Raw genomic sequence first — 58,415 nt, forward strand, 5'->3', positions numbered from 1 at the left:
TTACTGCTTGCATACTCTGTAATTAAACTGATTATATATCAGAATCGTTAATAACCACTGTCCTTGAACCAGACTAGAGCCCACACTGAGTCACCTAGTGTGATGTAAGCTGTTGAGTGGTTTAGTCTCTATTGAATGCCAATACATTGTCTTTGAATTGCCACAACTTGATTTAATGCTTTTTGAATGTCTTTTAAATTATCTTGTTGTATAACCATGTATAACCAGATAACCTTCTTATTGGCAGGATTCTTGCAGTAAAATAAAAAAGATACTCTCTATAGAGATTACTGTTAAATGGCCTTCCTGTATTCGTATCAATCTGTCCTACCTCTCTGAATAACTTACATCGAACAAGGTATGGGAACAAACACCTTAGGAAATGGGTCCATCACTAAGCTACTAAACACCTGTGATACCTATCTCTAACCATATAGACACCTGCCAACCCCAGGGTTAACAGCACTGCCAACAAAAGTTGCTTTATTGTTTTTATATAAAAACTATTTTTTATTTTTTATATTTTTGCTGAATAGATGGCATTAGATGTTGATGCATTAAATGTCAATTTATGATTGAAATTGCGAATAAATTATAGTTTGCTCTAGATTGTTCTGGTTTTATTTGATACAGCTTTTATCAAGCAGTGTGTCAATTATTTGCATGTGGTCAACATAAGCCAGGAAGTACACTTTAGTATAGAAGAAAGATATTGGCGTAGCAGCTTATATGTGATTTTTTTTAAATTCATCTATGTTTATGGTTGGATATAGGTATTATAACATGGAGGTTTAAACTGATGACCAGCTGGCATTTTTATGTTTATCATTTTTATATAATAACAGATTAATAAAACCAATCATTGAAATACAGCTTGCCAGCGCTGTCTTTTTCTGTTTTGTTTTTTTTCTATTCTCTGAAAAGGGTTGAGTATTCCCTTTATTTGTAGAAAGCTGCAGGCAAGCTGATAAAACATTGAGTATTTATTGGTGCCAGGTGATCTTTTTTGATCTTCAAATATTAAAATACCCTTGAAATAGAAATAATAACAAATAAAATTAGAACTAATATAGATAACTACAGTAACATCTGAGAATATTCCCACTGCATCCGCCTTGGGACTGGATATAAATGGGGAATCACAGTCACTCTTTCACTGCACAACTACTTCAAGGGATCCAAGATGATGAAGCTCCTGTTACTCGCTGTCCTCGTCCTCATTGGTAAGATACATCTTGGAGTGTGAACTTCTCTCTTGCACGTCGGGGGTCAATCCGAGTTGATCGCTCGCTAGAGGTTTTTAGCAGCCGTGCAAACACTATGCCGCCGCCCACTTGTAGTGTATTTTAGCTTAGCAGAAGTGCGAACGAAAGGATCGCAGAGCGGCTACAAAGTTTTTTTGTGCAGTTTCTGAATAGCTCTAAACCTACTCAGCGCTTGCGATCACTTCAGACCATTCAGTTCCTCATCTGACATCACAAAAATGCCCTGCGTTCGCCCAGCCACGCCTGTGTTTTTCCTGGCACGCCTGCGTTTTTCCGACCACTCCCTGAAAACAGTCAGTTTACACCCAGAAACGCCCTCTTCCTGTCAATCACTTTGCGGCTGCCTGTGCGACTGAAAAGCATCGCTAGACCCTATGTAAAATGACATCATTCGTTGTAATAGTACGCCGCGCATGCGCATTGCGCTGCATATGCATGCACAGAAGTGTCTCATCGCTGCACAGCGAATGAATGCAGCTATCGATCAACTCAGAATGACCCCCATTGCCTGTCAGTCTTCTACGCACTCACAGACCCATGTTTTATAAGTGACCCTTGTTGTTAAATGCTTTGCCAAACACATAGTTACTCTGCAAAACGTTTCCATTTTCAAAAGGGTCAGTTATCACTTAGAGGGTATTCAATTAGTGCTGAAATCGTGGCAATTTACCGCAATTGCGTTTTTGACATTTTTGCTGTGAAAAGTCAGTTTTTGCAGGTATGCGCACTCCCGCGATTCACCCTATTCATATGCAAATGAGCGAAAACGGGATTGCCGTGAAAATTGGTGCCAAAAGTGAAAAGTGAAAAATGGGTAAATCTTTCCGTACCTCCCAAAAAAGCAAAACTAACATTGGGTAACAGTATAAAAGTTTATTATTGGTTATAATAAGTATTTCTGGTCAATGGGTCAATGGGATGATAAATGCATTTTTTTTAAATGTAAAAAAATTATAGAATGCTATTTTTTTCCAGCAAACAAGTGCTAAAATTAAACTTGGGGTACATAAAAATGGGTATAAGTATATATTTGGGTCATTTTAGGGGACTTTGAAAAAAAGTTGAAACAGACCGATCTGTAAGTCTAAAAACACTTGTCCCACACATAAAGCAACTCAATATACCTGTCCCATACTTTGTACCCCAATTTCCATTATTGAGCACTTTTTCACCCCAAAAAATTACATGTCATTATTCGCAAATTAAAAATAATTAAAAACTTCTAAGTACCTAATTAGTCATTCAGGGGGTTGTCCTAGGGGTTCAAAACCAAATCCCGACATTTATAACTGAAAATAGGGATTTTCCCCAAGTTTACCACCTGCTCAGAGTTGGTGAATTGAAATTTGCGGTAAAATTACTGCGAAAACATTTTCGTGGACAATTCAGTAGGTGTTTGGCCAAATTACCGCAATTTGCGGTAATGTCGCATCTTTTAACCATGAAAACGCATTTCACCGGTAATTGAATACCACCCTTAGAATTTGTTTCATCATTTTTACATGGGCCTCTTGTGAATTTTATGTTACACTATCACATCTGTCCTCCATGAGCTCAGAAGAGCATGGTACATCTTGTACACGATACATGCAAGTTAGTACAGGAAGACCATTAACCATAAAGACAAATAATAATGTTCTGACATGTAATGTATTTGATGCATCATGCGTCTTACTGTAAAGTGTTCTTGATTTTCCACAACGTCTTATATAATATTGTCTTGTGCTGCCCGTTCACATTCTTGACTTCATCCATTGATCACTGTTTTTACCCCAAAACAAAAGGGGTCTGGGACTCAGGATCGACAGCAAAAAGGTCGACAAACATTAGGTCGACGTCAATTGGTCGACACACCTTAGGTCGACATGGACAAAAGGTCGACAGGAACAAGGTCGACATGGAAAAAGGTCGACATGAGGGTTTTTTTTTGTCGTTTTCTTCGTAGAGTGACCGGGAACCCCAATTAGTGCATCGCGTCCCCTCGCATGGCTCGCTTCACTCGCCATGCTTCGGGCATGGTGCCTTCGCTCCGCTACCGCTTCGCTCGGCACAGATTACCGTTCCAATCGTAGTCCACGTGGATCGTTAAGTATGAAAAGGTTCCAAAAAAGAAAAAAATCGTGAAAAACTCATGTCGACCTTTTTCCATGTCGACCTTGTTCCTGTCGACCTTTTGTCCATGTTGACCTTTTGTCCATGTCGACCTAAGGTTTGTCGACCAATTGGCGTCGACCTAAGGTTTGTCGACCTTTTTGCTGTCGATCTGGAGTCCGGATACCTACAAAAGCATCCAAAAAGATCCAATACAACCAAATATTGATGGCCAAATCAGTGAATATTCAAATTAGAATGGATAGATCATTTTCATCCAAAAGGATCAGTTTGAAATTGATGAAAGTGTTAGATCTATCCTATATTACTCACAAAATGCAGACGTACTTCTCTCTCTCATCAACCTGTAATGTGCATGCGATGTAATCATTCTTTTTCTTTTAACCTACATTTACAGTATATTAGAAACAAGTAGATTAATAAAAGATAAAGATGTAGCACAGAAATATAATCATAGATTTAGAAACAACTAAAGTAGATGCATGTGTCAGCTTAACACTTTACCCTATACCTATATCTCATGTTATTTTATGCTCATGTGCTATCCAGATTACAGCCCAGAGATGGACCTATCAGTGGTGCAGCTGGTGCATTGCGCCGGTGCCCGCCCCAGTGAAGGGGCCTGTAGCATTACAATGAGACCCATTGATTCATTGGGCAGATGTATTAAGCCTGGAGAAGGGATAAATACATGATAAAGCAGTGATAAGTGTAAGGTGATAATGCACCAGCGAGTCAACTCCTATCTGTCATTTTTCAAATCTGTAACATTTGGCTGGTGCGTTATCACCTTGCGCTTATCAATGGTTTATCACTTATTTATCCCTTCTCGAGGTTAAAACATCTGCCCCATTATATTGAATGCCACCACCACCACCCGTCTGTTCCTGCACTGCAGGCCGCCAGAGTAGCTGACTGATGCAGAGCTGGCAACTGCTGTCTGAGTGTGGTCCGGTCGGAGTGGGAGGAGGGGCAGCTATCCTCTCTCCTCTCCCAATTGCTCAGACCCCAGCTTCCTTACTGAAGCTGTCCTTACCAGTGGTGCTGGGGATCTGACGTCACAATCTCGTGACTGTCCCCGGCATTAAACCCAAGGAACAGCCGCCCAACATGCTGCCGTTCTGAGCCCAGGTAACAAAATTGCAATATTATATATTTGTCACCCACTTGATGTCACCATCTCCTGGCATCATGGTTTTCCTGTCACCTAATGCTGTCACCCACTCCCTGGTATCACCCTGTCCCTGTCACCACTGCTGTCACCCTCTCCATGTTACCCACTGCTGTCACCCTCTCACTGGCATCACCCTCTTCCTGTCACCCACTGCTGTAACCCTCTCCGTGCCTCTCCCTGTCATTTACTGTTATCACCCTCTCCCTGTCACCCTCTCCCTGGCTTCAGCCTCTTCCTGTCACCCTCTCACTGGCTTAACCCACTGCTGTCACTCACTCCTTGACACTCACTGCAGTCACTCTCTCCCTATTGTCACCATCTCCCTGTCACCCACTGCTATCACCCTCTCCCTGTCACCCAATACTGTCACCCTCTCCCTGGTGTCACCCTCTTCCTGTAACCCACTGCTGTCACCCTCTCCCTGGTGTCATCCTCTACCTGTCATCCACTGCTGTCACCCTCTCTTGTCGCCCACTGCTGTTGCCCTCTCCCTGGTGTCACCCACTGCTCACACCCTCTCCCTGGTGTCACCCTCTGCCTGTCACCCACTGCTGTTACCCTCTCCCTTTTGTCACCTTCTCCCGGTCACCCTCTGCTGTCACCCTCTCCCATTCACACACTGCTGTCACCCTCTCCCTAGCATCACCCAATACTGTCACCATATCCCTGGCATTACCCTCTCCCTGTCACCCACTGCTGTCACCCTCTGATAGTCACCCACTTCTGTCACCATCTCCTGGTCATCCACTGCTGTAGTCCTCTCCCTGTCGTGACCCCAGTACCAACCACAGGATTTCTTGATAGGGATTTCCAACCGCTTGATATTAGAGTGCAAGTGGCCAGTCCATGAAGAGGGCACAACTAGCACTGAAGAAGCTGTAACATGCATTATACAAAATGCAATAGTAATCACAGTAAGCCATTAGATGTGGCAGTAGGGACATCCTGACTGAGCTGAATGCTTTATATCAGATGTGGGCACCAATCTGGATCTTTGGAGCAAGTCTGGGCACTAATTATTTTGTTTGTAATATTAAGGAGATCTTTAAAACATGCAGCTCTAGTAAAATTATATTATATACAATCACTATAGTGGTCATGGAGTGGGCTAGAGAGGGGGGTTTCCAGGAAACCAAAACCCCCCTGCATTTGCCTATGCACCCTTCCTTTGGAAGCAACCTCTCCCTGAGGGTTGGTATTTGGTTACCCTCTCCATAGCATCACTCTCCCTGTCATCCATGGCTGTCATCCACTCCCTGTCACCCACTGCTGTCCACCTCTTCCTGGCATCAAACTTTCCCTGTCAACCACTGCTTTTACCCTCTACCGGTCACACACTGCTGTCACTCTCACCATGACACCTCCTTCCTGGCATCACCCACTCCTTGTCACCCACTGCTGTCACCCTCTCCCTGTCAACCACTGCTGTCTCCCTCTCCCAGTCACCCACTGCTGTCACCCTCTCTCTGTCAACCACTGCTGTCACCCTCTCCCTGGCATTACCCTTTTCTTGTGACCCACTGCTGTCACCCTCTCCTGATCACCCAGTGCTGTCACCTTCTCCCTGACATCCAATGCTGTCACCCTCTCACTGTCACCCACTGCTGTCACCCTCTCCCTGGTGTCACCCTCTCCCTATCAGCCCACTAATGTCCCCCTCACCCTGTCAATCTCTCCCTGGCATCACCCACTGTTGTCACCCTTTCCCTGGTGTCAGCCTCTCCCTGTTACACTCTCCCTGGTGTCACCCTCACCTTCCCTGGTGTCACCCTCTCCCTATCAGCCCACTGCTGTCACCTTCTCCCAGTCAACCTCTCCCTGGCATCACCCACTGCTGTCACCCTCTCCCTGCCACCTTCTCCCTGGTGTCATGCTCACTCTCTCCCTGTCTTCCACTGCCTGGTGTCACCCTCTCCATAGTGTCACCCTCTACCTGGCAATACCCTCACCCTGGCATCACCCACTGCCTGCTGTCACCCTCTCCCTGGTGACACCCTTTCACTAGCATTGCACTCTCGCTGCTACTCACTACTGTCACCCTCTATCTGTCAACCTCTGCTGTCACTCTCTCCCTGTCACCCACTGCTGTCGCCTTCTCCCTGGTATTACACTCTTCTGTCACCTACTGCTGTCACCCTCTCCCTGGCATCACCCTCTCTCTGTCACCCACTGCTGTCACCCTCTCCCTGTCACACACTGTTGTCACCCTCTCCCTGGCATCACCCACTCCGTCACCCATCACTGTCACTCTCTCCCTGTCACCCACTGCTGTCACCCTCTCTGTGGCATCACCCTCTCCCTGTCACTCACTGCTGTCGCCCTCTCTTTGGTATCTCCCACTGCAGTCCCCGTCGCACTGGGATAACTTACTCCATGTCACCGACTACTATCACACTCTCCCTTGTGTCACCCTCTCCCTGTCACCCATTTCTGTCACCATCTCCCTATTGTCATCTTCACCTGGTCACCCACTAAGAAATGACAGTTAGAAGCTGATTGTTTGGTTCTTTGTCTCTCACAATTTTATCTCTTGCCAAGTTTTGATAAATACCCCCCTTAAGAAAGCTATTTCTTAAGAATGACACTAATGGCCTAAAGGGAAGATCCCTCTCCAGCCAGGCTAGATGCCATCTTTAAAAGGTCTCATAGGGCCTAATTCAGACCTGATCGCTGCTGTGCGCTTTCACACAGCAGCCAATCAGAACTGAACTGCGGCTGTCTCAGCCCTGCGATCGCCTCTGCTTGATTGACAGGAAGAGGCGGTCGCTGGGTGGGAGTGGGCGGGCTGGCGGCGTTTGGCCGCTGTTTAAGGGACGCGGTCTGGGCAATGCAGGTGTGCCCGGACCATTGAAGGGGGGCGTCACACACAGCCGCTGTGACCTTCACATCGGTGAGTAGCTCCTGCCAGCACTACTTTAGGACTAGCTCCCTGTCAGTACTACTCCTAAAGTACAAAAGCATCGCCGCCTTACGATGTTTGTGTACTTGTGCAAGGGCTTTTGTGCTTGTGCAAGGGGGGAGTCGGGCCTGACATGCGGGATGGACTAGCCCTGTGCTGGGCGTTCCCCCGCATGCCTGGGTAACTGATCGTAGATGTGCTAAATTTAGGACATCTACGATCAGGTCTGAGTTAGGCCCATAGTACGGAGAGATGTTCCATCTGTATGTTTTAGGGATATAATTATTTTAATAATAGGCCCCTCTTGATCCCTAATAATAACAACACTTCTTGGAAGCTGTAGTATTCCCATTCACTACTGATTCTTTAAACTTTTAAGCATAACTTCTATGTACTGTACCACATAATAAGCAGACACATTGCAATATGCACAGCTTAATGAACTAATCATGTGTCTCATATTCAGGTATTAACACAGTGGATGTATTTTCTTTAGGACATTGTTTTGCTGATGTACAGTACATTGAGGACCTTCCAGACAATGCACGTGTGGTAGGAGGATCAAATGCAGGCAGAAATGCCTGGCCATGGCAGGTGAGTGATGAGATTATAGCAAATGCTGTTATAGCTACAATATGGACTAATTACGGGGCATGTACTATAGTGATGATAATCTTAAAAATTATATTTTATTAGCTTAATCTCTGTCAGGACTGTCACTGAAGCCTGCCTCAATTATGACCCTGGAGTCATGAATCAATGACTGAGTAGGCTGCTTGATGTAAACTACTATCAGCAATGGTTTCTAATGAGGGGCATCTTAAGAGAGGAGCCTGTATGCCTCTCTAGCTAGCAGCTCAGTTGGACTCTGAGCACTAGGGTAACTAGGAGACCCTAGCACTGTACCAGAGTTCAGTGAGCTTGTGCGGGTATCTGGGAAGATGGTGTGGCTGCCATTTTCCCTGCTATTTTCCAATTGTACATGTGCAAAATGCCAGGAAAATGGCAGCCACAACATTTTCCTGGTGATTTGTGCAGCAATGCTGCCACCAATGTGGCACTCCGAAGGGGTAAGTATTCAATAAATGGGTGCAGGGTGTGCAGTGTGTGCCATATACGACATGCCCTGGCAAGGAAAGGCTCATGTCTTTGTTTGTGATTGATGGTTCTAGAACTGCTGCCAGTCAGGCATCTTCTTCTGTTACCTCACATGATAATGCAATACCTTCTCATTCAGAGTCTGGCAGATGTGTCGACTGTAAAACAGGCAAATCAGCACAGACAAAAACCACTATGTCTGAAGAATAAACTGTGTGCTCAGAAACATCACTTATCCCTGAGGAGAGTCTAAAGGCATCCATGTTAGCTACCTGTATGTGTGAGTCTGACATTTCTGATACTGGTACTGTACTCATAGAGAAGTCTCCTTCCACTATTTCTGCACCCTCTGCAAATGTGACGATAAGCAGCAGTATAGCTGCTGACACAGAAATTGAGGATGCCACTGTGGAAATGCAACAAGATGAGGGGATATTTGTAAAGCTGATGCTGTTAATAAGGATGTTGATGATGAGGATGTTGTTTGTGCAAGTCAGGCACCGTTGGAAGCAGTTCTTGCCCATGATAAGAAGAAGGCCATTGTCATGCCTGGGCATAGGACCAAAAAATCCACCTCTCATGTGTGGAATTATTTTTACCTAAATCCTGACAAGAATTGTCAAGTCATCCATACCATTTGCAAACTCAACGTAAGTAGAGGTAGGGATGTTAACTATCTAGGAACCTCCTCCCTGTTAAGTCATTTGCGGCAAGTTCATGAAAAGTTTTTGTCAACATCAGAAACTTCTGCTAAAAAATAACAACAAGCCATCCACTAGGCCTACTGCTGCTGCTGCTGCAAGTAAACTAGTATTTAAAAATATATATAACAATTGCTTCCTCTTGCAATGGATTGTTTAAAAGTCAATTGTTATACATATATTTTTTTACATTCCATTGCAAGAGGAAGCAACAATGATAGCTGCCATCCAGTTGCACAGCGGATCACTGAAGCCATGATGGCTGTGCTAGTATTATATCTGCAGCCAATATCCACCATTAATGCATCTGGTTTTAGACAGCTAATTGAGGTCCTATATCCCCACTACCAAATTCCACCTCGGTTTCATTTTACCCAAAAAGCAATTCCTCATATGTACCATGAAATATTGTATTACTGTACAAATAGTGATTGTACACTTAACAATAGATATGTGGACAAGCGGTAATGGTCAAAGATTACATGACTGTGACAGCCCACTGGGTAGGTGTATCTCCTTCAGCAGTAGCAGTATATAACACAAAACACCAGCTCATTCACAGGCAGGCTACTCTCTCTGTATCACTGGCTTCACTAAAAGGGCATGCCAGTTTCAACCTGTTAGAAACCTAAGTGACATGATAGCAAAATGGTTTACCCCACTAGGACTCTCCTCAGGCTTTAGCATTACAACTGTGTAAATTTGAACATGTTCCATGATTTGCACACACAATCAATTGGTGGTATAGAATTTTTAAAAACAATGACAGCTGTGTTCAGGAGACGCTGCCTGTGGCCTGAGAACATTGCGGGAGATTTTCAGCATTCAGCAACACATGCAGGAGATTGCAGCAGCTGCAAGAACAGTTCAATTTGCCATTCCACCAATTGAAGCAATGGGTAGTAACAAGGTGGAATTTCACCCTTTATATGCTTCAGCAGATGGAGGAACAACAATAAGCCATCCAAGTGTCTACAACAAGCCATTATTTGCCTCACCAGGACCAAAGAGTTTTTAACATCCTGAAATGGAATCACTACATTTTGATGACCATGCTTGATCCTAGATTTAAGTAGTATGTAATGTTTTTCTTTCCAACTGACACAGATCTGAATAGACGCATAGAGCTCCTTGTGAACAAGTTGTCAGTTCAAGTGGCACATGACATGATGATGTATCCTTCTTCAGTTTCTCATGCCTCTGCCAGGAAAAAAAAATGGGTTTCCCAAGAAACCCACTGGTGATGAGGATGAGTCAACTCACAGTCACACCAGAGTGATACAACATTTTGACATTTGATCAGGTCTCAAAGAACTACAGTACCCAACATTAGTGACATCTCTACCATGATTCAATCTATGATATTTTAATGACCGTGTACAAATGAGACTGTCACACAGACCATTCAACTACTGGGAGGATATAAAGGCTATTTGGAGCTCATTGTACAAACTCGCTATGCTTTACTTAAACTGTCCACCCTCTAGTGCAGAGGTTCTCAAACTCGGTCCTCGGGAGCCCACACAGTGCATGTTTTGCAGGTAACCCAGCAGGTGCACAGGTGTATTAATTATTCACTGACACATTTTAAAAGGTCCACAGGTGGAGCTAATTATTTCACTTGCGATTCTGTGAGGAGATCTGCAAAACATGCACTGTGTGGGCCCCCGAGGACCGAGTTTGAGAACCTCTGCTCTAGTGTGTACTCGTAAAGATTTGACAGAACAGCTGGAAACCTTGTGAGCCATCAATATTAAAAGCTACTTTCTCAAAATTCGGAAAAGATAATGTTCATAAAAATGAACTACAAATTCCATGAGGAAGACCTTTCCAACTAATCACGTCAAAGTACAGAGACTTCTGTAATGGTGAATTACTGCGGGGATGAATTAATATTGTATGATGATGCTAACACTGATGAATGTGATGATGAGAATGATAATGACAACATATTCCCACTGTAGAGAAGAGAAAATTAACAAAACAACACACGGCCTTAAGCCCATTGGGAGCTTGTTTTTTTGGGGCCCAAACCAACCAAGCACTTCAGCCACAAAAGTGGCAGACCCTGTCACTGAAATGCTTGTTTTTTCCTTTTTAATAACCAACATAAGGGTAAGTGTGGGTGGGAGAGCAGAAGGACAATTCCATCTTGCACCACTTTACTTTTCTGCCACTGCTGTGTGGCAATGTTTCATAGATGTGCTATAAACTGCTGTATGTTTGTGCCGCTGCTCTGTCGCTTAGTAACCAGTCAGCTCGTTGCAGATTTTGGCCAATATTGGTTAAAACAATATTAATAGCAGTAAGGTGGTCAAAAGTAACTGGAAATGTCTGGAAATGAATGTTTTTGAGTTAACAATATTATAGGAATCATTACAAGATTTTAGCTGATTTTAGCATTGTATAAAAAATATACAGATCCAAAACATGTGAGGGTGGTTTTGCTAAATTAGAACCAAAACACAAATTAGTACAGATCCAAAACTAAAACACGTGGATCTGCACACATTTCTATTACTGTGCACAAAATATTTAGAATTGACAAAGCTGCACTTCTAGCTAAAGTAGTGAATATTTTAGTTCATTTTAAAATGGCTGCAGAAAATGGGGGATAGAGGAAGAGCATAAGGTCCAATGAGAACTCACAATGTTTGCGATGTCATCCTACTGATCCTACCACCACCAAAACATCACACAGCCCCTGTTTTCAATCACCGCTGTAATACTCCACTCCACGCGTTAATGCAGCCTTAAAAACATATGACACTGTTTTCTATCTGAGCTTGGTGATGGCAATGTTAATACTGTAATTAATAAATTCTTTCAATTTTATAAGTGCTATCAATTCTGCTAGTTTCATGAAGTAAGGTTTATCATATTTTGTTTAAAAAAATGATTTATTTGATGAATAATAGCAATGCAAGCAATAGTCAAATAACACGATAATAACTATAGACAATAGTGAAGAACAGAATATTACAAGCAGATCAGTCATAACAAAGTGTGCCACACAAAATGGGATTCTGAAAGGCACATCGCATGGGCCCTCATTCCGAGTTGTTCGCTCGCTAGCTGCTTTTAGCAGCATTGCAAATGCTAGGCCACCGCCCTCTGGGAGTGTATCTTAGCATAGCAGAATAGCGAACGAAAGATTAACAGAACTGCTAATAAATAATTCCTTGCAGTTTCTGAGTAGCTCCAGACCTACTCCTAGATTGCGATCACCTCTGTCCGTTTAGTTCCTGGTTTGACGTCACAACCATGCCCTGCGTTCGCCCAGCCACTCCCCCGTTTCTCCAGCCACTCCTGCGTTTTTAACTGACACGCCTGCGTTTTTTAGCACACTCCCGGAAAATGCTCAGTTACCACCCAGAAACGCCCCTTTCCTGTCAATCACTCACTGATCAGCAGTGCGACTGAAAAGCGTTGCAAGGACAACAGCAAAACTGCTAAGTTTTTAGATAAATAACTAAGCGCATGTGCGCTGCGTACCATGCGCATGCGCATTTAGCAACAAATTGCAGCATAGCGAAAATCGGCAATGAGCGAACAACTCGGAATGACCCCCATAGTGTATTGCGAAAGTCCTCATGGTCATCCAATAATAAGCAAGAGATGATGCTATAATCCATTTTTATTATTTTTTTGTACTTTTCATAGATTCCCGAGTTGAGAACCTCAAGAAGAACTTAGGTTATACAAAAGGAGTAAAAACAACAATAATAATAATAATAATAATAATAATAATTTATTTATATATATAGCACTCTTTCTCCAGTAGGTCTCAAAGCACTTAACAGATAGAAAAGCGTTTCAGAAAATACAGAGAGAATGAAGATACTAAAGCGACTGTAAGGACATGCTTGGGTAACAAGAATAATAATTTTATTTATATAGTGCTCTTTCTCCAACGGGACTCAAGGCACTTAAGGAAAGTCTTGAGTCTGTTTTTGAAGGATTCTAGAGTGGTGGCCTCTTGAACTGTGTGGGGAAATGAGTTCCATAGAGGCGAAAAGCTTTAAATTTTGGGAGATTCTAGGTACTGCTAAAAGTCCTTCATCTACAGATCGCAGTAATCGAGTGGGGCAGTATAGAGTTGCTTCAAGTACCTTGGGCCCTGGTTATGTAGGGCTATGAAAGTCAGTAAGCCAATCTTAAAATAAATTTGCCATCTTACGGGCAGCCAGTGGAGGGAGTAGAGAATGGCTGCTATGTGGCTGGATCTGAGCTGGTTGGTTAAGAGTCTGGCAGCTGCGTTTTGTACCAGCTGTAAACTGTGCAAATCTATTGCTGGGAGACCAAAGTAGAGTGCATTACAGTAGTCTAATTAAGATGATACAAATGTTTAAGCATCAAGCCATTATTCAGGACAACACCAAGATTCTGCACATGGTCAGTGTTTTATCATTCTGAACTCCCACATGTAAGTCCAGTTGGATGACTATGTTGCAGTCTTGTCCTTTTATGTTGAGGTCCTATCATAAGGACCTCTGTTTTATCAGGATTAATTTGCAGCAAACTGGCACTCATCCAACCTTGGAGCTCAGCTAGACAGTCATTTAGGGGTGTTATTAGTTTCTCAGTACCTGGAGCAAAGGACAGGTACAGTTATGTACATCTGTATAGCAATGGTAGACCAGGTAATGTCTGATTATATCACTCAGTGATCGTATGTATAGTGCAAAAAGCATGGGGTATAGTATAGTACAGCACATGGCAGTGGCACTGGTGAAGATGAGTATTGTCCAGATTAAACTTTGTGTGACCAGTCGATGAGAAACTATTTGAACCAACTAAGGACTGTGCTGTCCAATCCACAGAAATGTTCAGACACTCAATCAGAAATCCATAGTCGATGGTATCAAATGCTGCAGAGAGAGCCAGAAGGATTCAGATTGAACAGTCACCCTTGTCTCTTGTCATCAGAAAATCATTAAGCACACATACCAGGGCTGTTTTAGTGCTATGTCTTCTCCTGAATCTTGACTGGAATGAATCATAAATACCATGGGTTGTCAGGTGGCTTTCCTGTTGAAGTTGCAACCACTTTCTCAATAAACTTTACTAGAAAAGGAAGGTTTGATACCAGTCTGTAGTTGGTCATGCAGTTGAAGAAAGAAATGGGGGGGTGGGGAGAAGAAAGAAGACAGATAAGGAAAGAGAGCCAGGGAAAGGTGATGGGAGAAAAAGAAAGAAGAAACCTAAGAGTGACTGGCCTTCGCTGAAGAAGGCAGCTCTTAGGGTAAAGGGGGAGACCACACCTACAGTACAATACCTTTCCATTACATGGAAAGGTCTGTGAAAATAATTAAAGACAGAGATGGAAACCCCCCACCCCAAGGAGACACAGTGGGATTAAGGAGCTATCCGATCTGCACTGGGCGTTATTCAACAATATGCAGGTTTCATACCATTGTGTGGTCTGAAAGCAGGTCTGAATTTGGGTCTTGGTAACATCAGTTAAAGAATCACTATAACTTGCCCAGATGGTAATGTTTTTTTAATCTCTACCTCTTTGGAACGAAGCATCCAGTTTAAAAACAAAGAATATAAGGCAAGGGAAGAATATAATTGTACATGGTACTGTGAAATATGTTCTATCTTCTAGATATCTCTCCAATACATCTCTGGCAGCAGCTGGTACCACACCTGTGGAGGTACTCTGATCCGTGCTAACCGTGTGATGACTGCTGCTCACTGTGTGGACAGGTAACAGACACTGAAACAATATCAGGTTCATGGTAAAAGGTCTATTTTTGAAACTCTTAAAGGAGACTGCTAGATATTAGCTAGGTTTTAGAATATTTAAAGCTTCTACAAATGCATTTGAAGCCAGCAAATCAGTTCACAAGGACATGTTTCAGAAATCAGAAGTACATTATGTTGTGTTTAACAAAACCATCTATTTTAAAAAAAAATATATAAAACATGTATCTGTATACTTGTGTTCCTCCTATTGATGTGCGGGTCCAGTTTTCAGAGAACTGAACTCGCCCGTACTTCACGATTCCGAGTGAATCCGAGCCCTGGCTTGGGATTTCCTGCCAGGCTTGGAATCCAAAACGAGGCAAAACTTCATCTTCCCGGCATTGAATCTCAGGTGATTTGGATTTGATAAAAGTCACTCCTGCAGTGATTCAGGTGCCATTTCATACAGGACGTCGGAGAGTTACGGTGTGGTGCTGTGGGCTGCAGCAGTAATAGGACTGCGTCTGTAAAGGGCTGTGGGGTGCAAGCATTACTGTTGCTTTGTCAGACTAAAGGGCTGTGGGCTACAGCATTAAGACCACTGTGTGAGTGAAAGGCTGTGGGGTGCAAGAACTACTGTGTCTGTATCTCATTAAGTCCCAAAAGTAGTATACGATTACATATGCCTGTGGACTCCTGCTGTTAAATGCTGACAGTATTCCTGTGTCTCCCGGCCTGGGATACCAGCTCACACAGCGCCCTTCACCACACATTCTCCCCACTGACGTCACCACCTAGTCAGTGCCTGCACTGCAGCTGTCTAATTACCTCTCTCTAGACCTTCTCTGCAGATATCCATTCACTGGTAAAGCTCACTGCTTCTCTTTTTAAAGTCTTCCATTCCCACAGGTGTAGACCTGCCTTCCAGGGCTGTCCAGGGCATGGTGCTCTCTGCTAATTGGAGCTGCAGAAATAGGGGTTGGAGATGGGAGTGAGGAAGGCCAGGTTCAGTGCAGTTTAAAACATACTGATGCCCTGCATGTCTACACATGTATAGGAGAGAACAATAGATGCTAATTAAGTTAGCATGTCTCCAACTCTCACACAGGGCCTAATTCTGAGTTGATCGCAGCAGCAATTTTGTTAGCAGTTGGGCAAAACCATGGCCCTCATTCCGAGTTGTTCGCTCGGTATTTTTCATCGCATCGCAGTGAAAATCCGCTTAGTACGCATGCGCAATGTTCGCACTGCGACTGCGCCAAGTAACTTTACTATGAAGATAGTATTTTTACTCACGGCTTTTTCTTCGCTCCGGCGATCGTAATGTGATTGACAGGAAATGGGTGTTACTGGGCGGAAACACGGCGTTTCAGGGGCGTGTGGCTGAAAACGCTACCGTTTCCGGAAAAAACGCAGGAGTGGCCGGGGAAACGGTGGGAGTGCCTGGGCGAACGCTGGGTGTGTTTGTGACGTCAACCAGGAACGACAAGCACTGAACTGATCGCACAGGCAGAGTAAGTCTGGAGCTACTCTGAAACTGCTAAGTAGTTAGTAATCGCAATATTGCGAATACATCGGTCGCAATTTTAAGAAGCTAAGATTCACTCCCAGTAGGCGGCGGCTTAGCGTGTGTAACTCTGCTAAATTCGCCTTGCGACCGATCAACTCGGAATGAGGGCCCATGTGCACTGCAGGAGAGGCAGATATAACATGTGCAGAGAGAGTTAGATTTGGGTGGGGTGTATTCAAACTGAAATCTAAATTGCAGTGTAAAAATAAAGCAGCCAGTATTTACCCTGCACAGAAACAAAATAACCTATCCAAATCTAACTCTTTCTGCAAATGTTATATATGCCCCCCCTGCATGGCACATGGTTTTGTCCATTTGCTAACAAACTTTCTGCTGCGATCAACTCAGAATTACCCCCATAGTGTCCAGTCACTACCAGAATTAACCCCTTACATGCCTGTGTGACATGCAAGGGATTACGAGCAATGTCAGCTGCTATTTGTCTGTGAAATCCTCTGGCCTAGACTTATTCCTATTAACAGCTACACACATAGAACACAGTGTAACCAAATAAACTACTTATTTCAAATATAACAGATACAATGTAACTATAAAATATAATAATAATAATAATAATAATAATAATCGGATCACTACATTTTGGCGACCATACTTGATCCTAGGTTTACGTTGTATAGAATGTCTTTCTTTCCAACTGACACAGATCTTAAGAGATGCAAAGAGCTCCTTGTGGGCAAGTTGGCAGCTCAAGTGGCACATAACATGCCAATTTCTCCTCCTTTAGTGTCTCCTGCAACTGCTGCTGCCAGGAAAGAACCATGGTTTCTCCAGAGACCCACTGGTGATGAGTGTGAGTCAACTCACACCAGAGTGATACAACATTTTGACATCTGGTCATGTCTCAAATAATTGCCCAACATTAGTGACACCTGGTAATCTATTATGGTAACCATCCATAGAATGGTGGAGGATTATTTTAATGACAGTGTACAAATGAGCATGTCAGACAGTCTCTTTGACTACTGGTAGAAAAAAATGGCAATTTGGAACACCTCATACAAATTCACTATGTTTTACTTAAGCTGCCCACCCACCAGTGTGTACTTGGAAAAGGTTTTCAGCAACTACGGGAACCTTGTGAGTGATCGGCATGGGAGGCTGCTTTCTCAAAATGTGGAAAAGATGATGTTCATAAAAATGAACTACAAATTCCACGAGGAAGACCTTTCCTGCCAATTACATCAAAGTACAGAGACTTCTGTAATGGTGGATTCAAACAGGGATGAGTTAATAATGTGTGATGAACTTAACACTGATTAGGGTGAGGATGAAAATTCTTATACATCATTCTTCCCACTGTAGAGAAAGATCATTAACAAAACATCACTGTTAGCTGCCTTAATCCCATTGGGAGCTTGTTTTGTGGGGGGCCAAACAAGCCAAGCACTTCAGCCACAAAAGTGGCAGTCCCTGTGGCTGAAGTGCTTGGTTTGTTACACTGAGCATGTCCTTTTTAATATCCAACATAAAGGTGGGTGGGAGGGCCCAAGGACAATTCCATCTTGCAACATTATTCTTTTCTGCCTCTGCTGTGTGGCAATGCTTCATAGATGTGCTCTAAACTACCATGTGTTGGTGCCACTGCTCATTTGCTTAATAACCAGCCAGGTGGCTGCAGCCTTTGGCCAATATTGGTGAAAACAATACTGTAAGTTGTTAGGTGGCCAAAACCAATAACAGACCAAAATTACATGATTTTAGATGTTTATATGCTGTGCACAAACACATGGCATCAATTCAGTATTTACACCAACCTCCCCCACGGGACATTGTGGCTAAAAATAGTAAAAATTGGGATGTTTGAGAGGTATGCTAACGTACTCTGCACACATCTACTAAGGTCACATTGTATGCATGAGAAGTTTGGAATAAATGTATGAACCACAAATGAATTTGCCTTCAACTTATCTACTAAAATCCACTCCACTCTGATCCATTTAAATCCCAAACCGATGTTCTGGATATGGTATTCTGGTTATTGTGAACTAGTGGCAGCTATGAAGAAATGAATGAGGTTCATAAAGTATTTAAATGTAGGAATGAAGCCATGCACTGACAGTATTATACATGGTGCTGTAAGATAGACCTTACTGTGCTACTTCACTGCAATTCAGACAATGTAAATTACCGTAATTGTGTCCTAATACAAAAGCTCATTTTAGGGAGTAAAGTATCTCTATTTAATGCAGAGCACTATACTGGAGAACGTTGTGAAAAAATTAAAATTTTTGGGAACGGCACATTGATCTGTCAAGCAAATTATTTTAGGATTCCTGTCAAAAATTTGCATTTGGAACGTGGTATGTCTACAAAGAGTGACCTAAGTCTGTCTGCTTATTTCTACCTGCTGTTTAGGGTAGCCACCTACCGTGTGGTCTTGGGAGATCACAACCTGAGTGCAAATGATGGAACAGAGCAATACATCTCAGTGTCAGGCATCCGTATTCATGCATCCTGGAACACCAACAATGTTGCTGCTGGGTACGTTTCTGCCACAATCTAAGAGTAACATACAGTTTGCTCCCGAGTAGATTTACTGTTCTGCAAATCAGATTTACACAACAGCAATAAGATTTCCTTTTCCACTTTCCTGTTAACTTTTTAAAGGGAAGGACCTCAGTACCTCAGTACTTTAATAGGCAAACTTTCCCCTTAAAGGGGAATATGACACAAAGCTGGTCTCTGGATATAATTGTATTCAGTACAGAGAGTAGCACAGAGCAGCAAATCATAAACAACTAATGCTTATTATATAATACAATCTTGCATTGGTACAGTATGAGATCTCACTATATTGTTTATTTCTCTCATCCCATATAGTTATGATATTGCCGTCCTCCATCTGGCATCTAGCGCTACTATTAATAGCTACGTGAAACTGGCTGCCCTGCCCGCTAGTGGCGTTGTTCTCGGCCACAACCACAACTGCATTATTTCAGGATGGGGAAGAACCTCTAGTAAGTTATCCTACAAGATAGCTTTGTAATTGGTTGTCTGTGTAATAGTCCAAGAAACCAGATTGCATGTGTTGTTGCAGAATAGGGAGGTCCCACTGCTAGGACTACCAGCTAATGCAGCATGTGCCCTCTAACCTTTGTTACCTGCAGTGTACAGACCTTGCTTCTTGGGTTCGGTCTTTCAACAGACAGCTCCAAGCAATGTGTCATGGACACTGTAGTTACTAAAATGGGTTATATAGATAATATAGAGATAAAAAAGATGTACTGTGCAAGTATCAGTAAAGACTCTGACCATACCTGATGATGAGTCAGAGCCCAGTTGGGGTTCTAGCAGTCTGACAGTCCAGTTAGAGACTACAGTCAGAGTCGAGTGTGCTTGGAAGCCTCTAGGGGCCTGGAGGACAATGTCTAAACCTGAAAGAGACAGGGAAGACCACCAAACTCTTTGACTTTGTTGCGAACTAGCTGCCCCAGTCTAGAGAGGGGCGAAGCAGTGAGATAATGCTCTACACAGAGAGGCTAGGCAGTTTATTATTTTCTGTTTTGATTATGCTGACAGTCAATCATTATTTCATTTATTTACCGAAAAAGCTGTGTTTGAATCCTGATTAATCACCTAGATACTGCACCAATACATCCCTCTACTGAGCTAGCAGATAATTATGGTACATATATGGTATTTGATAAATGTACATTGTATAAAAATAAAACTGAATGCTTGCTTAAAAGTAACACAGTATGTAGGGTGCTGGATGAATAAATAAAAAACTGTATTAGAGTGAGTGCTGTCAGGGTAATCATGCACAAACAGAAATACAATTTCTATATTTCTAGCTTTTAATTTCGAGAAACAAAGCTGGCATCCATAAAGCGTGTATAAAGGGGCCACAAATAGTGACATGGTGTTATTGACAATTATGTACCAGTAAAGGACCAACCACAAAAAGTTGCCTCTTTCCAGCAATGCCATATTTACCATGCAGGAAACTAGACATCACATGGCAGCACATGTTAGTGGATACACATCACATAAAAAAAAATTGTTGATTAAATTTCTTCCCCCCCCAGATATTTGTATTTTCTATTTGATCTTTATAAATCACCTATGTTCACAGCAATAACAATAAATAGTGTGCACACACTATCTGATTTAGAGTCTATTACTCACAGTGTCTAATATAGTATAAGCTCTAAGTATAGACTCGATGCCATGTTGCAGCATACTGGGAATAATTGTATTCTTACTTCTTTTGTTCCAGCCGGTGGATCTCTGCCATCCATCCTCCAGCAGGCCCCTCTGCCAGTGGTGGCCCACTCAACTTGCTCAACCAGCTCTTACTGGGGCAGCACTGTCAAGACCTCTATGGTTTGTGCTGGTGGTAATGGAAATCAGGCTGGATGCAATGTAAGGCTTATAAAAATGCTGATTCTTAATACAAGAATTGTTTAGCTAAATTGTACCGATAAATAGACATCTACATTATTTAAACAGTATTTTAGGTTATTTGTTGTTATAGTTTGGGTGTACTACACAGAGCAATGCCCAAAGGGACATAGGAGTCTATTTACTAAGCATTGTATGGAGATAAAGTACCAGCCAATCGGCTCCTAGCTGCCATGTTGGGTTTGAAAAATTAAGTTAGGAACTGGTTGGTTGGGACCTTATCTCCATCCATTTTATCTCCATCCAAGGCTTAGTATATAGACCCCATAGTTTCACAAAATAAGTCAACTTGTAAATCGGTTTAATCAGTTTGTTAAATAAAAGAAAAAGTTGAAAAGAAACCAAATCTGAAATAGAAATGTAAAAAATAAACCAGACGCTGTGAAATAATGGCATTCATATGGAGAGAAGATATAAAGGGTGAAAGAGGAATCGAATCCTGTAAAACGGGCATGGTTTAGTTTGGGTGGGACTGGCAGTGGTTCATGTTAGGTCACACAGGTGCAGAGACACTTCTTAAAATGGACCTGGTTGGATGTTTTATTGAGCAAGCCACAGCGTTCCAATCTTTAGGCATCCTGGGGGAACTTTATCAAAGCTTGGAGAGAGATAAAGTACCAACCAATCAGCTCCTGTCATTTTACAGGCTGCACGTGATGACAGGAGATGATTGGTTAGTACTTTATCTCTCTCCAAGCTTTGATAAATCTTCCCCATCATATGTGAGAAGGCTGGCTCTGCATGTTGTTTCTGCATTTAGTAATGGCAAAAGTTGCATATTATGTAGATGATAACCTGAAAAAGATAGACTGTGAAAGCTACAGAGAGATAATGATCAGTGACAGACCTGGTCTGATGACACTTTCAGTTAGAGGACCAAACACTAGGAATCAATAGCTGGAGTAGTTAAACCAGTTTAAAACAACTTAAAGTTGACAACAAAGCTTAAACCATTGAGGATGAGGAGGAGGCATTGTGGCAGATTGCAGTACAGGCTGTGTCCCAAATATGAAGGGAAGATTCAGAGGCTTAGATGAATATGACTGAGCTATAAAGGTGTAATTGGATCAGTGGCGTATCTATACTGGGTGCAGTGTGTGCAGTGTGCATGGGCCCCTAGGTCCAGGGCAGAGGCGTCACTCACCTCTTATGCACCCGGTGCGGCCGTGGGCACAATGGGGCGTGGCTTCATGGGAGGGGTGTGGCTAAGCAAACCGACCCACGGGAGGAATGTGGCTTCGTGGGAGGGGCGTGGCTAATTGCCCCGTCCGGCATTTTAATCACTCCGGAGGTCCGGTAGTTATGGGCTGCCCCCAGAGGCTAGCATATCTGCGTTGCCTGCTCCTACACCGTGACAGAAGCCGGGTCGCTGCACGTAATGTTAAAGTACAGCACCCGGCTCCTGTCGCTGAGCAGGAGCCAGCGCTTTGGTGTCACCCCTCGGCAGGAGACACACAGGTGCGGGCCGCACCCCCATTGTGACGCCATTGGTCTATGGGTGCCCACTTTGCACATGCTGCACTCATTTATTAAATACTAACCTATTCAGAGTCCCACATCAGTGCTGCAGCTGTGGCAAAAAAAACAACGCTAGAGTCTATTGTACCAGCGCTCAGTCTCACGCAGTGACAGTGGGCTTGATTCAGAGTTGATCACAGCAGCAAATTTGTTAGCAGCTAGGTAACAGGGACGTGCAGTCAGGGGAGGCAGTGCCTCCCCTGTCATTCCTGATTAAAATAATACAAAGAAGATACTTATGACACATAATCTGTGTCATAAGAATCTTCTTTATATTATGTGAATGTTTTTAGATGTTAAATGGGTGTTTAAATGCACTTGTGCGGCACCGAGAACGGTGCCTCCCACTGTGCATTCTAATCGGGCAGTGGTACGGGCTGGGCAGTGGGCGGGGCCAAGGAAAGTAGCCGAAAAGACCATTGAAAAATGTCATGGAGCGGCACCTGTGTAAGTGCCGCAGCGCCCCTGTCCCTGTGATTGGGCATTAGATAGAGCACTGACAGTGACTGCATCCGGCTGTCACTGTCAGTGCTGGACGAGGGAAGAAGGAGCGGCAGCGTCTTGTAGGTAGAGATCGAGATCTCTCTCCTCCCTCCCTGCCTCCTGGCGAGCTGTCATGCTGCTGCTTGTCAGAACTGAGCAGTGAGCAGGCAGAAGGGAGAGGGAGCCGGGCGGCAGTATGCTTTGTAGTGACTGTGTCCCCCACAGCAGTGATGTCCTCTTTGTCAGCCACGGCATGCAGGGGAGTCCTGGAAACTCCTGTGCTCTCATACCAACAGGCAGAAAAGTTCCTCTCCCTGCATGCACGGACTTCTGCTATCAGGGATAGCAGAAACGGAAAGTAAAATGCTTTCCCTGTACTGGAGTTTCTCCCTCCCCCTATACAGGCTGAAGCACGGGAGTTCTCCTGTGTTCAGGGCTCAGGGCTTGGTGATTTAACTCTATGAAACCAATGTTATACAAAGCAATTGCAAATGTGTATATTCTCAATGTGTATTTTACCAGAGCTATATAACAAACGAAATGGCTGCACTCAGAGACTGCTGAGTGTAAAGAAATTCTACTTTATTCTGCTGAGTGTAAAGAAATGCTACTTTATTAATAAAGCAGCATTTCTTCACACTAAGTAGTCTCGGAGTGCCGCCATTTCGTTTGTTATATCGGATTCATTCCTCAGATGGCAACTGAGCATTATCACGTGGATTTCAAAGGGCAAGTGCAGGGACCTCATCTGTCTATATATATATATAATATAATATAATATAATATAATATATATATATATATAAAATTAGGGCTGCTCCCTAAAATTTCCCGAGCTGGTTTGCCATCCCAATCCGCCCCTGGCTGTATTATTCATATAAATGTCTCTGTCTATAAAATATATATACGTTCTAAAACTACATAGCATATATCTGGAAACCCCCTCTTAGAAATCCTGCAGTGGCCCCTGCTCTGTCAGTGCACCACTGTGCTCCCCCGTCCTCTCTATCCCCGTATGTCTCACGGTGTCTCCGCTGCCGACACAGTCAGTACACACCGACCCCTATGCTCCCCGTCTTACTTTACCCGTGTATCTAGCTATCTATTCTGTCTGCCATACTGCGTAAAAAGGGGACACTGTCTGCCGTACTGTGTAAAAAGGGGGACGCTGGCTGCCGTACTGTGTATAAAGGGGGACGCTGGCTGCCGTACTGTGTAAAAAGGGGACGCGGTCTGCTGTAATGTGTAAAAAGGGGCCGCTGTCTGCCATAATGTGTAAAAAGGGGGACTGGCTGCCGTAATGTGTAAAAAGGGGGCCTGTCTGCCGTAATGTGTAAAAGGGGCTCTACCTGGTGTAGTGGTGCTACTGTGCAGCGTAATTTATATAATGGAGACTACTGTGCACCGTTATATGAATTGGTATTATTTTGTAGCCACACCCCTTCCCCATGAAGCCATGCCCCTATATTTTTTGCGCGCGCCAACGGCGCGCACTGTCCCTCTTTTACATAAGGTGGAGGGCGCCACTGCCATTTCTTGCACACAGCGCTAAAATGTCTAGTTACAGCACTGCCCCGTGTTCCCACTTCCTCTGTGTGTGTGTGTGTCCTAATGTCCCCACAGCCAGCTGGGTCAGGTCAGATGGTGTCTGCCGGCACTGTCAGCAGTGGATTACAGAGTTGTTTGCTACTTGTCTATAGGTCCCCAGTGTCCCCGCACCCTACCTGGATCCTCTCGTTACACTGCATCATCGCCGGGTGTCCAGGTGAGCGCTGGTCAGGGGTCCAGGTGAGCAGGAAGTGCCATGGAGAGGAGGATCATGGATCCATGAAAGGACTCTCTGGCAGCGGGGATCAGTACAGTCACTGGGAGTCCCGCGGGCTGAGAGGGATTGCTGTAAATGCAGTACGCTGCTGCTTGGCAGCGTGAGATAGGCAGGTCTGCAGGCATCGTGACCCCTGCTGAGTCTGCCCACCTGACAGGGACCTTGCAGTGAAATAGCGGGGAGGGATCTGAAAAGATCCCTCACCTGCACAAGCTGCCGCATCAGCGAACATTATGACTGCAGTGCCTCACCAGCTACTGACCTCACCGCACGCCACTGCTAGGTAAAACCATGTGCACTGCGGGGGGGGTGGGGGGGTGGAGATATAACATGTGCAGAGAGAGTTAGATTTGGGTGGGGTGTGTTCAAACTGAAATCTAAATTGCAGTATAAAAATAAAGCAGCCAGTATTTACTCTGCACAGAAACAATATAACCCACCCAAATCTAACTCTCCCTGAAAATGTTATATCCCCCCTCCCCTGCAGTGTACATGGTTTTTCCCATCTGCTAACAAATTTGCTGCTGCTGCAATCAACTCTGAATTACCCCCAGTGCACATACGAATATGCTAACGGACGGCTGGAAAGGAGGGGGCACAGAGGGAGACTGCACATGGGCTCCATGCTTAAAATGCCCCTGAATTTGCTGATCCAGAGATGAAACATCCAACCACATAAATACTTATTTTAACCAGGCTGTTGCATCTGCAGACAAACCAGTGGAGTGTAGTTTTTTTTTCTTCTCAAAAACAAGTGTGTGGATTACCAAACCAGAAGCCTTTGTTACATCAAGAAAAATATCTCCTACAAGAGTCCATATAAATCTATATAGCATTGGTTCATTTTAGGAGGGCAGTGGTGGCATAAGCGTGCGCAGCACATTTTATTAGGGGGTGCATGATTGGAGGGGCGTGTCTAACCCCACCTATTGGGTGTGTCTAGCCCCACCTATTGGGCGTGTCTAGCACCGCATATTGCCACTCAATGCAAACTAAATAATAATGGGAATTTGATTAAACAAGAGTGTACAGTGAGGGCTGGCTCCTTAGATAATTATTAAACCCAAAAGCTGTAAACCTGCATTTTGCCGTGCAAAAAGTTCTGATACTCTAGGGTGCCAAGATTCAAAAAAGTTTGGCAACTACTGGTATAGTGCATCCATAAATGGCTCTTGATAAAGAAAAAGGGGACTAAGGGGCCCATTTGTCAAACAATATTTACGGCTATTTCCCAAATAAACACACGTTTTCGGAGGTTAGTCACAAATGTTATATATATATCATTATCATGTTTCATGTATGTTAAATTTGTATATTTTATTACCATGGATTATTAACTAATCACTCAAAATATATATTATTATTATTAATAATATATTATTATTACTTATATTACACAGTATATTATATACTGTGTCATATAATATACTGTGTAATATAATATACTGTGTAATATATGTAATAATAATACATTATTATTAATAATATACTATACTGTATATCCCCCTGGCTGCCCCCTCTCTTTCCCCTGCATGAGCAAACTCGGCTGCAGCAGTTTGCTTAAAGTTATTATAACTTACTGTCACTCAAACTGTCATCATTGATTTGAATTTGTCCCCCAGTCCTCCTCCTCTCCTCTAAGAGGAACACTGCGTACTGTGGCGTCAGTGTGGCATGGCATACAACGAGTGGAGAGAGAGGCGGGCAGGAGCGCAGCATGACATCATCATATCACATCGCGCAGTTAGGCGGAGTCGGGAAGAGGATTTTGTCAGTGACGCTGCACCCATGCAAATAAACAATGAACCCATCTCAGGTGTCCAGACAGCTGGCGGCCAGACCGAGTGGAGGGCGCAGCGGGTGGTGACACAAGAATGGTGCTATAGTGATCGCCAATCACTACAGCAGCAGGCAAGAGTGCAGGGGGTGCCAGACATTAGGGGGTGCCTGTGCGCACCAGGCACCCCCCCCCTGCGCACGCCTATGAGCGGTGGCACTGTGTAACCTTTGTTAACCAATTTGTATAAACGCCAGTTTTTGGTCGTTTTCCAGTGTTTGGGATCAAATGGTTGTCATTTGCCCTCATACATTACGAGATTTTCATTCCAACCAACCAGATCTGGCATATGATTTGCCAGATAATTGCATAGTATATGCCCAGCTTTGGCTATTGTCACTGGATTTCTGCAAGTATGCAGTTTAGAAGCATGTCAGTACTATTTAAAATACCTTTTACTTAAATATTTGAAGGAAAAGTTAGCAATTATTATGATTTATGAGCTGTGACCAACACATTTTTTTCATATATATATTTCAGGGAGATTCTGGTGGACCCCTGAACTGTGTATCCGGTAACGGATATGAAGTCCACGGTGTGACTAGCTTTGTGTCCTCTCTTGGATGCAACGCCTACCTTAAACCAACAGTGTTCACTAGAGTATCTACCTACATTTCCTGGATCAACAGCGTAAGTACTGTATTGGCACTTACAGATAACTTATTTCTTGAACATAGCAATTGACTTCCTTTTCTACATTTATATGTTTATTTATATGTGCTCACAAACCCCACAGGACAAATTATTTCATAAACATTTAGTTTACCTGGGATGGCAGTGCCTATTTTATTGTGGTTAAATACAGAAAAATGTACAGCCACTAGACACAACATATAACCAATCAAAGTATCAGAATGTGTACAGAAGACATTGTTCTCCATCTGCAGTATGCTGTTCTGTGTTTAGCAGTTTCCACAACACAGCTCATACTAGGGATGGCTATCGACCATCGATTGTTGCCAAACATCGATGACTAACTTCCAATGGCTGATGGTTTTGGCATCAATGTCAGAGAGCCAATGAGTCTCTGCCATCGATGGCTGAGTGGAACCAAATATATATATATTTTAATTCCCCCCTGCACAGAGCTTAGCCCCACCCACATCTACCCACTAAGCCCTGCCCCTATTTTATTTATTGGCCTGCGGCCTGGGTAGTGGTGGTCATCGAGTGGTCCAAACCATCAATGGTTCACCTTAGATGTTTAATGTGCCATCAGTGGTTATCACCGATGGCATAATCTATGGCAACCATTGATGGGCAGCCTACTGATGGCTATTCCTAGCTCATACTGTTTGAAAAATAAAACTAATTGTCCTTTAGCAGTTAGCATACCAAATATGGAGAGCAATGCCAACTGTACAGAGCCTTAGAAAGCTTCACAGAACTAGGCCAGCATGTAGCCAATAAAAACCAGTGACGTGCAGTGACATGAATGGCTGGGAAGGCAAACATGGTGATAGGTCTGAATGCTGGGAGCCTTTCTCACCCCCTACTTACTGTAACTCTCCCCTCACTACACTAAGCTACAGTGTCCATTGAGTCTCCTACCTGCATTACTGTGTCTTCTCTTGCTGCTGCTGACTGAGCTCCGACTACCGTGCACTTCCTGGTCACATGATACATCCAAGTGTTCATCAGTGCACAAGGCACACCCCCATGCTCAGAGGTATGCCTCTATTAGCTCCCTTTCTGTGCAGCTTTACAGCCCTTAGTGTGGCTCCACCCCTCGGTTTAGCAAAGCAGTGTCTGACTGTAGAACCGAGGCAGAGCTGTTGCTGCCTCCTCTCTCATCTCCCTGCAGCTCTAGGGATAACCACAAAGCTGGTGAGTGTTAGCTATACAATGAATTACAATAAACAAAGAAGTTGTTTATGTTAAAAATGTCTTCTTTGTATTATTCTAATCGTTTTCTATAAAATCTCAGGAGATGGAAAAGGAGTATGATAGCAAAGGGTCTGCCTCCCCTGCCTAGCCTGACTGCACCTCCCTGATAAGAACAATTTAATATTCACTGAATTAGACTAAACTGTAGCCAGTTATACCATTAAAACATTCAAAGCTTTAGACCTTCTGTAGATAATTAAATACTTATTTATTTATTAACAGTTTCTTTTATAGCACAGCAAATTCAGTAGTGCTTTACAATCGGACACAATGATAAAACAAAAGGCCCTGCTCGCAAGCTTACAATCTATAGGGAACCAGGCATTGATACAAAAGGAAAGGCACTATCTATTGCATATTTGTCCACCTGATTGCAAAGGTTCTAGGTGGATTGTATGATATCACATCACAGCAATGATAAACCATGGTCAGAAAGAAGGGAAAGTGAAGAAAGAGAAAATATGTGGATGATATGTGCGGACTGTACAGTGGGGATATAATCTGATAGGAAAGCTTATGAAGGTGAGCGGTTCTGGAATATGTTAAGCTAGCCTGAAGAGGAAGGCAAGAACAACATGCTGCCAATTAGAATGGGCAATTCAAATTCTCTGTGATTTGCCACTGCAATGTCCAGCTGAGCCCATTACCACTTATTACAGTAAGCAATCTTTGCCCATTTTCCTGCACACCTCTCTGGGGTGCAAGAAAATATGAGCCAAGAGACATACTGTACATGGTGTGTATTCGTGACCATTCTAGGCACACATTGTGGAGAACTGAATTACACCAAGAATATTTAAATTGGACTAAATGCAAGAGGCGAGTCAACATAAACATTCAATAGCATAAATATATGTGTGAAATGGTTATAGTATAATAGGTCATCCGTGAAAAGATTGACAGTGTCTGGGTTGACACCAAATAGTTGACATGCACAAGGTTGACATGGCAAAAGGTCGACACAAGCAAAAGATTGACATGCAAATGGTCAACACATGTTTTTGGGGTGTTAATGTGTAGGTTTAAGCACGAGACCCCAATTAGTATACCGCGTCCCCTAACATGCTTCGGACAAGGTGCATTGCTCCAACGGCACAGGTGTCCATTCCCAATCGTAGTCCACGTGGATAGCAAAGTATGAAAAAGTGGAAAAAATGCATAAAATGATAAATAAAATCATGTTGACCATATGCTGTGTCGACCATTGTTATGTTGACCATTTGAACCTGTCGACCTCTTGACCATTTCTAATATATGCATGTTGACCATATGGTGTCAATCTATTGACTGTCAACCCATGGTCCAGATACCGAGTGAAATATGTCTCCACGTTAAACATTTCATTTGTTTGTTTGAGTAGGAGTACACTAATGTTAAGTAACAATAAACTATGATCTAAGTTTAATACAGTTTTGATGTTGTCTTTCTTGCAGAACATTTAAACTTACCTGACGTGATACAGAAAGAAGATTTGGTAACATCAAAGATATATACAGGAAATATAAAATTTCTCTTTAAGAAAGCAAATAAATACTAAAGACAATATTATTTGTGCTTCATTTGGGTGCTTTATATGTGTATCATTTATTTTACTTCTTTTACTTCTTTTTTTTTTTTTTAAAAAGAGAAAATAGCAACTGATAATGGAAAGATGGATAGGATAAGATTAAAATCCTAGGCAAAGGTCTAAAATAGTTTACAATACATATGTGTCCTCTTGCACTGTTGCTGGCAGCGTGGCACACGTGCGCAAGCATTATTGGCATGTGAATTGCTGTGCATACACCCGACAGAGTACACCACACTGCCACACCATTTGCCCCATGCAATCCTATGAATCACGCTGTGCACACCCCTACAGGCAGGCACTTTTTAATGGCATATTTGCCATGGCATGCCGCTGTGCAGGCAACTAACTAAAAGGACACATCGGTACATAACAAAGGCTACTAGTACACATATTGATACTCTGCATCTGGGACACTGGCCCTTAGATTCCTCCATAATCCTGCCATTGCTCAAAGAATCCTGCACCCGAATATGTAGCTACCTTCACCTACGTACACAAAGTGGAGGCAGCAATTTAGTTGGTTTACATGATATGCATAAAACCTACTGTATGCCTAACAAGTTACTAGAGAACTGGTTGGCTCAGCATAAAAAAAACAGGCTGACTCTCCACTACATTCAATAAATTTAATTGGGGATGTAGTTATGTGACCGTCACGGTCACCTATACCCAACCCATTTAGCTCTCCCACATGGTGTAATCCAAAAGTATAAGAATAATTCAATTAGCCACGGTAATTTACTGCAGGTTAATTGAACTGCCAAGGCTATTTAATTAGAGCCTGAGCAGGCTCAAAAGAAATCTGCGTTCACTGGCCATGCTAACCCATAGGGCCAGGAACTTTTACTATATTCTATGTGTTAACGCACATTAACAGTGTAATTCAATGAAAGAAGGGGCTGCGATTGAATAGCCCCAAGCTTTAGAGCCCAAAACTTCCACCCTTTTTCCTGTGCAATAAATTACCGCTGCTAATTGAATTCCCCCTATGTGTTTGTGTGTACCAATAACATGTTCAATACAAAATGATGTAGGCAAATAACATGCCAACATACAGAACCCTTCTTTCCAAATGGCTGGTTACAATAACTATGGGCCTTGGGTGGTAATGCAACATGGTACCCCATGTTCAATCTGTCATCCATTTCCTGTCAATGTTACATTTTACAGGGAATGTTACATTTTACTGGGAATGTTAAAATGTAACATTCCCAGTAATTGCCAGTTGGAGTATGTAAATTTTAGTAACTACCCAGCAACGTGTGATATTTCCAGTAACTGAACAGCAAGATTTATTCCCAGTAAATGGATATATTGTATGAATAGCATGTAAAATGCTTAATGGTATAATATCTACAGTACTGTAACATGCGCAGCAATTGTTCAGTAAGTAATATATAATTTCTACAGTTATAGCCTACAAGGCTGATCCGTATTTTATGTAGAGACACACAGCGTTGGATCATGGAATATGCCCCAAAATCGCAGGGGTAAAATGTGTTTACTATGAAGGAAAATCCACTATAGTGGTCATATTCAAAGTGGCAATTATCACACAATGCTTGCCTGTCTCACACTAGTAACAAATGAGCCAGGTTTACATTAGCATACATCATATACACTGGTACCCATGTTTTAAGTCATTTATTTTCCTTGCAAAATACACATACACTATTAGACTTCAATAAAGCTAAAAACAACCTCTCTAATTCATAAAGTACAACTCTCACTCTTGTGTATGAAAAGAAATTTCTTAAACATGCTCAGAAAAATATAATATATGCACAAGCAAACAGAAAAAAACTATTATAGTTAGTGGTACATTTGCAATTAGCCAATCACAAGTAGTTCGCTATTGGTGGTTACTGTTGCACCAGTCCTTGGTCACCCACAAGTAATAGCGCTTTTATAAGCATTTATGCATCTGTGGGCCAGTCTCCTTTTGTTTGTCATGTCGGAAGTGTGGAACAATATACAATATACCTGGCCATATAAACCCAGATACCCATACTCACATGTCACATATTCCGATGTGTAATACTAGGCACTGCTGGGGCAGGTCTATAAGTGGAATCAAAACATCGGGGGATAGCCAATTGTTTAAAAGTCAGTTGGGTGTCTGTTGTTTCCTCTCTATTAGACAGACACCCAACTGACTTTTCAAACAATTGAATACCGCCCAAAGCATCTATTCTGTACAATGCAGTGTGCGAGACCATGGGACAGAATTATCAAAGCTTAGAGAGAGATAAAGTACCAACCAATCAGCTCCTGTTATTTTTCAAACGTGCAGATGCACTAAGCAATGGAGAGTGATAAAGTGGAGAGAGATAAACTACCAACCAATCAGCTCTAAACTGTCATTTTTTAAACTCATCCAGCAACATGGCAGTTTGGAGCCGATTGGCTGGTACTTTATCTCCCGCCACTTTATCACTCTTGAAGCTTTGCTAAATCTGCCCCAATGTATCTTGTAACATGGCTACCACTGTGAACCAACAAAAAGATACAGGGCAGATGTACCCCCTCACAGCACTGGACCCCTGATCTCATGCACCGTATGTAAAGCTAGACTGCCTTCAGCTACCACTTCAACTAACGTTAGAGCAACTAGAACCTCATGGAAGAAGAACAGGCTCTGTACCCGACTCCGCGTTTCAAGGCCTTGGCTTCGTTTTTCAGTCGCTGCATATGTACAGAGACAACCGTGTGACTGTGTGACGTGTTACCACGGTTCCTTTTTTACTTCTTTGCCAGCTTCTATTCAATAAGAATTCATATTTTAGTAACAAAGTATAATTAGCAGATTATAACCAACATTTATTTGTAAGGCGTCACAAAACTCTGCAACAACAAATCATTCATATTTAAATCACACATTAAGTCAGAACAAGTCCATACGGGAGCACTGCATGTGCTATGGTGCTTTGTATGAGGTATGCCGCATAGGACTGAGGAGCAGATGTATTAACCTGGAGAAGGCATAAGGAAGTGATAAAGCAGTGATATGTGCAAGGTGATAAAGGGAGCAGCCAATCAGATCCTAACTGTTAATTTACATACTGGAGCTGATTGGCTGGTGCCTTTATCACCTTGCACATATCACTGATTTCTCACTTCCTTATGCCGTCTCCAGGTTAATACATCTGCCCCTGAATATGGTGACATTGGCTTGGTTGACAATGGACTGTATGTGATGGACTTATGGTTACATATTGTAATGGCAAATTGGGCAAGATGCTTATTTACTTTTTGATATACTGTGTATGGAATGTATTTATATTCTATAGCACTCTGCTGCAATAGCATGTCATATCATATAATGCACTGCATGTATGATCAGTTGCGCTCTGAAACAGTGTGGCAATCTGAGTAAATGAGGGGTAGACTGCTACTGTATGTGGGTGATATAATGAAGTTAAGGGTGTTTCTGTAGAATAATGATAAGAATAGGTTAATGAAAGATGATCATTAGACAGTTATTGGAGAAGGGTTTTAAAAAGGGGCTAATGATTCCAGATTAGGTGATAATGATTGATGGAAGATGACGGTTTAATTATGAATATTGTATAGATAACAACAGAGGATGAAGGGTTAATGATCTGTGGATGAAAACTGGATTCTTGAGTACCCACCCAATAAAATATGTATGCCTGCCTATGGGCCTAATTCTGAGTTGATCGCAGCAGCAAATTTGTTAGCAGTTGGGCAAAAGCATGGGGGTAATTCTGAGTTAGTTGATCGCGGCAGCAACTTTGTTAGCAATTGGGCAAAACCATGTGCACTGCAGGGGGGGGGGCAGATATAACATGTGCAGAGAGAGTTAGATTTGGGTGGGTTATTTTGTTTCTGTGCAGGGTAAATACTGGCTGCTTTATTTTTACACTGCAATTTAGATTTCAGTTTGAATACACCCCACCCAAATCTAATCTCTCTGCACGTGTTATATCTGCCCCTCCTGCAGTGCACATGGTTTTGCCCAATTGCTAACAAAATTGATGCTGCAATCAACTTAGAATTAGGCCCCATGTGCAGTGCAGGGGGGACAGATATAACATGTGCAGAGAGCATTAGATTTGGGTGGGGTGTGTTCAAACTGAAATCTAAATTGCAGTGTAAAAATAAAGCAGCCAGTGTTTACCCTGCACAGAAACGAAATAACCCACCCAAATCTAACTCTCTCTGCAAATGTTTTATCTGCCCCCCTGCAGTGCACATGGTTTTGCCCAATTGCTAACAAACTTGCTGCTGCGATCAACTCAGAATTACCCCGTATATCGGGTGCACAGAGCGTTTGTATTTGCACAAGACCACCTATTTACCAACTAACCACATTTATAGCATGTGGCAACATTCCATTGGGAAATGAAAAAATAGAATTACAAGAACGAGGAACCGACTGGTGCGCGTATTGTAAAATGAGTGAGAACATCACTGCAATCACTTTATTAATTTTCACCTCTCCAGTCTTCACTTAAATTACTGCTCCCTTATTGACTCCCCACTTTCACTGTTTGTTTAATTCAGTACTTCATGGTGTTCCATTTATGAATATCATGTTGTATATGATAAATTTTTCAAAGCTTAGATCTAAGCTTTGAAAAATTTACAGTACTCTACCAAGATGAAATAAATTTTGCCATCTATTTTTAACTTAGTTGCTAACAAAAGAGATAAAATATCTGAGTCTTTGCAACAACTACATATTACACATACTATCTGAAAAATTTCCCATATTTCTAATTAATATGGAATTATCCTCAGATAATGTAATGATTGGTACTATACTTTGTTCTAACTCTTCCCAGGATCTTTACTTACTGGAATATAAAAAATGCTTTCCAAATTTGTATGGAATGGGAACAGTGCATTCCTAAAACAAATGATCCTTTAAAAAAAACCCAATTCAATGAAAGCAGCCTGTACAGGCTTTTCTAGTGCAAAACTACTACTGGATATCACAATTAACTCAGATTGCACTTGCAGTGACCTTCAACCTCTAAGCATGACTGACTTGGTGGATATAGAAACGAAGTTCATAGTTCTCCTCTCTCTGGATACACAGTAACCTAAACTAAGGGGGTGACTAAGACCTGATTGCTGGGCTGCAAACTTTGCTGTCCTGCGATGAGATAGTCGCCGCATCCAGGGGGGTGTAAATTCGCTGTGCAAGTGTGTGATCCTGTAGAGATGTGCCCTGCGGGCACATCAGTGGTGCTGTCCCTGGCTGGGGACAGCGCTGGGGCAGCTTGTCTGTCCCCAGCGCTGGGTGCGTGGCGGCGGCGGGTGTCCGGTGCAGGGATTACCCTTTTCCCTGCACCGGACCGGAGGCTGCGGAGAGGTTCAAATATTGGCGCCCTCCGGGAGCCAATCGCGGCTTCCGGAGTGGCGGCCAATCAGAGAGGGGCGCGGCGAGCCAATCGGCGCTTGCCGCGTCGTAGGCCCCGCCCCCGGCGTCTGACGTCAGACGCCGGGCGGGAGCCGAAGAGACCGCGCATGCGGAAGAGCGCGAAGAAAGCAGCCGGGACCTGGAGAGAGGAGTCGGCGCGCCGGAGCGCAGAAGAGAGTCCGGCGCGGAGGAGAAGACGACGGCCGTGGGAAGAAGAGCTCCGGTGGCCGCTGAAGAGGCCGGAAGACGTCGGGCTCCTACAAGAAGATGTCCAGCGGCGGCTGGACGCGGAGCATCGGAGGCGACGCCGCTGGCCAGGACGGGTCAGCGGCAAAAGAGGGTGCCGGAGACCCCTTGGAGCAGGTGAGCCCTCAGTGAGGCTACTTCCACCCCCTCTCCTTTCCTCCCTTGACCACCGGGTGTTCGGGCATTAGGCCTGTGGGCACAGTCAGGCCCTTCCGGCCTGTGGGCACTTTTAGTCGGGCCCTGCGCAGTCGGGGTTCCCCCCCGGCCCGTGGCCCGGCTAAGACTTGGGGGTCACCATTTGGGTAGTTTGGGTATTAGGCCCAAGCTACCCCTCCAGCGCCAGTTAGGTGGGCATTAGGCCCGAGGGCAAGTACAGGCAATAGGCCTGAGGGGACAGTAGGGGGCACTAGGCCCTACTTCAGTTGACGGCCGCTAGGGATATATAAAGGTGATGCTGGGTACTAGGCCCAGGTCACCCCACGAGTGACAAGTTAGGCGGGCGCTAGGCCCGTGGGTGAAATCAGGCCTCCGGCCTGTGTGCAGTCAGGGGGCGCTAGGCCCAGTGGATAAGTGCCCCCGAGGTGAATAAAGGTGGCACTAGGCCCAGGCCACCCTGAGGTGTTTAGGTAAGGTCCGCTTGACCTGAGCCCTATAGAAGGAAGTGTACAGGAGGTGGGCAGGCTGTGTGGCGCCCACCCCCTTCCAGCGGCAGGTAGGGATTTAAAGGGACAGCACCGTGTGATCTTGTATTCCGATATTGTGATGTATGTTGTTACCGTGCAGGGCAAAGTGTCTGTTTATTTTAAGTTTGTGCATAGTTGTGTTGCACCACTCACACGAGCTAGTTTGAGGGCTCTGTTTATGTAGCTAGTGTAGCGGACGCACACTAGGGTAGTTCTAGGCCCTGCACGGCTGTTTCTTTCTTTGCCTCCTTACAGGGACCTGTAAGTGGAGAAGATCGGAGTACAAGACGTAGGATGGTGAGTAACATCGGTCTGTGTGTTCCTTCTGTGTGTGTCCCTATCTGTCTCCCTTCCTTCAGGGCGAACGGTGAGCCTTGCACGCCGGTGCAAGGCAGAATTTCCACCTGGTGCGAGAGTGCCAATAGGTGAAATTCGGGCTCTGAGGCGGACGCCTGGGATGACCCTCACCTAGCCCGAAAGCACTATTTTTCTCGGGGTCGGAGGGCGTTTCGATCCACAGTTAGGAGGACGGCACTCAGCAATCTCCTTCCTCCTAGGTCATCGTGTCCGGGTCCGACGGAAGATTTGCCAGGTCTGTTGAAGGTTCCGGTACCTGAAGGTGAGAGAGAGCGGCGCCTGGTGAGTACCGAAAACACACCTGCACGGCAGCAGGCACCACCACACGCACCGCCGCACCTCTTACAATCCCATGTGAACGCAGAGCTGCAAAATTCCACTCTGTGCAGTCTCTGCGCAGCCCAGGACTTACTCTTCCAGTGTGATTAGAACAGGCTGATCGGGGCCGGAGCTGACATCACACACCCTCCCTGAAAATGCTTGGACATGCCTGAGTTTTTCCAGACACTCCCTGTAAACGCTCAGTTGCCACCCACAAACTGCCTCTTCCTGTCAATCACCTTGGAAACGCCTGTGCGATCGGATTTTTCGCACCATCCTGTCGTTGACCGACGATGCCCGTTGTTGTTCTCCGATGCGTATGTGCATTGCGGTGCATACACATGCACAGTTAATCACCCCCTACTGTACTTTTCTATTTGTAAAGAAAAAATGGAACTCATGTATCACCAAAATACAACTTTCAGCTGCCACTTTTCCTGTTACACCCTTATGCAAAGGTCCTTGTTCTGTCTCATGATGCTCTTCTAGGCTCTTTGAATTCTGGGTCCTTGAATGGATTAGCTATATACTGTAGCTCACTTCTCTGATTGAAGGCATATCAATGTGTATCATTCAAGTTTGCTGCAAAATATTCTTCAGCCAAGTTTTTAATTTAAAAAGTATTGGTGGTAAAGAACAAAATATCTAATGTTTATTGCTAGTTCTTTCTTGACATTAAGCCAAATAGTAATAAAAAGTAGTAGTACATCTAGTAATTGGTCCAACAGTGGTTTAAGTCATTACCTGAAAGGCTGTTACTTCCTCTGCACCATGCGCTTTAGCTAGTATAACTAACTTGGAGTAGCACAAATTTCTTCCAAAAATACTGAGTTAATACTTCAGGAGGTGATAATGGGGATTTCATCCCCCATTACTGCCTATGCGCTCCGCCTGATTGACAGGCCAGGAATGCATAGCCAATCAGGAGAGCGCTATGACGTGGCGCTCCCTGATTGACTGGTGGGTCCCCAACTGACAGAAGTCACGGGGGGTCCCACCATTCGGGGAAATTGGATCCAACATGGATCCCCTTTAGTTGCATGGTTTCGGTTTTTGCGGTTTGTTGTTTTTTTAACCCCTGGATGCCTACATGGAAATAAGAGGACCAATCTACACCGGATTTTAGGTGAGTATACTGGGTGTTACTTTACACGTACCCTAATGGACTCTACGTTTACAAGGGGACCGAGGGGCTCCGTAGGGCATTAGGTAAATATCTGTGAGTGTGTAAGTGTGTTTTAATAAATTTATACTTTCACGGAGTGTGTGTTTATTGTAATATTTATTTTGCTGTGGAACTACAGATACCAGCAGGCCCTTTAATGCCCCGCATGCTGATACTTGTGGTCCTTCAAGTACCAGCATGCGGGGTTGGCTTGCTGGGACCTGTAGTTCCACAGCAAAAAACAATATTTTTCTTATTTTTTTCTTCTTTTTTTACACTTTTCATGGCTATCAGCCCACTATCCACAGCCCACGGATGGCGGGGACAGCCTCAGGCTTCACCCCTGGCCTTTAGGTGTCTGGAGGGGGACCCCTTTATTGTAGGTGTCCCCACTCCCCCAGGTAATCCCGGCCAGGGGTGACTAGATGGGAGGTGTGATGCTGCGGCAACAGGGACCTATATAAAAGTGTCCCCCGGCAGCGGCATTACCTCCCTGGCTAGTGGAGCCCGGTGCTAGTTGCAAAAATATGGGGACCCCTACTTCTTTTGTCCCCTGTATTTTTGGACCCATTTATTCATATTTGTGTGAACGGCAGGGTATCTCAATATGAATTGCCCCAACACTGCCGAGATTTCTGTTTAGTAAATTTCTGAGTTGCATTTTCGGCCTAAAATTCAATCTCGAAACTAATCAGGACCTTAGTAAATTTCCACCAATGTGTGAAAATATGCAAATGTCTCAGCGACCAAAATTTGTATTGAGAGTGAGACACCCACAGATTGCTTCACAGATTCAAGCAACTGCATACAAAGAGTCTTCCAAAAATACTGAGTTAATATTTCAGGAGGGGTGGGTCTATTTTGCCAATCGGATATTTACGAATGGCAAAATCGACTGACAAATCGATTCATGCTCAAAATAGGTCAATGGAAAACTATAAATGTTTTTCAAGTAGAAGTACCAGAAATCTGAGATTTACAAATGGACAGTTTGAAAATCAACCAAAATTGGCAGCCATTATTACCTGTCACAGCGGGGTGTTTCTGTGGTTCCGTTGGACTTTGACCAACCAAAGGAGCAGATGCCCTAGAGTGCTGGAAGCAAGGAGGACAAAGATAATTCCTTCTCATATATTTATTACAGATAACAGATAAGAATGAGAGGAAGATGGAGACTAAAGAGTTCTGGATTGGAAAACTGCCGGAAAGGAAGTCAATGAATGATGCGAGGCCGAGACTGAAGAAGAATGATGAATATCCTTAGTTGGTACAAGACGTGGCTGAAGAATCATGGTGTTGAGTTGTTGAGTGATACAAAGGTGAAGCTGAAGAACTGAAAAGATTGTGTGCCGGATAATATAAAGACATGGATGTGGATCTTGTGAAGACTGGTTGCTGGACGGTGTGAGGACGTGAATGAAGAACTGTGAAGATTGGTTGCTGGATGATGCGAAGATGTGAATGAAGGACTGTGAGGACTGGTTACTGGATGATGCAAAGACGTGAATGAAGGACTGTGAGGACTGGTTGCTGGATGATACAAAGACGTGAATGAAGGACTGTGAGGACTGGTTGCTGGATGATGCGAAGACGTGGGTGAAGACCACATGCTGAAGCGAGAGAACCACTGCGGGAATCCTACGGTATCCGAAGGTACCTGGTGGGAGAGCGGGTGACCGTGACTGCGCTCTGGAGACCCGGCGAGATCCTTGCAGCGGGACATGGCGGGCAATCACTGAGAGCGGATAGGACCAAACAACTGGAAATGCACAGATATAATCTGCAGGAGTACAGAGCTAGGGTACAGAGTATCTACAACAAAGCACTGGCACAGAATGCAAAATTTCCAGCCTATTTATAGGCCACAAGAACACAGGATTGGCTGACACTCACCCATAGACGCTCATTGGTGCACACTTGGTCTCCAACATGGCTGCCCCCATGCCGCAGACACACAGGAGCGCTGCAGGCCACTAGATACCCACACTCCCGGCTCCCAGAAGCCGCGTCAACCCCACCGGCGAGCGCGCCGCGTCCCCACGTGAGCGCACAGGACCCCAAGCAGCCACACTGGTAACGGACGGACCCGGGGAGCCACAGCGGTAAGCGTTGATAATTTAAGTATTATAACCTTGGATAACTTTTTCATTCAGAAATGTGTCCATTCCTTTTTAAAATCCAATTACAGAGTCCACCATTACCACCTTCCCTGGCAGGGAATTCAACATCCCGATTGACCTAACACTGAAGAACCCTTTCCTCCGTTGCGTTCGGAAATTTCTCTCCTCCAGTCGCAGCGAGTGCCCACGTGTCCTAAACTGTGTTCTTTTAATATATAATTCCTCTGATAACTCTTTCTGATGTCCCTTTACATATTTGAAAATATTAATAATATCTCCTCTTAGGCGCCTCTTTTCTAGTGTATACATATTCAGCCTAGTAAGTCTTTCCTTATAGTCCAGTCCTTCTAGGCCTTTAATCAATTTAGTAGCTCGCCTTTGAACACTTTCGAGTTCACTGATGTCTTTTTTATACAATGGTGCCCAAAACTGAACACAATATTCCAGGTGCGGATGTACCAATGCCTTATACAGCGGCATGATTAAATCAGAGTCCATTGTCTCAATTCCCCTTTTTATGCACGCTAGCACCTTACTTGCCTTCTTTACTGCGTTTTGACATTGTGTACGGTTATTAAGCCTATTATCAATGAATACCCCCAAATCTTTTTCCAACTCTGTTTCCCCTAGGCGTTCCCCATTTAATATGTAGGATGCAAGTTTGATTTTAGTCCCAAAATGCATAACCTTGCATTTGTCTGTATTGAACCTCATTTTCCATTTAGACGCCCAGAGTTCAAGTTTAGATAGATCATTCTGCAAGGACTCCACATCCAATTCTGAATTAATTACCTTACACAGTTTAGTATCATCTGCAAATATTGACACTGTGCTTTCCAGGCCTATTTCTAGGTCATTGATAATTATGTTGAACAGCAGAGGTCCGAGTACGGACCCTTGTGGTATTCCGCTGACTACCGGGGACCAGGTTGAGGACTTCCCGTTGACCACTACTCGCTGTACCCTGCTATCCAACCAGCTGCTTATCCATGTGCAAATAGTTTTTCCTAGGTCAATCTCCTTTAATTTGATCATCATACATCTAAGCATACTGATGTCGACCTCATCATCATCCTCCGATTCCTCACCCCTTTCACTGTGTATATCCCCCTCCTCACAGAGTATTAATTCGTCCCCACTGGAATCCACCATCACAGGTCCCTGTGTACTTTCTGGAGGCAATTGCTGGTAAATGTCTCCACGGAGGAATTGATTATAATTCATTTTGATGAACATCATCTTCTCCACATTTTGTGGAAGTAACCTCGTACGCCGATCGCTAACAAGGTGACCGGATGCACTAAACACTCTTTCGGAGTACACACTGGAGGGGGAGCAACTTAGGTAAAATAAAGCCAAGGGCCTCCAAATTGCCTCTTTTTCCTGCCAGTATATGTACGGACTGTCTGACGTGCCTACTTGGATGCGGTCACTCATATAATCCTTCACCATTCTTTCAATGGTGACAGAATCATATGCAGTGACAGTAGACGACATGTCAGTAATCGTTGGTAGGTCCTTCAGGCCGGACCAGATGTCAGCACTCGCTCCTGACTGTCCTGCATCACTGCCAGCGGGTGGGCTCGGAATTCTTATCCTTTTCCTCGCAGCCCCAGTTGCGGGAGAATGTGAAGGAGGAGCTGTTGACGGGTCACGTTCCGCTTGAGTTGACAATTTTCTCACCAGCAGGTCTTTGAAACTCTGCAGACTTGTGTATGCCAGAAAGAGACATACAATGTAGGCTTTAAACCTAGGATCGAGCACGGTGGCCAAAATGTAGTGCTCTGATTTCAACAGATTGACCACCCGTGAATCCTGGTTAAGCGAATGAAGGGCTCCATCCACAAGTCCCACATGCCTAGCGGAATCGCTCCGTTTTAGCTCCTCCTTCAATCTCTCCAGCTGCTTCTGCAAAAGCCTGATGAGGGGAATGACCTGACTCAGGCTGGCAGTGTCTGAACTGACTTCACGTGTGGCAATTTCATAGGGTTGAAGAAACTTGCACAATGTTGAAATCATTCTCCACTGCACTTGAGTCAGGTGCATTCCCCCTCCTTTGCCTATATCGTAGGCAGATGTATAGGCTTGAATGGCCTTTTGCTGCTCCTCCATCCTCTGAAGCATATAGAGGGTTGAATTCCACCTTGTTACCACCTCTTGCTTCAGCTCATGTTCAGCAGGTTCAGGAGTGTTTGCTGGTGCTCCAGTCTTCGGCACACGGTGACTGAATGCCGAAACTGGCCCGCAATTCTTCGGGCCACCGACAGCATCTCTTGCACGCCCCTGTCATTTTAAAAAAAATTCTGCACCACCAAATTAATTGTATGTGCAAAACATGGGACGTGCTGGAATTTGCCGACATGTAATGCATGCACAATATTGGTGGCGTTGTCCGATGTCACAAATCCCCAGGAGAGTCCAATTGGGGTAAGCCAATCTGCGATGATGTTCCTCAGTTTCCGTTAGAGGTTGTCAGCTGTGTGCCTCTTATGGAAAGCAGTGATACAAAGCGTAGCCTGCCTAGAAATGAGTTGGCGTTTGCGAGATGCTGCTACTGGTGCTGCGCTGCTGTTGTTGCTGTGGGAGGCAATACATCTACCCAGTGGGCTGTCACAGTCATATAGTCCTGAGTCTGCTCTGCTCAAACTTGTCCACATGTCTGTGGTTAAGTGGACATTGGGTACAACTGCATTTTTTAGGACACTGGTGAGTCTTTTTCTTTTTTTTTTTTTTACATAATTTTTTTATTGAAGCAATATATGCAATACATACATAAACGTTCACTATATTTCAAATCTTCGGTAGAAGGGTGTCATATGAATACAGAGCAAGGAAGAATACAGTTGAGTCCTTAATCAAGGGACACATCCATTATAAACAATCAACAGCATCACATCTGCATGAAACAAGTCCCCGGAGACCATCTGCTCCACCGATCCAAAGTTCAGCTCAGTCGATTGACCGAGACTTATACATTAGAAGAAGAGGGGAAAAAAAAAAAAACAACCCGTAGCCGTACCTGATTTCCTCACCCCTCGGCCCACGAAACCCCGAGTGTCAGTCAACTTTAAAGCACAATCGGTGGATCTCCCGCAGCCATTCTAGTTAGAAACCATTCTGTATTGGACAACGAGTCATGGAGCTGTTTCCTAACCGATGTTGACAAGGTCGTTATATAGCTCTCCCAAACTTCAAAAACATTATGTATCTTAGTGTCTTTTTCCAGCAGGACGCTTATCCACTCCATCCTAAAGAGGTAGAATAGTTTGGCTTTAAATAATGATAGAGTAGGTGGATCCCTCGCTATCCACACTTGCAGAATGGCTTTCCTAGCCGCTATACTAACTGCCAGCAGCAGTTTTTTACTGCCCAAAGAGAGGCGTTGATTCGGTGGTAGGATACCGAAGAGCGCCCACTCCGGAGACAACCTCCAATAGTTCACCAGATTGGCCGTCAAGTAGTTTCTTATATGTATCCAAAACTGTCTGATTATAGAGCATGTCCACAGGCAGTGAAATAGATCCGCCTGAAGAGTGCCACATTTCCAACATGCATGTGTGTCAGCAAGTCCTATCAAGTGTCGTCTATGGGGCGATAAATAAGTCCTATGTAAAATATTAAGAGACATTTCTTTATATCTAGAAGAGGGAAATAATTTGCAGGCTTTAACGTGCGCCGCCAGTAAGTCTGTAGTCTCAATGTCTGGGAGACAATCCTTCCAAGACATAATACCTCCCAGTCCCTTCGAGTAGTCTAGGACGTTTCGAAAGTACCCATATGCAGTCGAAATTGCCTTACGAACCTTAGGGGTTTGTTTCAGCATTCTATCCAACGGATTGTCCCAATCCCCAGGTGAAAAACATCCGATAGTGGATGAAACATAATGTTGAGCGAAAAGAAAGGCCACAGGATAGGCCAGCAAAGTTGGATATTTAGTAGTGGCCTCCTGGAACGTGAGCGGCCTCGAGCCCCGCATGTCCACTAGATCACTGATCTTGGACACACACCCCAGCCGCCATATATTAAACGGATATTGTGCCCGACCATCTTGGAAGTCAGGATTAGCCATGAACGGAAGATGTAATGATTTGTGGGCATTTAGATTAAGTTTATGTCGCATATCTGTCCATAGTTTCTTAATGTTCCACAATAATGGGTTTCTCCTCAGCTCCTCGGACACCTCCCGATCATGCAGATGTAGAAAGGTAATTAGATCCCCCCCTTGTAAAAATTCCCTATCTAAGTCTGTGTTTGTGTACGTGTTGTCATTGTGCATCCAGTCATGTAGGTATCGTAGTTGGGCCGCCTGGGAGTACCAGAAGATATTAGGGAAGTTAATTCCTCCATTCCCTGCGGTCTGCTGGAGTTTGATCAACGCTATACGCGGTCTCCCTCCCTGCCAAATAAATCTTCTAAAAAGAAAATTGAGACGTTGAACGTCTTTAGGTAGAAGTGCATGCGGCATGGCTTGAATGAAGTACATCAGACAGGGGAATGATATCATCTTAATCAAGCTAGCCCTCCCCAAATATGATAAAGGCATAGATTTCCAGGTCTCAAGTTCTGTTTCAATTGTTCGGATGGCCGAGGTAAAATTTAGGGCATATAGTCGCTCCGGCTTTCTCGGTATTCGAATCCCTAGATAAGTTATGTGATGAACTCCATTGTAATGGTAGGTTCCTCACCCCCTGTTTCAAAAATGAACCATTCCCCAATCTGAGTGCCACCGATTTTGCCCAGTTAACGTTAAAGCCTGAAACGTGTCCATAAGCCTGCAGTAAATTAAATATATGGGTCAATGAAGCCTCCGGGTCAGAGATATATAGCAGAAGATCATCGGCAAAAGCAGTAAGTTTTAGGTCTCTGCGACCAACCTGAATTCCATGAAACTGAGTATCACTTAACAGCAAACGATGTAGGGGATCTATGGCCAAGTTGAACAGCAGGGGAGATAAGGGGCAACCTTGCCGCGTGCCACGGTGCATAACCACCGGGCTGCTAATATGTCCATTAAGCAAGAGGGTAGTCGAGGGAGAATCATATAAGTAGCGAATAATATCAATGAAGTCTTGATGGAATAGTCTACGTTCTAAGACCTTGAATAGATGGGGCCAAAGTACTGTATCGAAGGCCTTAGTGGTGTCTAAACTGAGGAGTATATTTCTGGATTGGGGCGATTGAGCAGAAGCTATAACTGCCACGACCGCCGCCCTAATTCCCTTAACCGAATGAGTATTGCAAACAAAGCCAAGCTGGTGATTAGTTAAAGTGTGAGGGAGAATAGTTTGTAGCCGGTCTGCTAAAATCTTAGTAAATAGTTTTATGTCGGTATTTAATAACGTAATGGGCCTGTATGAGGTCACCAATTGTGGGTCCTGTGCGGGTTTAGGGATTAAAATAGTATGTGAAGTGGTGAAAGGGGGAGCGATGATTCAAAAGGCTGTTGAACACTTCCAGCAGAGTCGGAACTACGTGAGGCTGAAGGATTTTATAAAATTCATTAGAGAGGCCGTCAGGGCCTGGAGACTTGTGCAATTTGAGTTTGGACATTGCCGAGACTAGTTCCTCCTCGGTGATAGCTCTCACCAGTAAATCCGACTGTGCATTCGTTATTGGTGGTAGTACTGTGTCTGGTAGTAGCGTGGTATGGGTATATTCGCTGAAGGGGAGATCAGAGTATAGGTCAGCAAAGTAAGATTCAAAATGGTCTAATATGGCAGGGGAGTTGGTAAGGAGTTGTCCCGAGGCTCGGTGTCTAACAGCTGTTATGAATTTGCGAATAGTTTTTTTCCTAGCCATATTTGCCAGTAGTCGACCGGATTTATTTCCCCATTGGTAATATTTATGGGAAGAAAATACCACGTCACGCTTTGCTTGCGCTAGCAAGTGGTCATTTAAGAGCTGCTTAGCCTGTAGATAAAGCTGCAAAGACTCCTCAGTCTGTAGGGTAAGGTGACTCTGCAGTGCATCAGTTAATTCTGAGTGTAAGGTGTTGTAAATCGCCACATTTTTCTTTTTCAATCTATGAACGTACTCAATAATTTGACCCCTTAGAACTGCTTTTGCCGCACCCCAAAGAATAGTTGGGCGGTCCCAGTGTTCCAGGTTATCGTCTAAATAGTTGGCCCAGTTCGTTATCAAAAATTTCCTAAAATCATCACAGTTATAGAGATAGCTCGGAAATCTCCAAATCCTAGAGCCTCCCGACTGAAGAGTTCTTTGCAGCGTCAATGTCACAGGAGCATGGTCTGATATCAAAATGTTGTGGATATCAGCTTGCGTGACTTGCGTAACTAGGGAGTCTGCAACCAAGATGGAGTCAATCCTGGACCAGGAGCTATGAACCCCGGAGAAGAAAGTAAATGATCTGTCAGAGGGATTGAGGAGACGCCAAACATCAGTAAGCTGAAGGGAGGTTTTTAATGTTTGGAGATGTGTCCAAGAAGAGGAACCGGAAGTACACGGGATAGGGCGCTTATCAATAGTGGGATCGTCAACTGTGTTCCTGTCGCCTCCCAGGATAAGTTGAGAATTATCGCGTTGTAGCAGCTGAGAGCTTAATTCTTGGAGAAAAACAGCTGTCTCGCCATTTGGTGCGTATACATTAACCAGTGTGTATTTGTTACCCCAAATTTCTACATCCAAAATTAAATAACGCCCCTCCGGGTCAGCAACAGAATTTAAAACAGTGTAGTGTAGGTGTTTGCTAAATAGAATCGCCACCCCCCCCCCTAGTCTTCCTCGTGTTATCTGCAGAAACACAGCTATCCAACCATGGTGCCCGAAGAGCAGAGGAGGTGCCCGCCATCCAGTGGGTCTCTTGGAGAAATATAATTTGAGGTTTAAACCGTTTCAGGTGTGTGACAACTCTTTTACGTTTTATTGGGGAGTTAAGGCCGCCCACGTTCCAGGATAAAATTTTAAAGCTAGAATCTGCTAAAGAGCTCCCTACCCTAGGGTTGGTCATTAGTCTATTAACCTACACCCACCCGAGGGTGACACTCCAGCGGGAACATCACGTCACATCGTCCTCCTCCTCCTTCCCAGCGAGCGGAGAGGAACGACCGAAACCATACAGTACCATAGAGCCCAGGAGCAGATCGGGCGAGGAAGGCACGGCACGGGCAGAACAAAAAAAAACAAACAAAAAAAACACACATTGCTTCACATAACATTTTTCATTTTTTCCAAACCAAACTAATAACCACGCAAGTGCTAAACCCTCCGGTAGCACTGGCGAGAAACCTATCAGAAGTAAATGCAACATTAAAATTCAAGCTGAGTAGCATGTGAAGAGACCAAATGTCTCTCTCGTGTGAAAATTAAACCGACTCAGGCATAAAGTATATAACAACAATATGTCTAGTCTTGGTGTGGTGGATTCCCAGGGTTCAACATGTGTGTAACATGGGATTGTGCGGTGGCGGGATCAACAAATATCAATGTGCGACCATTGTCATGAACGCGCAATTTAGCTGGATACATCAATGCGAATCTAGTATTACTCTCATGGAGTAATTTGCAAACATCCGAGAACTCCCTTCTCTTCTGCGCAACAGAGGCCGAGAAATCTTGAAAAATCAAAATACGTTTTCCCTGCACTACCAATTGCGGGAGTTTGCGATAAGAGCGCAATACATGTTCCTTCATACAAAAGTCCATGAATTTCGCAATGACTGGCCTCGGCTTCACTTCAGCATCAGGTCGAGCAGGACCAATTCTATGCACCCTTTCAATATGTGATAAGAATGGGGCATCTGTAATTCCCAAAGCCTGGAATATATCAGTCGTTACAAAATCTGACAATTGTCTGTCTTTAACTGCTTCGGGAATGCCCACAAAGCGTAGATTCGATCTTCTATCCCTGTTTTCAAGCTCATCTATTTTTGCCTGTAGAGTTTTAAGAGAGGAATCTTGAGTGTCAGTGGAGCGCTGGAGTGTGTGTATCTGATCCTCCCCATCGCTAATCCGCTGTTCTAATGAGGTGATCCGTGAGGTGTTATGGTCAATTTTCGCAAGTGTCGAATCAAGTAGTGTCTGTATCTGTTCAAGCCTTTTGTCAATTAAAGGGATATTCTCAAGTTTCTTGTCAATTTGGGGCATGAGAAGCCGGGAGAGCTCCTGGGCCATATGCATTAACGAGGGTTGATCAGGAAGCGCCTCCACCTCCTGAGTTTGGTCTCGGGAGTTCCCTGCCTCCGGGGGAGAGGGGGGGTTAGGTTTCCCCGCCGTGTTTTTGGTCTTACTCATTCTTGTAGCAACTGAGGACTGGGAGGATCTAACCGCTGGAGTTTTATGGACGTATTTGTCCATCCCCCGGTCTGTAGACCACTATCTGCAATAAGCTGGGGACTCTTATACCAACACACTGCAGTATATGATAATAAAACACCTCACGTAAGGGCCTGAGTCAGAAGATATGTCAGAGCTACTCAGCAAGGAAACAAAAACAAAATTTAAGTAGACATTAACTTACACATTATACAGATAAAGGTAGTGCAGGGGCATTGCACCCTGAAATCTCCGGGTTAGAGCCTAAGTCAGGGCAAAACAACTGTGGGACAAATATTAGGAGAGATATTATAAATTGCCCCCATAAAAAGGCTTTATAAAAGGTAACAGTGGATTAGTATAGCCAATTCACTGTTAAAACTAGGTAGCCACCAGATGGCGATGTAACCTCAGAAATTTCTGCACAGAGATTTCAACAGCCTCATGTATCAGTGTCGCATGAGGCAGCTACCAACACTACTAATAAGTACAGTATTAAAGGTGGGCAGATAGGGAAAGAAGAAAAGGATAGAAATAAAAGGGGAGAGTCCAGCAAGATGCAGAAGGAAGAGTAGGAGAGAGGCCTGGTTTCCCACACCTCAAGACCAAAGAGCTTAAGCAAGAAGGAGAGACTGAGCACTCCGTTGGAAAGAGGTATAGGGTATTGGAAGAAAGTTTAGGGAGAGGCACACATCAGGTAGGTATCAAGCAGTGTACAAGGGGGTTGTATAAGTCACTTGTGTAAAGTTGCGGTCCCGGGTAGTAGGACCACGCAGCCAGTGGTCAGCGACAGGCAGGACCCCAAATCGCCACCCCCCTCCAGAGTAGTGTTCACTCTGTCAGTGTATACCCGAAGACAGTTCCCAGCCCTTTGTTCAAACCACTTTTGAGGGGTCCAATCGAGCCGGCACAGGGCTCACCTCAGCGCTCACCGCCGCTGTAATGTATAAGGACACAGTAATCCGGGTGTCCAAACCCCGGCACCAGGATCAGAGGGCTGAAGAGGAGTCGCAACACCCCGGGCGTCGAGGGCAGCAGCGTCCACCCCCCAGGTATCAGTCAGCCTCGGTTCAGCAGGCTCTCACCTCACCCGCGTTGAAAGGCGCCTCCCGGGATCCTCCGTCTCCGCTCCGCCAGCGCCCGTCACGGCAGCCGATCACCGCCGCGTCTCTTAGACTCTCCTCCGGACACCTCAGCACAGACTTAGAAGCAGGGGGGGGAGCCAGGCCAGCGTCCTCCGCTCCAGGGGCCGTCTCCGTCACAGCGCCCCACCGTCGCCAGCCCACACTTGTCCTGCCTTTCGGTCCCGTCCCCAGACACTGCCGCACAGCCTTGGGAGCAGAAGCGGGGGGGAGCCGGGCCAGGTTCACCGCTCCAGAGGTCGCCGTCTGTGTAGCGCTGCACCCAGCCAGCCGCGGCATTCCTCACAAGCGTCCAGGGGCAGCACGGGCAGCCGAGCATCAGGGAGCAGAAGCCGCCGGGCCGCCAGAAGTACACGGAGCCTCCGCACCTCTGCAGAACGGAACTACCACCAAAGGGCTGCAGGTAATGGGATGTCCCCGCGTGAGCGGCAGGGGACGGGTATTACCGGGCCTCCAGTCTTCGCGCCAGAACCCACGCCGGCGGTCATGCAGGCCGTCTCCTTGAGGGCCAAACTTCGGGGGCACACAAACACGCTCCTACCCTTGCAGGGTATCTCCAGGCTCCCTATGATGTAGGGGTTGTTGTAGAGTATCTCTCAGGAGAATAGAGGGCAGATAGCAGGGGATGTTAGTGGATTTCCAACCTGCAAGCCGGAGCCCAGCTAAAAAGCAGCCATGCTGGATGGCCCGCCCACCGGAAGTCGGTGAGTCTTTTTCTGATGTCTGTGTACATTCTCGGTATCGCCTGCCTAGAGAAGTGGAACCTAGATGGGATTTGGTACCGGGGACACACTACCTCAAGAAATTCTCTAAGTCCCTGTGAATTATCGGTGGATACCGGACACACGTCTAACACCAACACAGCTGCCAAGGCCTGAGTTATTCGCTTTGCAACAGGATGACTGCTGTGATATTTCATCTTCCTCGCAAAGGACTGTTGGACAGTCAATTGCTTGCTGGAAGTAGTACAAGTGGTCTTCCGACTTCCCCTCTGTGATGACGATCGACTCCCAGCAGCAACAACAGCAGTGCCAGCAGCAGTAGGCGTTACACTCAAGGATCCATCGGAGTTAGGAGTTAGGAGAGGACGCGTCAGACTTGCCAGTGACATGGCCTGCAGGACTATTGGCGTTCCTGTCTAAGGAGGAAATTGACACTGAGGGAGTTGGTGGTGTGGTTTGCAGGAGCTTGGGTACAAGAGGAAGAAGGGATTTAGTTGTCAGTGGACTGCTTCCGCTGTCACCCAAAGTTTTTGAACTTGTCAATGACTTCTGATGAATGCGCTCCAAGTGATGTATAAGGGAGGATGTTCCTAGGTGGTTAACGTCCTTACCCCTACTTATTACAGCTTGACAAAGGCAACACACGGCTTGACACCTGTTGTCCGCATTTCTGTTAAAATAATTCCACACCGAAGAGGTGATTTTTTTTTGTAATTTGACCAGGCATGTCAATGGCCATATTCATCCCACGGACAACAGGTGTCTCCCCGGGTGCCTGACTTAAACAAACCACCTCACCATCAGAATCCTCCTTGTCAATTTCCTCTTCAGCGCCAGCAACACCCATATCCTCATCCTGGTGTACTTCAACACTGACATCTTCAATTTGACTATCAGGAACTGGACTGTGAGTGCTCCTTCCAGCACTTGCAGGGGGCGTGCAAATGGTGGAAGGAGCTACCTCTTCCCATCCAGTGTTGGGAAGGTCAGGCATCGCAACCGACACAATTGGACTCTCCTTGGGGATTTGTGATTTAGAAGAAAGCACAGTTCTTTGCCGTGCTTTTGCCAGCTTAACTCTTTTAATTTTTCTAGCGGGAGGATGAGGGCTTCCATTGTCATGTGAAGCTGAACCACTAGCAATGAACATAGGCCAGGGCCTCAGCTGTTCCTTGCCACTCCGTGTCGTAAATGGCACATTGGCAAGTTTACGCTTCTCCTTAGATGCTTTTAATTTAGATTTTTGTTTTTTTTTACTGAACTTTTGTTTTTTGGATTATACATGCACTCTACTATGACATTGTACATCGGCCTTGGCAGACGACGTTGATGGCATTTCATCATCTCTGCCATGACTAGTGGCAGCAGCTTCAGCACTAGGTGGAAGTGGATCTTGATCTTTCCCTATTTTACCCTCCAAATTTTTGTTCTCCATTTTTTAATGTGTAGAATTATATGCCAGTAATAATATTATATCAATAACAACGGCCTACTGTACTGTACTACTATATATACTGCTCACAACAATGCAGCACAGATATGGATACTTGCAGTGACACGGAGCTGCAAGATACAGCAATGGCCTACTGTACTGTACAACTATATACTGTTGGTCACCAAAATGCTGCACTGTACTACTATATATACTGCTCACAACAATGCAGCACATATATGGAATGGATACTTGAAGTGACACGGAGCTGCAAGATACAGCAATGGCCTACTGTACTGTACAACTATATACTGCTGGTCACCAAAATGCTGCACTGTACTACTATATATACTGCTCACAACAATGCAGCACAGATATAGATACTTGAAGTGACACGGAGCTGCAAGATACAGCAATGGCTTACTGTACTGTTCAACTATATACTGTTGTTCACCAAAATGCTGCACTGTACTACTATATATATACTGCTCACAACAATGCAGCACAGATATGGAATGGATAATTGAAGTGGCATGGGGCTGCAAGATACAGCAATGACCTACTGTACTGTACAACTATATACTGTTGGTCACCAAAATGCTGCACTGTACTACTATATTTACTGCTCACAATGCAGCACAGATATGGATACTTGAAGTGACACGGAGCTGCAAGATACAGCAATGGCCTACTGTACTGTACAACTATATGCTGTTGGTCACCAAAATGCTGCACTGTACTACTATATATATATATATATACTGCTCACAACAATGCAGCACAGATATGGAATGGATGCTTGAAGTGACACGGACCTGCAAGATACAGCAATGGCCTACTGTACTGTACTATACTGGTGGTCACCAAAATGCTGCACTGTACTACTATATAGTATACTGGTCACACAATAATGCAGCAGATATTGAGCACTGATCAGGATAATGTCTAGAACTGAGTCTGACACGGAGCTGCAAGATACAGCAATGGCCTACTGTACTGTACTACTATTATATACTTGTGGTCCCCACAATGCAGCACACTGAGCACAGATATTTTCAGCACACTGAGCACAGATATAGAGCTTTTCAGGGAGAGAATGTAGCCACGTCCTCTCCGTTCAATCTCCAATGCACGTGTGTAAATGGCGGCGACGCGGGGCTCTTTATATGGAATACGAAACTTGCGAGAATCCGACAGTGGGATGATGACGTTCGGCCTCTTTCAGGTTAACTGAGCAAGGCGGGAAGATCCGAGGCTGCCTCGGACCCGTGAAAAACACGTGACGTTCGGGGTGGTTCGGATCTCGACGAACCGAACCCGCACATCTCTAGTTATTACTCACTAAGAAATGTATTGTTTGTAACCATTTTATATTTTTGTTGTATAATTGTTATTCCTGAGCGATTCAGTCTAGGCAACATGTTATTTATATATACACGTGCAATAAGTATACTGTGTTACAGCTTAAACCTGAGTACAGTTAACCCTTTGAGAAATGTGCCACTTGTTGGCACTTTTGGTGGTTTAGTAGAGCCAAGGCACTTAAACTGAGTTATTATAGTTAGATACTATTTGCACTATGCATATAGAAGTTATAATACTATTGAGATGCTAGTGGCAATGGCTGAACTGAAATATTGAGTTGAGGAATATTGTTTTGTTATCCATTGTGTCAATTCATTCCTTGGGGTTTATTTACTAATAATCCGAGTTTGTCCGAATTGTGTGTTTTTTTCTAAGTCCCAACACGGAATTCACTAAGCACAAATCTCGGCAGTGTTTGGGCTATTCATAATGGTTTTAATGGCAAAGTTCAGAAATACAAATGACTAGACCATCGGTCAAACGCGGCTGTTATTTCATACAACAAGGGTATTCACTATTCATTCGTATTTGGGTGTTAGTCTCTGAGTGCTCAATTGCGGTCGTATTTTTTTGCGATTCTTTAAAAAAAGCAGCAAAAAATAGACCTGCTTTTTTCTTGCGTGTTTACATGTGTTGCCACTTACAAATCATTCTCACCTGAATTAGGATGCCTATAAAAGTATCTTATGCCCATTTCAAACAACCTACACTCAGAAATGGCTGCAGGACTGTGGACCAGTGATCTTTTGTGTGCTGTGGGATTCCTCAGACTCAGACATCAGCCTGTAAGTAACCATGGCCAAGAAACTGAACATGGTCAGCAGGTTGTACAGGTTCCGCGGAGGCTGTGCAGGCCTCGTTTTTTTAGGGGGCGTTTAAACTTGAACGCATTGTCCGATGACAGGGTCATACAGATGTTCCGTCTAAATCGTAACAACATTTTCCATCTGTATGACCTTGTCAAACTGGGCCTAGACCCTGAGACAGCACGCTCTCGCCCTGTCTCAGGCCTGCACAAACTCCTGGCTGTGTTGCACTTTATGGCTACTAGGAGCTTTCAGGCTGTGTCTGGGGATGTCATTGGAATCTCACAGCTCTCATTTTCAAGAATACAACACAGGTGATGTATACCTAACTACCTCCCCTGTTTTTGGTTGGTTTTAATTACTCTCAGTGGCCAGTGATGATGTTCTGTCCTAAAATCTCATGTTTTTTTTCTATCAAATATACACACAGGTGTTGGCTGTTTTGCCACCCCACATCGATGCCTCAATCTTTTTCCCTACCCAGGAGTCTCAGTGGCATGCCGTCAGGGTAGATTTCTATGAGCTTGCTGGCATGCCCAATGTGCTGGGAGCCATAGATTGCACACACATTCAGCTGAGACCACCTAGGGGCAGGTAGCACATCTATACTAATCGTCATCTAGACCACTCCACAAATGTGCAGGTGGTTTGTGATGCATTGTCCCGACCTGATACCCCTGCTGAACACAATTACAATAATGCACATAGGTCCACGCGGAATGTGATAAAAAGATGTTTTGGTGTGCTGAAATCTAGGTTTCGGTGTCTGGATAAGTCTGGTGGCCTTTTGTTGTATAGTCCCTTGAAGGTGACTCAAATTGTGTTCTGCTGCTGCTTTCTTCATAACATGTGTTTGCAACAACATCTGCCACATGTTGATGATGACGAGGAGGATGAAGAAAGCAGCCAGCAAGCAGAGGAATTAGAGACATCTGGTGACACTTGGAGTACAGATGTAGGGAGGCAGGTTAGGCAAGACCTCATAAATAGTTATTTTTAAGGTAAGTTTTTTTTTGCTTCTTTCATTTGTTGTGTAAGCCTAAATATATGTTGGGCCTTTTTTAATTTAAAAACCATTACTCAGAATGTGTCTGTCTCCTTGACACATACAAACATACCCTCGCTTTATGCAAAACAAATGCAGCATGTATATTGTTTTTATTTAAATTTTCTAAACAACAGATTATGAGTGACATGCATGAAGTCTGGATAAGTGTTAATAAACTTTTACTGATAATTTCTTTAAAATACACATAATCTACATAGTAATTGAGAATGTTTTTTACTTTATGAATGTGTGTAACGTCCTAATGTAACACTTCTCCACATATAATATGTTAGCCTTGAGGAATACATGTGTCCCAATGTGTGATGCTCCATCGTATTTAAGGGACACAAACTTAGTCTCATCCAAAAAAAATTATTTTGTTATGTTTGCTGGAGTAAACTTGCAGATTTGTAAGTCAATACACAGTTTTCAACATATATCCATTATTACACACATTATTTTTTTTAAATCAAATATTTCCAATTTCTTTGTTTCTGCGTCATGTTTTAGAATCTGATTACTCATTTTTACCACACACAAACATGGCACAACAATAATGTCATTCATTTTGGGAATGAATTATCTACATTTTTAGCCAACATATTAGGACACTTTTAGCCAACTCAATTGTGTTATTCTTGGAATGTCATCTAGAGAAGAAATGTAAAAGAGTTAAAATTCACATTGTAAGATGTATTGCTCATGGATAAATCTGCATGGCTGCCAATTAGTCTGTCTGCAGGATATGAGAGTGATTGGAATTAAGAAATAGTAATTATTTAATCAAATCAAGTGGTCTGGTTTGTGCATGCTAAATACATTCTGCATGGCTGCCAATTAGTCTGTCTGCAGGATATGAGAGTGATTGGAATCAAGAAATAGTAATTATTTAATCAAATCAAGTGGTCTGGTTTGTGCATGCTAAATACATTCTGCATGGCTGCCAATTAGTCTGTCTGCAGGATATGAGAGTGATTGGAATTAAGAAATAGTAATTATTTAATCAAATCAAGTGGTCTGGTTTCTGCATGCTAAATACATTCCGCATGGCTGCCAATTAGTCTGTCTGCAGGATATGAGGGTGATTGGAATCAAGAAATAGTAATTATTTAATCAAATCAAGTGGTCTGGTTTGTGCATGCTAAATACATTCAGCATGGCTGCCAATTAGTCTGTCTGCAGGATATGAGAATGATTGGAATCAAGAAATAGTAATTAGATAATCAAATCAAGTGGTATTGTTTCTGCATGCTAAGATCAATGTGCAGCTCAAAGAACATTTTCCTCCTCCCAAAAAAAAAATACAAAGATGTTAAAGAATAAACGTGATGCAAAAAATCCTGTTATTGTTTGTAACAGTTATAATTAATGATGTTGTCAAAATTGACAAGGTGCTAAGTGTTATATATATTCTGACAATCCTACACTTACTAACTGTGTTTATTTTCTTCTCTATACAGAAATCGGTGTCTAAAATTTTTATGGTTTTTTGGGTGGCTGCTTGGACTGGCCTTTGCCTTTACCACTGTTGTGTTGGTGTGCTCTGGTGAAGCACCTTGGTGGTGAGGACACTGGCGGTAGAATTGGAGTAGTCATACCAGAACTGCTGCTTGGTTGCTGTTGGTGCTGGGATCTGAGTGTTTCATTGAGGTTAGTGAGGGTGGCATTGAGTTCACGTGTTGCAGCATTTTGATTTTCTAAAATTCTGGTGATAGATTCATTGATCATTTGATTGTTTTCTAAGATGTTGATATAGCTTTGCTGTTGTCTGTGCTGTTCTTCCATTATGCATTGTAAGTTGCCCATGACATTTGTAATGTCTGCACGCATGATTTCCATGGTATTGGCAATTCTGGTGGTTGGTTCATTTTGGCGACCGATATTACTGCTGATTCTTCTGAGGTGAGATGGTAGGCTTGAAAAAATTTGGGTCTGACTACGCAGGCAATCTTGATTACTGGCCTGCTGTGTAGCCCAACTGTCCCAAAACACTTGACCAGGGCCTTGTGCTACTGGTGTTGTTGGGCTGTGTTGTGGTAGTGGTGTGCTTTGCTGTGGTGGTGTACTCACAGGTGCTGGGTGGCTGATTCCTTCGATTACTGGCTGCATTTGTAAAATGATTGTCTCATCCATGTCACTGTGTTGGTGCTGTTGCGTAGGGATGCTGCTACCAGTACTAGAATCTGGAATTAGAATCATTTTGCCGTTAGTTATGCATATGTTAGAGAAATTAATACAAAGCAATAAACATGGAACACATGTATTTGAATGGTGCTTTCAGATATCCAGCATAGCAACATCATCACTCAGAACTTAAATATAGACATATTTCTGTTTGTGGCAACTGTGTCTGGTTACTTCATTCTTAAAGCAAGCACATGAGTTGTATGGTAGATCAGACATACTCCATCATAAAAACACACTTTAAACCATAATGTGTTGCCTTCTAGTGTTTAAAACAAAAACATAGTAATGTTTTTGCATGTTCGTGCCAATGTTAGGACAAACACCCATGTGAAATTGAGGGAAAAAACCTTACTATTTGCCAAGCTTACACATGTGATTATGTTGCAGCATCTTCCACACAATCTGTTACTGTATGGCTGAAGTGGACATACATATCTTTACTGGATGTGGACAAGGCCATTTTGCTCAGATTCCATTTGATGTTTTAGTGATTTCGGTAAGTATAGCAGATCTGGTTGGATTTTGAGTTAATTAGTCTAATTAAATGGATTATTATGAGATGACTAATTTTTTTTTAATTTACAGTTTCATACTCACAATCAAGATGAGGGGATTGTGGTTGGTGTCTTGGAGGTGTGTCCAAAATTTGGAGTGGTGGGACCGAACAAACTGTAGACAATCTTCGTGACGGGGTAGCCTGCTGTGGTTGGGACTGGACATCAGACCTTGCTTTCTTTGTTGTCACATGTATTATTTGTTGGTGTGGTACAGGAGTCCATCTTCTGCTGCTGAAGTCTTCTTTTGATGGACCTAGGATTTAAAGTGTAATGTTGTTATGGCCATTCCTTTATAAACATAACCTATACTACAATGGAGACTTTACCTGCTTCCGGTGCATCATCATCATCAGATGTCATGGGAGTGACTGTAGGATGAGCAGTACTGCTTTTTTCAACACTGTAAATCATGAAACAAATAAAAGAACTTATTTATTCATACTATTGTTGATACAGCCACCCATTATGTTTATAAACATTACATCTTACAAAAATGGTTCTTTATTTATGGAATAACAATTACGCACCCATAAAAAAATAAAATACAAAC

The 58,415-nt window shown here is 43.9% G+C and overlaps 1 protein-coding gene across 1 annotated transcript; it reads left to right on the forward strand.

Annotated features, from left to right (window-relative positions):
• The first annotated feature begins 1,169 nt into the window (after nt 1–1,169).
• Nucleotides 1,170–30,027, forward strand: LOC135050652 (chymotrypsin-like elastase family member 1). Its single transcript, XM_063957079.1, has 8 exons — nt 1,170–1,223; nt 7,947–8,044; nt 14,861–14,961; nt 18,887–19,012; nt 19,352–19,488; nt 20,751–20,896; nt 27,078–27,227; nt 29,918–30,027. The coding sequence occupies exons 1-8, from the start codon at nt 1,184–1,186 to the stop codon at nt 29,924–29,926; spliced, it is 807 nt and encodes a 268-aa protein (XP_063813149.1). The 5' UTR covers nt 1,170–1,183; the 3' UTR covers nt 29,927–30,027.
• Nucleotides 30,028–58,415: the final 28,388 nt, after the last annotated feature.

The sequence above is a fragment of the Pseudophryne corroboree genome, chromosome 2, assembly GCF_028390025.1.
Source record: "Pseudophryne corroboree isolate aPseCor3 chromosome 2, aPseCor3.hap2, whole genome shotgun sequence".
Classification (NCBI taxonomy): domain Eukaryota; kingdom Metazoa; phylum Chordata; class Amphibia; order Anura; family Myobatrachidae; genus Pseudophryne; species Pseudophryne corroboree.

Coding starts and splice junctions, on each gene's coding strand:
- LOC135050652 (XM_063957079.1), top strand. CDS start 1,184: ATGATGAAGCTCCTGTTACTCGCTGTCCTCGTCCTCATTG. Junction 14,962..18,886: donor GCTGCTCACTGTGTGGACAG/GTAACAGACACT, acceptor CCTGCTGTTTAG/GGTAGCCACCTACCGTGTGG. Junction 19,013..19,351: donor ACCAACAATGTTGCTGCTGG/GTACGTTTCTGC, acceptor CATCCCATATAG/TTATGATATTGCCGTCCTCC.